Genomic DNA, 66472 nt, shown 5'->3' on the forward strand with positions numbered 1-66472 from the left:
CCACCATTCTGCCTCATAAATCGATGCTTGACTAAAATCAAACAAGACAAAGCCACAGGCATTTTAGTAGTACCAGATTGGCCTACACAAGCCTGGTTCCCCAAAATACTGGGGATCATAGTCCAGCCATTAATGGTTGTACTAAGAGGCGAGATCTCCTAGTAAACCCAGTTTCAGGGAGCAGCCATCCACTTTCTGACCGGATTGCTTTGTTGGTTTGCAGCTTCTGAGGAGGCCATTTCAAGACATTGGATTATCCGAACGAACTGTGGATGTCATCACAAAGGCATGGAGGGACAGTACCAAAAAACAGTACGCCACTCATATTAAGAAGTGGGAAGCTTTCTGCCATGCAAACGATATAGCATACAACACAGTTCGGATAACGGATGTCTTGGAGTTCCTATCAACCCTGTACTATGACTATAAATTAAGTTATAGCGCAATCAACAGTGCCAGATGTGCACTATCCTCCTATTTGACACTGGAGGCAGGGCACGGGCCGATAGGAACGCACCCCTTCGTAATAAAATTCATGAAGGGAATTTACAATTCGATACCCCCAAGGCCTAGGTACATGGACACATGGGATGTGAGCATGGTACTGACCTTACTTCGTCAGTGGGGACAGCCAACGGCCTTATCTTTGTCTAAACTAACATTGAAAGTGGTAATGCTGATGGCGCTAATAACAGTCCAAAGAGTCCAGACACTACAAAAACTACGACTGGACTACATGACCAGCAACACGAATAATATAACATTCGTTGTTAAGGACCTGATCAAACAGAGCAGGCCAGGAATGCCAGGGATGAAGATCCAGTTCCTGGCATATCCAGAGGACCAACGATTGTGTGTGGTAACACATTTACACCACTACCTGAGAGTCACGGAAAACCTCAGAGGCTCAGAACAATCGGTCCTCATCAGCCACAAGAAACCACACCGAAAGGTGTCGACACAAACTATCTCCAGATGGTTAAAGGAGGTAATGGTGGTAGCGGGAATAAATACTCATATCTTTAAATCTCACTCCACCAGGGCTGCATCTACGTCGGCAGCAAGAACGATGGACGTGCCCCCTGATGACATCCTAGCAGCTGCAGGATGGGTGAACGAAAGAACGTTCCAGCGGTTTTATAATAAACCCATAATCGGACCAGGGGTATTTGCTCGTGCCATCTTAAGTTCTGTTACCTAGCTTTCCCACAGGTTTGGAGGGGAAGCAAATAAAACATTTATTTTTTCCTTTATTTTAAAGCATGAGTGTCGTTACTAACTACGTTATGTCTGAATGTTTTAACAATAATCTCATCCATGGTCAATCCATTCAGTGAGTGACGCCTGGATTCGTAGCCGGCGTAAAATCACAGAGCTTTGAAATCTTCACGTAGTCACTCACGTGACTCCGAAGTAAAATAGTAAGATTAAACGAGAATTTACCAGTTTGAAGTTTGATCTTGATTTTATGAGGAGTTACGATGAGCGATTACGTGTCCACCGCTCCCACCCTCATATTATCAAGGTCACATGGAAGTTCTAGTTTTTTTCACAATCTTACTATTCTCAGGTCTTCTTAGTTATCTGTGATTTAACACCGCTGCTTTGAAGATTGACGCGCACGCAGACGGACGGACCTTCTTCACGTAATCGCTCATCGTAATTCCTCATAAAATCAAGATCAAACTTCAAACTGGTAAGTTCTCGTTTAATCTTACTATTAAACCTGACCATGTTATGGTCACTACCTCCCAATGGCTCATTACTCTCGAAGTCCTTTATCAAATACAGTTCATTACTTAAAACTAAATCCAGAATTGCCTTCTCCCTGGTAGGCTCCAATACAAGCTGCTCTAAGAATCCATCATGAAGGCACTCTACAAAGTCCCTTTCTTGGCGTCCAGTACCTACCTGATGTTCCCAGTCTACCTGCATGTTGAAATCTCCCATAAGCACCACAGCATTACTTTTGCTACATGCCAATTTTAACTCTTGATTCAACTTGCACCCTATGTCCAGGCTAGTGTTTGGGGGCCTGTAGATTAGTCCCACTAGGGTCTTTTTTACCCTTACAATTCCTTAGTTCTATCCATACTGACTCCACATCTCCTGTTTCAATGTCACCCCTTGCAAGGGACTGAATTTCATTCCTCACCAACAGGACAACTCCACCCCCTCTGCCCACCTGTCTGTCTTTTCGATAGAAGGTATACCCTTGAATATTCAGTTCCGAGCCCTGGCCCTCTTGCAGCCATGTCTCTGTAATTCCCACATCATACTTGCCAATTTCTAACTGAACCTCAAGCTCGTCCACTTTATTTCTTATACTTCGCGCATTCATATACAACACTTTGACCTCTGTATTCACGTCCCCCCTCGCACCGCTTGCAATTGGCCCTGACCGTACTCTTTTATCCCTTCTCAAACTATCCTTCCCATTAATTTGAGAATCTTTTGTAATTTTTCCTGTAGTCATTTCCCCTTCAACTCCATCTTTATACTCCCAATTTGTCAATCCCTCCCCCCCACTATTTAGTTTAAACCCACACGTGTAGCCCTAGTAAACCTGCCTGCCAGAATGTCAGTCCCCCTTCAGTTAAGGTGTAACCCGTCCCTTTTGTACAGGTCACCCCTACCCCAGGAGATCCCAGTGGTCTATAAATCTAAATCCTTGCTCCCTGCCCCAGCCCCTGAGCCACACATTCAGATCCCCTATCTCCCTGTTCCTGTCCTCACTAGCACGAGGTACTGGAAGCAATCCAGGGATAACCACCCTAGAAGTCCTGCCTTTCAGTCATCTTCCCAACTCTCTGAACTCATGTTGGAGAACCTCCTTCCTCTTCTTCCCGATGTCGTTTGTGCCCACGTGCACAACTACTGCCGGCTGTTCACCTTCTCGCTCGAGGATGTTCTGAATTCGGCTTGTGACATCCTGAACCCTGTCATCAGGGAGGCAACAGACCATCCTCGCATCTCGTCTGCCGCCACAGAATCCCCTGTCTGCTCCTCGGACAATGGAGTCACCCACCACCAGGGCTCTGCCCGACGTCGGTCTCGCCGGTCGAGTCCCATCTCCAGGATTGGAGCCACCAACGTGTCCGCCGCTCGGACTGAAAACATCGTCTCCCCCGACAGTTCCCAAGAGGGCGTACCTGTTTTCATTAGGCACAGCCACCTGGGTCTTCTGTACTCCATGATTACCACCCTTTCTCTCAGTCACACACCTTGGTTCTTCTCGTATCCTCGGCGTGATAACTTCACTGTAGGTCCTGTCCAGGAAACTCTCGTTTTCCCGGATGGCCCTGAGGTCATCCAGCTGCTTCTCCAGTGCCCCAACACGGTCCTTTAGGAGCTGAAGCTGGACGCACTTGCCACAGTTGTAGCAGCCAGAGGCTCCATCCGTGTCCCACATTCTGCAAGCCTCACACTGTCTCATCTGTCCTGTCATGTGTTCACCGCGTCCCGTCCTCTCCAGCTTTTTGCATAGCCTCCTCTCCTCAGCCTCCTCGCCGATGACTCTCAAGCCAAAGACTCACACTTTGCTCACAAGGCACTTCCCTCACTGCCACTCCCTTAGAGCGGTCTTGATTATATTGACTGATAAACTGCCTAATTTACCAATTTACAAACCAAATTCCTCAGTTTTAAACTGTTTTCCCCCTGTGACTTACTCACCTTCCCCCACGGGCTTCGGCCAATCAGCTCTTCTCCCTGCTTTTCATTGTTGCTGCTTGTCCAAGATCCACGTAGCTCTGGGCAAGGCACGTGGTAAATTATAATGTAAGGCTCCACTGTGAAGAAAAACGGAAAGCACCTCAGATGGCTCAACGTCCCTACTGTTAAGGGCCTGTCCCACCAGCATGCGATTGCATGCGTCTAGCGCGACCAAACGGAAGCGTAGTTTGTGCTGAGTTTGCGCTAACTACGCGGTAAGTACGCGCAAAGTTCGTGCGTGACGTAATTTACGTCAAACTCACCAATCAGCCGGGCAGGACGTCGCACGGCGTCGGGCGGTTACATCATCGCGTAACGCCACACACTAGATATACGGCGTCAAGACGCTGCATACGCCCATCGAGGCGCTGCGTACGGCTTCAATGCCGCTGCGGGCCGACAGGGCGTTGTCATGTGGGATTTTCGACCAGTGCAAGATTTTTGGAGCCCCGCACGATGTCCGGACCAGCCCCGCACAACTCCATACACCTCCCGCAATCGAAGTGGGACCGGCCCCGCGAGGCCGTACGCCTCAAGCGACCACGTGAGGTCGCGTTAGATGCATGCAATCGCATGCTGGTGCGACAGGCCCTTTACTATCAGCGCAGTCGATGTTCTCTCTGTACAATTTTGATTCCCCAGGTTTTGACAACAGATGGCGATGCATCGATCCGAAGTGAAAGCGACCGTTAACCAAACTGAGCAATCCATTGCTGCCATCCTTACGACAAGTGCAAGTGCACATATCTGAGTTATGAGCAGGAAATTAGCAAACAAATAAACATAGAAAATAGGTGCAGGAGTAGGCCATTCGGCCCTTCGAGCCTGCAGCGCCATTTAATATGATCATGGCTGATCATCCAACTCAGTATCCTGTACCTGCCTTCTCTCCATACGCCTGATCCCTTTAGCCACAAGGGCCACATCTAACTCCCTCTTAAATATAGCCAATGAACTGGCCTCAACTACCTTCTGTGGCAGAGAATTCCAGAGATTCACCACTCTCTGTGTGAAAAATGTTTTTCTCATCTCGGTCCTAAAAGATTTCCCCCTTATCCTTAAACTGTGATCCCTTGTTCTGGACTTCCCCAACATCCGGAACAATCTTCCTGCATCTAGCCTGTCCAACTCGTTAAGAATTTTGTAAGTTTCTATAAGATCCCCCCTCATTCTTCTAAATTCTAGTGTGTACAAGCCGAGTCTATCCAGTCTTTCTTCATATGAAAGTCCTGACATCCCAGGAATCAGTCTGGTGAACCTTCTCTGTACACCCTCTATGGCAAGAATGTCTTTCCTCAGATTAGGAGACCAAAACTGTACGCAATATTCCAGCTGTGGTCTCACCAAGACCCTGTACAACTGCAGTAGAACCTCCCTGCTCCTATACTCAAATCCTTTTGCTATGAATGCTAACATACCATTCGCCTTCTTCACTGCCTGCTGCACCTGCATGCTTACTTTTAATGACTGGTGTACCATGACACCCAGGTCTCGTTGCATCTCCTCCTTTCCTAATCGGCCACCATTCAGATAATAGTCTATTTTCCTGTTTTTGCCACAAAAGTGGATAACCTCACATTTATCCACATTATACTGCATCTGCCATGCATTTGCCCACTCACCCAGCCAATCCGTCACCTTGCAGCCTCCTAGCATCCTCCTCACAGCTAACATTGCCCCCCAGCATCGTGTCATCCGCAAACTTGGAGATATTGCATTCAATTCCCTCGTCCAAATCATTATATATTGTAAATAGCTGGGGTCCCAGCACTGAGCCTTGCGGTACCCCACTAGTCACTGCCTGCCATTGTGAAAAGGACCCGTTTACTCCTACTCTTTGCTTCCTGTCTGCCAGCCAGTTCTCTATCCACATCAATACTGAACCCCCAATGCCGTGTGCTTTAAGTTTGTATAGTAATCTCTTATGTGGGACCTTGTCGAAAGCCTTCTGGAAGCCCAGATATAACACATCCACTGGTTCTCCCTTATCCACTCTACTAGTTACATCCTCGAAAAATTCTATAAGATTCGTCAGACATGATTTACCTTTCATAAATCCATGCTGACTTTGCCCAATGATTTCACCACTTTCCAAATGTGCTGCTATCCCATCTTTAATAACTGACTCTAGCAGTTTCCCCACTACCGACGTTAGACTAACTGGTCTGTAATTCCCCGTTTTCTCTTTCCGTCCCTTTTTAAAAAGTGGGGTTACATTAGCTACCCTCCAATCCTCAGGAACTACTCCAGAATCTAAAGAGTTTTGAAAAATTATCACTAATGCATCCACTATTTCTGGGGCTACTTCCTTAAGTACTCTGGGATGCAGCCTATCTGGGCCTGGGGATTTATCGGCCTTTAATCCATTCAATTTACCTAACACCACTTCCCGGCTAACCTGGATTTCACTCAGTTCCTCCATCTCATTTGACCCCCGGTACCCTGCTATTTCCGACAGATTATTTATGCCTTCCTTAGTGAAGACATAACCAAAGTAGTTATTCAATTGGTCTGCCATGTCCTTGTTCCCCATGATCAATTCGCCTGTTTCTGACTGCGAGATCTACATTTGTTTTAACTAATCTTTTTCTCTTCACATACCTATAAAAACTTTTGCAGTCAGTTTTTATGTTCCCTGCCAGTTTTCTTTCATAATCTATTGTCCCTTTCCTAATTACGCCCTTTGTTCTCCTCTGCTGGACTCTGAATTTCTCCCAGTCCTCTGGTAGACTGCTTTTTCTGGCCAATTTGTACGCTTCATCTTTTGTTTTGATACTATCCCTGATTTCCCTTGTTATCCACGGATGCACTACCTTGCCTGATTTATTCTTTTGCCAAACTGGGATGAACAATTTTTGTAGTTCATCCATGCAGTCTTTAAATGCCTTCCATTGCCTATCCACCGTCAACCCTTTAAGAATCAATTGCCAGTCTATCTTGGCCAATTCACTTCTCATACCCTCAAAGTTACCTTTCTTTAAGTTCAGAACCCTTGTTTCTGAATTAACAATGTCACTCTCCATCCTAATGAAGAACTCAACCATATTATGGTCACTCTTGCCCAAGGGGCCATGCACAACAAGACTGTTAACTAACCCTTCCTCATTACTCAATTCCCAGTCTAGAATAGCCTGCTCTCTCGTTGGTTCCTCTACATCTTGGTTTAGAAAACTATCCCGCATACATTCCAAGAAATCCCCTTCCTCAGCACCCCTGCCGATTTGATTCACCCAATCTATATGTAGATTGAAGTCACCCATTATAACTGTTTTACCTTTGTTGCACGCATTTCTAATTTCCTGTTTGATGCCATCCCCAACTCCACTACTACTGTTAGGTGGCCTGTACACAACTCCCACTAGCGTTTTCTGCCCCTTAGTGTTTCGCAGCTCTACCCATACCGATTCCACATCCTCCAAGCTAATGTCCTTCCTTTCTATTGCGTTAATCTCCTCTCTAACAAGCAATGCTACCCCACCTCCTTTTCCTTTCTGTCTATCCCTCCTGAATATTGAATATCCCTGGATGGTCAGCTCCCAGCCTTGGTCACCCTGGAGCCATGTCTCCGTGATCCCAACTATATCATAGTCATTAATAGCTATCTGCACATTCAACTCATCCACCTTATTACAAATGCTCCTTACAGTGAGACACAAAGCCTTCAGGCTTGTTATTACAACATTCTTACCCCTTATACAATTATGTTGAAAAGTGGCCCTTTTTGATTTTTGCCCTGGATGTGTCTGCCTGCCACTTTTACTTTTCACCTTGCTACCTATTGCTTCTACCCTCATTTTACACCCCTCTGTCTCTCCGCTCACACATTTAAGAAACCCTTTCCCTTTAACTCCATCCTCGACTATCCCATTTGACACCCCACCCCCCTTATTCAGTTTTAAAACCACACATGTAGCAGTGGCAAACCTGCCTGCCAGAATGCTAGTCCCCCACCTGTTAAGATGCAATCCGTCCCTTTTGTACAGCTCCCCCTTACTCCAAAACAGATCCCAGTGATCTAAGAATCTAAATCCCAGCCCCGTGCACCAATTCCTCAACCACACATTCAGGTCCCGTATCTCCCTGTTCCTGTCTCGCCAGCTCGAGGAACTGGAAGCAAACCGGAGATAACAATCCTGGAGGTCCTGCTTTCCTGCATTTTTCTAAGCTCTCTAAAGTCACGCTGCAGAATATTCATCCCCTTCTTTCCGACATCGTTTGTGCCGACATGCACTACCACTTCCGGCTGTTCACCTTTGCCCTTGAGGATTTTCTGCACTCTGTCTGTGACATCCTGGATCCTGGCACCCGGAAGGCAGCACACCATCCTCGAATCCCGTCTGTTGCTGCAGAAACACCTGTCCGTACCTCTCACAATGGAGTCTCCCACTATAATGGCGTTGCCTGACGTTGGCCTCTTTGGTTTTGACTCAACAGCCCTATTTGGTTTGCAAGCCAGTCCGCCGCTCAGTGTAATAATGTCTTCTGTCCCGACAGCTTCTAAGTGGGTGAACCTGTTCACAAGAGGTACAACACCCGGGGACGTTGGCATTCCATGCTTCCCTCCATTTCTCACCGTCACCCACCTTCTCTCTTTCAGTACCTTAGGTGTAACAATCTTACTGTAGGACTTGTCAAGGAACGACTCAGTTTTTCGACGAACCTGAGGTCATCCACTTGCTTCTCCAGTTCCCCAACACGGTCCTTCAGGAGCTGTATCTGGATGCACTTCTCACATTTGTAGCAGCCAGAGGCACCAGCGATGTCCTTGACCTCCCACATACTGCAAGCATCACACTGAATCAGCTTGCCTGACAGCTTGCCGGAACAGATTAAATGTTATTAATCTGTTCCACGACAACAGCAACGACAACCACCATCAGATTTGCTGTCGCCATGGGTTGTTAAGTGCATGGACCTTCCTACCAGCTTTTTGCGTAGCCTCCTCTCCTCAGCCTCCTCGCCAAAGACTCTCGAGCCAAAGACTCACACTTTACTCACATGGACTCTCGAGCCAAAGACTCGAACTTCCATCACAATGCATTTTCTCACAGCACGTTTTAATTGTGTCTGAATTTCAATCATATAAAAAAAGGAACTGGTGAAACTAAAGCTAAATGGTTGGGATGTAATGTTAAAATTGTACAAGGCATTAGTGAGGCCAATTCTGGAGTATGGTGTACAATTTTGGTCGCCTAATTCTAGGAAGGATGTCAACAAAATAGAGAGAGTACAGAGGAGATTTACTAGAATGTTGCCTGGGTTTCAGCAACTAAGTTACAGAGAAAGGTTGAACAAGTTAGGTCTTTATTCTTTGGAGCGCAGAAGGTTAAGGGGGGACTTGATAGAGGTCTTTAAAATGATGAGAGGGATAGACAGAGTTGACGTGGATAAGCTTTTCCCATTGAGAGTAGGGAAGATTCAAACAAGAGGACATGACTTCAGAATTAAGGGACAGAAGTTTAGGGGTAACCTGAGGGGGAACTTCTTTACTCAGAGAGTGGTAGCTGTGTGGAAAGAGCTTTCAGTGGAAGTGGTGGAGGCAGGTTCGATTTTATCATTTAAAAATAAATTGGATAGGTATATGGACGGGAAAGGAATGGAGGGTTATGGTCTGAGTGCAGGTAGATGGGACTAGGGGAGAATAAGTGTTCGGCACGGACTAGAAGGGCCGAGATGGCCTGTTTCCATGCTGTAATTGTGATATGGTTATATGGTAAATATGATTTTAAAATGCAAAATATTACTTTATATGAAACACAGAATATTTACATATTAGCATATTTCAGCAAGGTAAAAGGTAATGACATCGATCCCTTTCTCCTGCATAAATCTCAGAAGATGAATGAGAGTGCCAATGGACACCACGTGATCAGCAATGTGTGTGCATGTGTGTGCGTGTGTGTGTGTGGTGTGTGGTGTGTGTGAGCGAGTGTGTGTATGTGTGTGTGTTTGTGTGTGTGGTGTCAGACCAGAGGCCAGATCGACCAACGCAAAATCATAGCCCAGAACCACAGGTAGCACCTGACGACGACTTCAGTCATCGTTTAATGGTCTGGCCGGAGGCCTGACCCTCAGAAACGTCCGAGGCCCCCACTGAGCGCAGCCACTCGCCTCCCGAGGTGCCAGGCACTGAGCGCAGGCATTCTGCTTCCTTCAGGCTATTTAACCGAATCACGGTGCCGATGTGCTGCCACCTAGTGCAGAAACGAGGAAACGCGCTGGGCTACAGGAGAGGTTGAAACAACGTGAATCCAAGAAACACTACTGTAATCCTACTGAATTAAATCTATAAGTATATGCTCAGTTTTTTGTTCTGGCACTTGCTCTTTGTTCTTCTTCGTGAGCGTTTGAAAAGAGCACAAACGAGAAGAACAGAAGTCTCGCGGAAAATAAAGGCTTTGGAACTACAGGTGCGGTATTTGACTCAGTTATTACTGAACCAGGCAGAGGGGTAAGAAAAGGATATTTTCATTTGGTGTCAGAAGTGGGATCTCGATGGACCCCGGAGAGAGGAATTGGGCCCCCAATGTAAGTAGTTTATTTCAGTATATCAGCTTTCCTCCGGTCCGTCAGTCTGACGACGAATTGGCGATTCGCTGACTCCCGAGTGGCGTCTCGACGAGATTCAGGTCAGTCTGTCGAATACTAGTAGTAAAATATTTGGTGAGTAATGAAAAAAATACAGAGGGTATTTGGTCAGTAACATAAAGTTACTGAAGGTCAATATTTGGTCAGTACGGGTCGAGATACACGTTTGTAATATTTTAAGGTTATATGATATCAATGATGTGGGGTTGTTTCACTTTTAACACATTGAACAATTAATTGATCACTAATTTCCAGCACTCCTTTGCTTTAAGTGTTAAAGTCAAATACTTTCATTAAAGTTTGTATGATTTTGTTCTTGTATTGTGAACTGCTTAACCCCTTAAGGAGGTAATGTTGCGTTAAGAAGTTGTGTGAGTTGTGTATGAGCCCATCCATCTCGTTTTTGTGGAAATAACTTCCATCTTGTTGTGTGAAAATAATTGTTGTGTGAAAATCATTGTTGTGTGGAAATCTTTAGCCGAAATGGTTAATTGTTTAGACACCACAACTAAAGCGAAACAATTTAGACAGTTATCAATAGACAATAGGTGCAGGAGTAGGCCATTCAGCCCTTCGAGCCAGCACCGCCATTCAATGTGATCATGGCTGATCATCCCCAATCAGTACCCCGTTCCTGTCTTCTCCCCATATCCCCTGAGTCTGCTATTTTTAAGAGCCCTATCTAGCATCTCTCTTGAAAGCATCCAGAGAACCTGCCTTCACCGCTCTCTGAGGCAGAGAATTCCACAGACTAACCACTGTGTGAAAAAAAGTGTTTCCTCGTCTCCGTTCTAAATGGCTTACCCCTTATTCTTAAACTGTGGCCCCTGGTTCTGGACTCCCCCAACATCGGAAACATGTTTCCTGCCTCTAGCGTGTCCAAGCCCTTAACAATCTTCTATGTTTCAATGAGATACCCTCTCATCCTTCTAAACTCCAGAGTGTACAAGCCCTGCTGCTCCATTCTCTCAGCATATGACAGTCCCCCCATCCCGGGAATTAACCTTGTAAACCTGCGCTGCACTCCCTCAATAGCAAGAAGTCCTTCTTCAAATTAGGGGGCCAAAACTGCACACAAAACTTCAGGTGTGGTCTCACTAGGGCTCTGTACAACTGCAGAAGGAACTCTTTGCTCCTATATTCGGTTCCTCTTGTTATAAAGGCCAACATGCCATTCACTTTCTTCATTGCCTGCTGTACCTGCATGCTTACTTTCATAGACTGATGTACAAGGACCTCCAGATCCCGTTGTACTTCCAACTTGACGCCATTTAGATAGTAATCTGCCTTCCTGTTTTTGCTACCAAAGTGGATAACCTCACATTTATCCGCATTAAACTTCACCTGCCATGCATCTGCCGACTCCCCCAACCTGTCCAAGTCACCCTGCATTCTCATAGCATCCTCCTCACAGTTCACACTGCCATCCAGCTTTGTGTCATCTGCAAATTTGCTAATGTTACTTTGAATCCCTTCATCCGAATCATTTATCAAATTATCGGGTGGATTAAATAAGAAATTAGAGAGCTAGCTAGCGACAGACAGAGCCGCAGAGAGACACACACCCCAGTCCTTACGTGGAGCTTAGAGAAGCAGCAATCAATCAGAAGAAGAGATTATTGGCTGAAAATCAGAGGGAAAAACAGTTATAAACTGAAGAATTTGATTTTATAAATTGGCAAATTTGGCAATTTATCAGCCAATATAAGCAAGGCTGCTCTAGGGGAGCAGCCAGTGGGGGGAAATGCCGTGAGGGTAGAGCACCTCAACAGCTGGAGAGGACAGGGTTTAAGAGCATGCAAGCACCGGACTATCAGTGTGTATTTTGTGCCACCAGGGGCCAGAAAATCCTCGACCACTGCCATTTATCCATAGAATAAACCCACCGCTCCATTTTTCTGCCACATTTCTGTAACTGAACACCTAGCTGTGCTTCTACTCCATGTCTACAAATAAAAACTGAAGCAGGAAGAGAGGTTTCCAGTGCAGAAAGTTGTTCAATGCTGGGGATTGGCAGACACAGATGACATCCAACACGACTGGTCCATATTTAGGGATTCTGCAGCCAACCTGAATGTCTACACTACTGTCATGATAGACTTTGTCCGCAAGTGTGCAGAGAAGTGCAAGCCGAACAAGACACTCCGAATGTTCCCCAACCGGAAACCATGCATTGAAGTAAACGTGAGATAATACACAGGCGAAGGCCAGGTACGCTGCATACAAGTCAAACAACCACAAGCGGGATAAGAGAGCTCCCCATGATCTTCGCACGAACATCAAGAATGCCAAGTGACTGTACCGGGACAAACTTGATGTCAATATAATCATTCGAAAACCCGCAAACTGTGGCAAGGTCTGAACACTATAACTGCCTGCAAACCGAAGTCAGGCAATATTTCTGTTGATAGTGCTGCCCTACCTAATGAATTTAATGCATTCTATGCTCGTTTGAGCAGAAGCCCAATCAGACTCACGTTTGCTTCTTCCCAGGGTTACTGCTGCAGATGATGAGGCTGAATCCACAGAAAGCAACTGACCCGGACAGTCAGCCTTTGCAACTTTGCAGACCAACGAACGGAAATGTGCACGGGCAGCTTTAATGACTGTGCAGACAAATAGAAATCTAACGTACAAATTCGCAGACGACCACAGTGTAGTTCGCGGGATATAAAATAATGATGAGACAGAGAAAAGGAAGGAGATTGAGATCCTCGTAAACTAGTGCAAGCCAACACGATTTCTTCAGTCAGTTGACAAATTAGATTGTGACCGAGTTCCAGAGGTGAAGTGGTACACATACATTGCCGACACCAAAGTAGATATGGTTGAAAGCTCAAGTTCCTTGGAGTAATTATCACCAGAAATCTGTCCTGGAACAGCCACATCGAAGCAAAGAGTAATAAAGCACGCTAACGCTTCTACCCCCTTGGTAGGCTTAGGAATTTTGGCATATCACCAACAACTGTCACCAACTCCTCCAGATGTGCCGTCGAGAGCATTTTATCAGAATGCATCACAGCATGGTTGGAAATAGCTCCATCTTAGATCGCAAGAAATTGCAGAAAATTGTGGACGTAGGCCAGACCATCATGCACACCAACCTCCCTTCCGGTTACTACATCTACACCACGCAACCTCGGCAAGGTCTACTGCATAATGGAGGACGAGTCTCACCCCGGACACTGTCACTTCTCACATCTGCCATCAGACAAGACACCAAGAAGTGTGAAAATCCATACCTCCAGATGCAATTACACTTTCTTCCAACTGTTATAATGCAACTGAACCATTCTATCACCCACTATAGAGCGGTCCTAACCCACCATTTAATTATTGAAGACCCTCGGACTATTTTAATCAAACTTTACTGGACATTATATGCACTACTCATTATTACCTTTATCCTGTATCTGTGCACTATGGGTCTTGATTGTCAATCTCTGTCAATATAACCTTCACCACATATACTGTGCATGATACACATTCCACTGTGCTATGTAATCCAGTCCGGGACTTGAGTAAGGAATGTAGTCACTGCTTGTCCCTAGCTCGGCAGTCTGCAAGATGATATGAGTGCAGTAGTATGTATTATTCTCTCTGCGTATGTTTTAATAAAAGCTTTATGGTTCACCTAATATTTTGTAATGGACTGATTACAAAACAGAGGGAAAAACTGTTTAAAAAGAGCGCCAAAAGCCAGTCCTAGCCCAGTCCTTAAGCTCGGAGAAGCAACAAGCAGAAGCAGAGAGAAGAGTGTGATGACACCTGGTGGCAAGGCACGGGTACAACGAACCTTCGGCTCTGGAGGGAGGCATCTCGGTGTGGGAGGCATAGTCACTGGGTTGTTACCTGAGTGGGTATTTAAGGTCGGGCAATGCCCGTGACAGAGGAGTTGGGAGCAGTACTGTACAGAATAAAATACGTCTCATGGACACAACTTGTGTTCCGCTTGATTTTTGGCTAGACTCCTGCAAGCTCCCGCTACACTGGTGACCCCAACGCCCAGGAGTGTAATCCTGGAAGGAAAATTTCAAAATAAAACGCAATCCCCCGCTGCCGCCTACGAGGCCGAACTCAATGCGGACTCCCTGAAGCTTCCTACATTTTGGACCTCGCAGCTGGGGGTATGTTTACAGCGGCCTGGCGCCATCGTGTGTTTGAGGTGATCCATGGGCTAGCCCACCCATCTATCCCGGCACGGTCGCCATGGTGGCCGCGAGGTTTATGTGGCACGGACTTCGGAAGCAGGTCGGTCGGTGGACTCGGGCATGCATCCCGTGCTATACATCGAATGTGCATCAACACGTCCGTGTGCCTGTGCAAGGCTTTGCGGTGCCACTCCGGCGGTTCAATCACGTACACGTGGACATCGTGGGGCCGCTGCCTCCATCCCAGGGTGTTTTGCACCTGCTTACGGTGGTTGACCGTTTTACGCAGTGGCCGGAGGCCATCCCGCTCACGGACACTTCAACCCAGTCGTGCGATCGTGCCCTCGTAGCAGCCTGGATTGCCCGCTTTGGGGTTCCACTACACATCACATCCGACCGGGGTGCCCAGTTCACGTCTGAACTGTGGTCCGCCATGGCCCAACTGTTGGGGACGCAACTCCACCACTCGACAGCACACCATCCCCAGTCAAATGGGTTGGTGGAGCGGTTCCACCGCTGTCTAAAGGCTGCCCTGAAGGCTCCTCTCACGGGCCCTGGGTGGATGGACGAGATGCCGTGGGTCCAGTTAGGGATTCGGACGGCCCCCAAGGAGGATCTGTCATCAACCTCCACGGAGTTGGTGTATGGTGTTTCGCTCACAGTCCCCGGGGAGTTTATCCCTGCTGCTGATGGGTCCCAGGAACTGCTGTCATCGGTGCTGGTGCGCTTGCAGGAGAGGGCCGGCGCCCTGTCTCCCATCCCAACGTCGCTTCATAGAGCGGCCCCTTCCCATGTGCCACTGCCGCTGATGGGCTACCAGTAAGTCTTTCTTCGAACGAACCCTCAGCTCTGGAGGGAGGCGTCTCGGTGTGGGAGTCGCTAGTCATGCGGTTGTTACCTGAGTGGGTATTTATGGTTGGGCAACGCCCATGACCGAGGAGTTGGGAGTTGTACTGTACAGAATAAAACACGTCTTGTGCACACAACTTGTGTTCCGCTTGGTTTTTAGCTGGACTCCTGTGATTCCCCGCTACAAGAGACTATTTATTGGCTTGAAAGTCCATGGGAAAGAAGTCAGAGGAGGTAGATTAGCCATATTAATCTCTTGTCAATATAACCTTCACCACATATACTATGCATGATACACATTCCGCCCTGCTATGTAATCCAGTCCGGGACTTGAGTAAGGGATGATAACAACCTTGCTTGTCCCTAGCTCGGCAGTCTGCAAGATGATACGAGTGCAGGAGTATGTATTATTCTCTATAAAAGCTTTGTGGTTCACCTAATACCTTGTAATGGACTGATTGTTTCCTTTTGTAGAAGCAGTTTCGTTTGAGCCTCAATGAGGTTCAAATGACAATGAATAAATATTGTATATTGTATTGTATTACAAAACATGGTGTCAGAAGATTTGGACCACTTCTCCATTTAATTTGCCTGAATTTATTGTAGTTTGTTTTTTTTGTACAGTTTTTTTGGCTGGAGCCTTTCGTAAACAGGACCCGATAGTGTTTGATGGTGACGTTGCTGAACGTTGGCGCAGCTTTGAAGTAGATTCCGGATCAGGTAATCTGCCCAACCGAGTCCTTCACTGTCCACCGTGCTGACAGAACAGAAGCATCTGGGAAATCCAAGGGTGGAGGAGTCTGCTTCATGACCAATAACAACTGGTGCAACCCTGGAAATATCAAAATGGTTTCCCGTTCCTGCTCGCCGGACCTGGAGCACCTGACGATCTCATGCCGCCCATTCTACCTTCCCCGGGAGTTCGGCTCAGTGATCGTCACAGCCGTCTACATTCCACCGCAGGCGGACACCGACATGGCACTATCGGCCCTACACTATGTGCTATGTCGACATCAAAACAAGTACCCGGATGCGGCTATGGTGGTGGCTGGAGATTTTAATAAATCAAATCTCAAGAAGGTCATGCCGAACTTCTACCAACACATCACGTGTGCCACCAGGGGGGAGAGAACTTTGGACCACTGCTACACACCGTTCAGGAAAGGCTACAAAGCCGTTTCACTCCCTCCCCTAGGAAAATCTGACCACGCTGCCATTTTCCTGTTGCCGGAGTATAAACAGAGGATAGTTCGGGAAGCGGTAGAGACGAGGGACGTAAAGCGGTGATCCGACCAGTCAGAGGCCATGCTGCAAGATGCACTGAGTGATGTCGACTGGAATATGTTCGAAGCAAGTTCCAGTGACGTCAGTGAGTTCGCGGAAGCAGTCACGGACTTCATCGCAACAGTAACCGACAACATCGTCCCCACGGTAAGGGTAAGCACCTTTCCGAACCAAAAACCCTGGGTAGACAGGTCTGTTCGTGTGGCCCTGAATGCTCGCACCGCTGCCTACAACTCGGGCCTGGCATCAGGAAACATGGACGTCTACAAGGCAGAGTCCTACCGACTGCGAAGGGCGGTGAAGGACGCAAAGAGAAGGTACAGGGACAAGATGGAGTTACAGATGGAGCAGCAGGACACCAGAAGCCTGTGGCAGGGGCTACGGATTGTAACCAACTACCGGAGCACCCCTCCCTCATCCGCAAGTGCCGGCACCTCCCTAGCTGATGACCTGAACTCCTTTTACGCTCGTTTCGAGAGGGGCAACACCACTCCAGGTCTGCCGACTATCGACAATACCGCCAGCGGGCTGGCTACCGAAGCTGAAGGGAGGAATGTGCACACATTCTCGCTGTCCGAGCACCACGTGAGGAGGGCTCTGACACGGGTGAACACGAGAAAAGCTGCAGGCCCCGATGGCATCTCGGGGCGAGTACTCAAGTCCTGTGCTACGCAGCTAGCTCCAGTGCTCACTACATTATTCAACCTCTCCCTGGACAAGTCCGTGGTCCCTGCCTGCTTCAAAAAATCCATCATTGTACCGGTACCAAAAAATGCCTCCCCAGCCTGTCTGAATGACTACCGTCCGGTGGCCCTTACCTCGGTAGTCATGAAATGCTTTGAGAGGCTGGTGAAGAAACACATCTGCGCCTTCCTCCCTCGGAACATGGACCCGTTGCAGTTCGCATACCGTCCGAACAGATCCACGGACGATGCGGTCTCCCAGGTCTTGCACACCGCTCTCTCCCATCTGGACAGCCAGAAGGGGGGCTACGTGAGGATGCTGTTCATAGACTACAGTTCAGCCTTCAACACGATAGTCCCCACCAGACTGGCCGGGAAGCTAATGGAATTGGGGCTCAACACCTCCCTGTGTGCCTGGGTCCTGGACTTTCTCACCGCCAGGCCCCAGGTAGTCAAGATGGGAGGGAATACATCGAAGTCCCTCAACCTGAGCACAGGATCGCCCCAGGGTTGCGTCCTCAGCCCCCTATTGTACTCCCTGTACACACATGACTGTGTGGCTAGGTTCAGCTCCAACTCATTAATTAAGTTTGCTGATAACACTGTGGTGGTGGGCCTGATCTCAGACAACGACGCGAAGGCCTACCGGGAGGAGGTGGCTGGTCTAGCACTCTGGTGCCAGGATAACAGCCTCCTCTTGAACATCAAAAATACGAAGGAGCTGATCATGGACTTTAGGAGGGCACATCATCCGAGGACGTACACTCCATTGAGGATAAATGGGGATCCTGTGGATAGGGTGAACTGTTTTAAATATCTGGGAGTCCACATCTCCGAGGATATGACATGGGCATCACACGCCTCAGCACTCGTGAGTAAGGCAAGGCAGCGCCTTTACCACCTCAGGCAATTGAGGAAATTCAGAGTGTCTCCGAGGATCCTCCAGTGCTTCTACGCAGCGGCGGTGGAAAGCATCTTGTCCGGGAACATTACCATCTGGTTTGGGAATTGCTCTGCCAAGGACAAGAAGGCTCTGCAGAGAGTAGTGCGTTCGGCTGAACGCACTATGGGAACTTCACTTGCCCCCCTGCAGGAACTATACATCAGGAGGTGCAACTCCAGAGCCAACAATATCATGAGAGACCCCTTCCACCCCTGCAACGGACTGTTCCAGCTGCTACGGTCAGGCAAACGCCTCCGTTGCCATGCAGTGAGAACGGAGAGGTTGAGAAGGAGTTTCTTCCCAGAGGCCATTCGGACTGTAAATGCCTATCTCACCAGGGGCTAACTCTACTGAACGTTTTTCCTTCCATTATTTATTATGTAAAAGAATATGTGTGTTATGATTGTGTTTAGTTTGTTTGGTTGTTTGTCTTTTGCACAAAAGTCCGCGAGCATTGCCACTTTCATTTCACTGCACATCTCGTATGTGTATGTGACAAATAAACTTGATTTGACTTGAATATAAAGTGTTCATCCACACGGCACACCGTGATGCACCCGTGCACAATTGTGGTGGCTCACATACAGTGGTCTGTAAATTGCGCCCTTCTTTCGGAAAAATTTGCAATTATTGTAAATGAAAAAAACACTTTATTCGTTGCTGCTGCTCTCGTGGGATCAAAGTCGAGACAAAACAATCAACTTCCTTCAACCCACACTTTCCCACGAGGCCCTAGAGGACGGTCCCGCACCTGCAGACGCAGAATTGCTTGAGCACCAGGCTGGCTGCCTCAGCATACATTCCTTGTCAGATCCGTCATGCAAACACAAGGATCCCATAACAACGCTTCAGATCAACAATGCCAAGGTTATTGCAAAAATCAACACCGGGGCTCACTGTAATGTTTTGTCCTTATCGGATTTGAAGAGTTGGAAAACCGAAGTTGTTAGAAAAACAAGTGTCAAATTACTCCCATTTGGGGGAGGAGAGGTCCACCCGGACGGAAGAGTGGAACTGCAATGCCATCTGGCTTCACCTGGACTTGGACTTTTTCATTGTCCGTGGGAAAGTGGCCTCTCTGCTGGGCATTGATGCATGCCATGACCTGGGCTTAGTCACCTTCGGCAAAACTGGACCCAGCCAGGGTCCCGCTCAACTGTTCCTCTCACAGTACAAAGACCTCTTTGATAACAAACTTGGCAAACTGCCCACAAGTACACCATTGTAATGGATCCAGAGGTCACTCCCGTTGTCCGCGCCCCTCACCGGGTCCCGTATGCTATGCGAGACCGCGTTCAGAATGAACTTAACAGGATGGAAACTCTAGGTGTGATTTCCCAGTCAATGATCCATCTGCCTGGGTCTCCACCATGGTTGCAGCAACCAAGAAAAACAAAGATGAAATACAAATTTGCATCAATCCCAAGATTTTAAACACTGCCATTAAACTCCCACACCACCCGATGCGCACGGTGGACGAAGTAGTAGCGCACCTGGGAAAAGCAACGGTATTCCCAGTCCTGGACGCAAAGAACGCATTCTGGCAGATTCTACTAAATCATGAATCCTCCACATTGACCACGTTCGCCACACCTTTCGGACGCCACAGATTGTTACGTATGCCATTTGGAATAAACTCGGCTAGTGAGGTCTTCCAACGCACCATGGAGCAGTTATTTGCCGGATACCCATGTGCTATTAACACTCGCTTACTTCAATGCCAAGCTACCTGTCACTTTAAGATAGATAGATAGATAGATAGATAGATAGATAGATAGATAGATAGATAGATAGATAGATAGATAGATAGATAGATAGATAGATAGATAGATAGATAGATAGATAGATAGATAGATAGATAGATAGATAGATAGATAGATAGATAGATAGTTACCGTTTATTGTCATTTGAACTTAAGTTCAAACGAAATTACGATTCTGCAGTCATACAAACAAGAAAAAAATCCAAGACACACAATTAACATAAACATCCATCACAGTGACTCTCCAAACACCTCCTCACTGTGATGGAAGGCAAAGTCTTGCCTCTCCTCTGTTCCTTATTCTTCTCCCAATGTTAAAGCCCCTGGCGGGCGATGGTAAGTCCCGCAGCCGTTAAGGCCGTGCCAGGCGATGTAAGGCCCTGCTCCGGGTCTTGATGTTCGGGCCCCCGGCGGGCGATGGTAAGTCCCGCGGCCGTTAAAGCCGCGCCGGACGATGAAAGGCCCCGTTCCGGGTCGTTTTTAACCCCGCGATTCGGGCGGGATATGTTGCCGTTGTGGGAGCTCCGAAAAGCGGTCTCCCACCCGGGACCCGTGAGTAACTTGCGACGCCTCCCAATACGGACTGGAAGCTGCCTGTCTCCAGAACAAGGGTAGAGGCCACAGACCAATTGCATATCACGTGGCTGGGGGTTCGTTCGCGGGCTTTTCTGTATGTTCAGTACTAAGTGCTCCTCACGACGACAGGAGCTTACATGGTTTATTCCCGACTAAGTACGCCACGTGCGTGCGCCCTGCAGGATTTTGACATCCCTCAGCACCGTTTCGACCACATCCACGTCGACCTTGTGGATCCCCTGCCACCGCCCAGGGGTGTCACCCACCTGCTCACCATTGTGGACCGTTTCAAGGGGTGGCCCATGGCCCAGCTGCTCGGCACCACACTACAGCCTATCAACCTCAGGCTAACTGACTAGTAGAGCGTTTCCACCGGCACCTGAAGTCCTCCTTGAAGCCATGGCTCAAGGGCCCGATTGGTAGGGCAATTTGCCGTGGGTTCTGCTGGGGATCCGCACAACCCCCAAGGAAGATTTGGCCACATTGTCCGCCGAGTTGGTTTATGGCGCCCCGCTTAAAATACCTGCCGATTTTATTCCAGCGGCACGGGGGCAGCAGGAACCCCCATCGTCTGTGCTGGAGCACCTCCGTAAGCAAGTGGTCAAGATGGCTCCTGTCCCGACCTCTTGCCACGGGGTTACCCCTTCCTATGTCGCGCCTGCCCTCAAAGACTGCCAATTTGTTTTTATTCGCAGGGACTCGCACCGGATTCCGCTGCAGCGCCCGCACGAGGGTCCGTTCAGATTGTTGCAACCCGGCGTCTTTCATTCTGGATGTCGGGGGCAGACAAGAGGTCGTGTCGGTGGCCCGCCTTAAGCCAGCCCACCTCAATGTCGACTGCCCTGTGCTGGTGGCCCAGCCCCGCCATGGTGGTCATCCGCTGGCCCTCCCGCCTGTTGCACCTGTGTCCATGCGGTCTGGCTGCCTTATTCGGAATCCAGCTCGTTTTATTTCCTCTGGTTCTGGATGGAGGGGTGTCATGTAGCGGCACCTAGTGGTGACGCAGGGTAATAAGAAACCTAGTTATTGGCGGGACTGTCACGTGACCGGCGGTTCGTTCGCGGGCTTTTCTGTATGTTCAGTAATTAGAGCTCCTCACGACGACAGGAACTTACATAGTTTATTCCAAACCAAGTATGCGCGTAGTTCAAATGTTATTTCGTTAATAAAGAACCTTTTGCTCTACCTGCTTGGTCTCGCTAAAACTGACACAGAACATGCACAGATTGGCAAATAACTGCTAGCTGTGGCCTTTTCCTGCAGGAAATTCAATGACATTATTTTCGGCAACACTGTCACTGTTGAAACTGACCACCAGCCGCTGGTCAGCATTCTGAACAAACCGATACACGCTGCCCCTCCGTGCCTTAAACGTATGATGATGGTATTACAAAAGTATGACATTAGACTGGTTTACAAATGCGGAAAGGATATGCACCCAGCTAACACTCTGTCATGGGCTCCGCTCAACACCTGCGAGTAACACCTGTCGAATGATGATGGTTTTGTTGTTATGATGGTCTCCTACCTCCCATCCTCATGTCTAGACGATCTGGCAGCACAAACAGCTGCAGATGACTCTACAGTCACTCTGTCATCCGACGCGGATGGCCAAACGTGGTGAATAAAGGTGAGACGTCAGGCCGGTTCAGAGTAGTTTATTCAGTGGTGACACGTTAGGTTGGTGCGCTAACAATATTACAATGTTGCTGCAGCTGAGCGAGGTTGTTCTCTCGGGCTCAGCTACCTGTCGAATCCTCAAGGTCTCGAGGTGAGAGACCTTAAGTACCAGGATACTCCCTCTAGCGCATGACGTCACGTGCCCGCCCTCGTATCTCCTGACGAGGGTTCGAGTACGAGTGGCACGTGTTTGGCTGACGCCACAGGACACCCCCAGAACCGGAGGAAGGAACAGCATGGTCGAGGGCGGCTCCTACATGTGGGTCTGAGACACCCCGTGCGTGAGTCAGGACGGAGGGCTCCACGGGCGCAGTGACGCTCTGCGTGGGCGATCCCGAGGCACCGAGGGGTGCGAGGAGAACAACGCAGAAGCCGGCAGACGGAAGAGACACACTCGCATCTCCTCGACCAGCTATGGGAGAGTGTCCTGTGAAACACTGCCCCCAGCAACGATAAGGGGAAAAAACGAAATAAAATAAACAAACCAATTCTTGAACCGGGCGTGGAAAGGCAGTGAACACAAAATGAACATTAACAAAACAAATTACAGTGCAAGCAGTCCAAAGTTCAAATTGTCCAGTGTTCATAGTGCAGGATAGTGTTGCAGTGACAGCCTCCAACCTGAATGAGGCCCTGTTGCCGGTGGTCAGGCTGCAGGGACTGCATCCGGCTGGAAGGTGGCGCTGTGGACAGTGGTGAGGCTGCAGTGACGGCAGCCGATCTGACGGTGGCGCTGTTGCCGGTGGTCAGGCTGCAGGGACAGCATCCGGCTGGAAGGTGGCGCTGTGGACGGATGGCCAGACAAACAATACAGTCTACCGCCCCTGATTCGCCCATTTTACCCTGTTCGTGATCAACTGGTACTTCAGGACGGCATTATGTGAAAGGACACAAGGCAGTTGTTCCTCTATCTCTGCAAAAGAAGTATTACGATGCCATCCACAGGGGTCATCCCGGTGTGGAGGCAACTGTTCTGAGGGCAAAGTGTATGTTCTTCTGGCCTGGAATGTCCGACTTTGTGCGTGAGAAAGTCGAGTCCTATGCGGTGTGCAACAGCCTAATGCCGCACCAACCCAAACAGCCCCTTCTCTCGCACCCCACACCTGACTTGCCATGGTCCACTGTTGCAACTGACATTTTCGAGTGGTATGGCAATCAGTACCTGGTCCTGGTCGACTCGTACTCCGGATGGTTCGAGACCTACCTACTCCGCAGTCCAACCTCAGCCATGATTGTTGAAAAGCTGGCACGCCACTTTTCTGTCCACGGGTCTCCCGTTCATCTTCTCTCCGACAATGGCAGCCAATTCACCAGTCAGCATTTCAAGAATTTCGCTAAACGCTGGGATTTTCGCCACATCACCAGCAGCCCAGAGTACTCGCAGTCCAATGGTTTGGCCGAACATGAGGTGAGAAGTGAAAAACAAGTGATGGAACGGTCTCATCGGGCCGATTCCGACGTCTATCTCGATTTACTCAATTTACGGAACATTTCCCATGAACCGATTCTGGGTTCTCCTGCCCAGCGCCTTATGTCAATGCTAGGTTGTGAAACAGATGTTACAACCACAAATTCGTGTCTCAACGGTGATCCAGACAAAACTCCAACAGTGATGTGATACTCAGAAAAAATACCATGACAAGTCAAGTACACCGCTTCCGCCTCTGACCAAGGGGCAGGTTGTCCGCTTGCAAACACCTAAAGGCTATGACCTGCTGGGCGTCATTCAATGCACTACTCCTGCGCCACGCTCTTACCTGGTCAGTGTTGATGATGCCACCTACAGACATACCCGACAACACCTTCGCCCGGTCAAAGAGCCAGTGCCGCCTCGACACTATCCTGACCACACTATCCTCCTCCACGATCCAACGGTTCCAATCCCATGGTCCCACAACTGCCTGCTGACCCCGGATCAGGTGCTTTACCTGCTGATTCACCTCCCCGGCCACTGCTGAGGTCTCCATCCTCACTCTCAACACCAGTCAGACCTGCGGTATCACTCCCTTCTCTTATTCAATCTCTGGTGAAGGGAGAAAACGGTGGATATCGTATACGCGCGGGACACATCTGCAGGCTGAATCCAAAGTACCTTTGAACAGTCTTCTCACTTGCTGCTCCCAGCGCACAGTACATAAATTAAAGTGCACTCCCCTCATATTGGTGTTTTTTTTATATACTCCACTATATGCTTGTTTAATTATAGTTTCCTTCTTTAAGAGGAAGGATGTAGATTAACCATATTAATCTCTGTCAATATAACCTTCACCATATATACTATGCATGATATACATTCCACCGTGCTATGTAATCCAGTCCGGGACTTGAGCAAGGAATGAGTTAAAGCCCAGTCACACTGTGCGAGCTGACCCACGAGGTACCCCGAGCGAAAAACTCGTGGTTGTGTACGAGATTCCAAGTGTATGATCAAGAGTTTAACCGAGTTCCCACAGGTATGATAAGTTTGCCGTTTCCTTGTCATTTCTGCGATGTTCCAAGTTCCTCTCCCGAGTTACTCTTGAGCCACTGTGAATGAAGGTCTGTTTTAATAAGCAACAGTGTTAAAGATGTTAACTGTGATTAAAAATATATGTTTATGTTATTATTTGTGGAGCTGCTGCACAATTGAGACACTGTGCAGATTCTTCAAAATAGCTTTTCAATGCAGTAATCATTCAATCAGTTGCCCGTTTTCTGTTTAAAAAGATTGCGAAGAAAGATGAACCAGTCCAAAATTTGTGGTGATTGATATGGCATAAACTTGGAGGTATGAACAGTGTGTGAGATCAGATCCAGAACAAATCGGATTGGAACAGGGTGTGAATAGGGCATCAGAAAAATCAAAAGAAATAAAGAGAGATAGCAAGCAGAGCAATTTGTGGATTTTTAGGCAAATTCCACAGAAACTTTGCAGATCAATAATCGAAAGTCTGAACAAGTGTACAAAAAGCTGGAGAAACTCGGCGGGTCAGGCAGCATCTCTGGAGTAAAGGAATTGGTGAGGTTTTGTGTCGAGACCCGTCTGAAGAATGGTCTTGACCCGAAATATTACCTATTCCTCAGAGATGCTGCCTGACCCATTGTCACTCCAGCATTTTGTTTGTCTCTTGGCCATGGTTGCCTGATATGAGACTTATTAAAGATAGAATTCAGCGCGGCCGCATCTATTACATTTTGAACTTCTCCCAGAGAGATCAGGTCACCGCTTAAGTCGCGCGTGGAAAAAGGCACTTTTCTTCAACTCCTATTCGGAACAAGAACAAAGAATTGGAACAAGAACAAAGAACCTTGCTGTTCTCTCCGAGGGTTGGTGGGGATGGGGGGTTCATTTTTAAGCTAAACAGGTAGAACGAGCTATATGTGGTGTTTGGAATTCAGCTGGTTCGGTGACAAATATTCATTACAGCCAAAAGTCGCGTAACCCTACCTCTCCACACTGTCGGCTCACCTGAAAACGGACAAAAGAGAAGCCGTTTCTGAGCTTCTTCTGAAAGATGTCCGTGGGAAAAGGTGTTACAAACGGTGAAGGCGGTACAATCGGCTTGTCGCGGAACAAACCAGTGCAGTTTCGGGGCACCCAGATCTCGCTCCACAAACACACATATACAACTTTAAGCAATATCCCACTGTGTCACCCGAACTAATTCTGCATCGCGTCCTTATCTGGGAAACAAATAGTCATTTTCTGCAGTGAACAGCCCGCGTCCAAGCAGCGAAAGACTTCAATGCAGTTGGCATTCTGAAATGAAGCTTTGCACGGTAGATAAAATACAATTTCACGTTCCAATATTTGGAAAGCGATTAGGCAACATGTGAACATTATTAGAGCCGCCCGCATGTCTATTTACTGAAGATGATCAGGGGAAAAAAATTCTCACAAAGGGAAATAGAAATAAAGACTTGCTCTGTATTACAGCGCCGTTCAGACTCAGGGTGGCCAAAACACTTAAATAACGATACAACCGGTGGTATATGGAGGAAAAAACATGTGGATACACGTGTATTAGTATGGAGGCGGTGGGTGTAAACTAAAATGCTAATCGGTAGATTTAAACTATTCCAAATAAAATTATTACTATCGGTAAGAACTTCACACGGAACTAATTAACACTCGCTTTCCAGGTGCTGCAAGTATCTTTCATCTGTCAATGGTTGGTTAGTGCTTGTAACATGCATGTTTGATATACAAACCATATTTTGAGTTCAGATCAGCCGTAAACTTTTGAGCAAGTACGCTGTACAAGGGTGATGAAATCCATTGTCTTTTCATTGCGAGGTTCAATAGAAACGTCATCCCGTCACCCATTACTTCTCTCCAGAGATGCTGCCTGCCCGCTGAGTTAAAGAGTTCCCACCGTAGACTCACGAGACACTAAGGTAAACTCACGGGCCACTACGTTCTTACAACGAGTATAAATGTTTCAATTTGTAACTTCACCAGTACATTTTACTCGTGGAAAACTTTAAACACGTTTGAATTTTTTCAAGAGTTAACAAGTTTCACGGGTACCTGCCGTTAGCGCCACGAGTCGCAAAGTTGCGTCCACGAGTTCCGACGTTCCCGCTACGTTAATTGTACGTGATTACCACGAGTTAAATTTGTTTTAAACTCGGGGTACCTCGTGGGTTAGCTCGCACAGTGTGACAGGGGTTTTACTGATAACATCCCTACTTACATAGAAACATAGAAAATAGGTGCAGGAGTAGGCCATTCGGCCCTTCAAGCCTGCACCGCCATTCAATATGATTATGGCTGATAACCCAACTCAGTATCCTGTACCTGCCTTCTCTCCATACCCCCTGATCCCTTTAGCCACAAGGGCCAAATCTAACTCCCTCTTAAATATAGCCAATGAACTGGCCTCAACTACCTTTTGCGGCAGAGAATTCCAGAGATTCACCACTCTCTGTGTGAAAAATGTTTTCCTCATCTTGGTCCTAAAAGATTTTCCCCTTATCCTTAAACTGTGACCCCTTGTCCTGGACTTCCCTAACATCGGGAACAATCTTCCTGCATCTAGCCTGTCCAACCCCTTAAGAATTTTGTAAGTTTCTATAAGATCCTCCCTCAATCTTCTAAATTCTAGCGTGTACGAACCGAGTCTATCCAGTCTTTCTTCATATGAAAGTCCTGACATCCCAGGAATCAGTCTGGTGAACCTTCTCTGTACTCCCTCTATGGTAAGAATGTCCTTCCTCAAATTAGGAGACCAAAACTGTATGCAATACTCCAGCTGTGGTCTCACCAAGACCCTGTACAACTGCAGTAGAACCTCCCTGCTCCTATACTCAAATCCTTTTGCTATGAATGCTAACATACCATTCGCCTTCTTCACTGCCTGCTGCACCTGCATGCTTACTTTTAATGACTGGTGTACCATGACACCCTGGTCTCGTTGCATCTCCCCCTTTCCTAATCGGCCACCATTCAGATCATAGTCTACTTTCCTGTTTTTGCCACCAAAGTGGATAACCTCACATTTATCCACATTATACTGCATCTGCCATGCATTTGACCACTTACCCAGCATATCCTAGTCACCTTGCAGCCTCCTAGCATCCTCCACACAGCTAACACTGCCCCCCAGCTTCGTGTCATCCGCAAATTTTGAGATGTTGCATTCAATTCCCTCGTCCAAATCATTAATGTATATCGTAAATAGCTGGGGTCCCAGCACTGAGCCTTGTGGTACCCCACTAGTCACTGCCTGCCATTGTGAAAAGGACCCGTTTACTCCTACTCTTTGCTTCCTGTCTGCCAGCCAGTTCTCTATCCACATCAATACTGAACCCCCAATACCGTGTGATTTAATTTGTATACTAATCTCTTATGTGGGACTTTGTCGAAAGCCTTCTGAAAGTCCAGATATAACACATCCACTGGTTCTCCCTTATCCACTCTACTAGTTACATCCTCGAAAAATTCTATAAGATTCGTCAGACCTTTGATGATTTACCTTTCATAAATCCATGCTGACTTTGTCCAATGATTTCACCACTTTCCAAATGTGCTGCTATCCCATCTTTAATAACTGATTCTAGCAGTTTCCCCACTACCGACGTTAGACTAACTGGTCTGTAATTCCCAGTTTTCTCTCTCCCTCCCTTTTTAAAAGTGGGGTTACATTAGCTACTCTCCAATCCTCAGGAACTACTCCAGAATCTAAAGATTTTTGAAAAATTATCACTAATGCATCCACTATTTCTGGGGCTACTTCCTTAAGTACTCTGGGGTGCAGCCTATCTGGCCCTGGGGATTTATCGGCCTTTAATCCATTCAATTTACCTAACACCACTTCCCGGCTAACCTGGATTTCACTCAGTTCCTCCATCTCATTTAACCCCCGGTCCCCTGCTATTTCCGGCAGATTATTTATGTCTTCCTTAGTGAGGACAGAACCAAAGTAGTTATTCAATTGGTCTGCCATGTCTTCACATATCTATAAAAGCTTTTGCAGTCAGTTTTTATGTTCCCTGCCAGTTTTCTTTCATAATCTATTTTCCCTTTCCTAATTAAACCGTTTGTCCTCCTCTGCTGGACTCTTAATTTCTCCCAGTCCTCTGGTAGGCTGCTTTTTCTGGCTAATTTGTACGCTTCATCTTTTGTTTTGATACTATCCCTGATTTCCCTTGTTATCCACGGATGCACTACCTTGCCTGATTTATTCTTTTGCCAAACTGAGATGAACAATTGTTGTAGTTCATCCATGCAGTCTTTAAATGCCTTCCATTGCCTATCCACCGTCAACCCATTAAGAATCAATTGCCAGTCTATCTTGGCCAATTCGCGTCTCATACCCTCAAAGTTACCTTTCTTTAAGTTCAGGACCCTTGTTTCTGAATTAATAATGTCACTCTCCATCCTAATGAAGAACTCAACCATATTATGGTCACTCTTGCCCAAGGGGCCACGCACAACAAGACTGCTAACTAACCCTTCGTCATTACTCAATACCCAATCTAGAATAGCCTGCTCTCTCGTTGGTTCCTCTACATTTTGGTTTAGAAAACTATCCCGCATACATTCCAAAAAATCCTCTTCCTCAGCACCCTTGCCAATTTGATTCACCCAATCTATATGTAGATTGAAGTTACCCATTATAACTGTTTTACCTTTGTTGCACGCATTTCTAATTTCCTGTTTAATGCCATCCCCAACTCCACTACTACTGTTAGGTGGCCTGTACACAACTCCCACTAGCGTTTTCTGCCCCTTAGTGTTTCGCAGCTCTACCCATATCAATTCCACATCCTCCAAGCTAATGTCCTTCCTTTCTATTGCGTTAATCTCCTCTCTAACCAGCAATGCTACCCCACCTCCTTTCCCTTTCTGTCTATCCCTCCTGAATATTGAATATCCCTGGATGTTCAGCTCCCAGCCTTGGTCACCCTGGAGCCATGTCTCCGTGATCCCAACTATATCATAGTCATTAATAGCTATCTGCACATTCAACTCATCCACCTTATTACGAATGCTCCTTGCATTGAGCCCCTACTTGTCCTTAGCTCGGCTGTCTGCAAGATTATACAAGTGCAGTAGTATGTATCAAAGATCTAGTATCTTTGGTATGTATTATTCTCTATGCACACGTTTTAATAAAAGCTTTGTGGTTCATCTAATACTATGTAATGGACTGATTACAAAAGAGAGGGAAAACAGTTTAAAAAAGAGCGCCAAAAGCCAGTCCTAGCCCAGTACTTACGTGGAGCTCGGAGAAGCAACAAGCAGAAGCAGAGAGAAGAGACTATTGGCTTGAAAGTCTGTGGGAAAGGTGAGTCAGAGGAAAAAAACATTTTAAAAAGAGCGCAAAAGCCCAGTCTTTACGCCGCAGGAACCAAATATACTCTTTGGCTGGAACAACCGTCCGCCCTGCGGCGCCCGCCCACCGCAGCGTGCCTGCGCCGCCAGCACCAGGGCCCGCCTGCTCCAGGGCCACACTAGACGGTGCACAAGCGCCATATGCGTTGGACTCCCTTCAATATTTTTACTTTGGCCGTCAAAAGTTGCTTTGGTCACAAAATCGACAAAGGAAACGAGACGTATTTATTTGCAAAATACAATGCGCGTGTTCCAATGCATTTTGGAAAACCAGCGTCTGCAGTAAGGACTACATTTCCCATCGTGCTTTGGAGGCGGTGACGCCTGCGCAGTTCGAGGCTGCGGGGGGGGAGGGTAGGGTTATGAAGTTTATGTGTTTAGTTATCAAATTCGTTTGTCAAACGGAGAATGGATGAGAATGAAGCAATTGTACATTTGATGCCACAGCGTGCGGGGCGGGGCCGCCGGGTTGGGCCGACGAGGATCAACAGCCGAGTAAGTAGAGATACGACTGATTGGCTCTAGCCCAAGTGGGAGGAGAGAAGTGCGTCAGTGCCGGGAAAACAGAATTTGGTTTGTAAATTGGTAAATCAGGCAATTTATCAGTCAATTTAAGCAAGACGGCTCTTAGCGAGCGGCAGTGAGTGAGCGGCCTTGCGAGGGAAGTGCCCTGTGAGAAAAGTGTGAGTCTTTGGCGAGGAGGCTGAGGAGAGGAGACCACGCAATACGCTTGAGAGGTAGAGACGAAAGAAGGGGATGTCAGGCAAGCTGATTCAGTGCGATGCTTGCAATATGTGGGAGGTCAAGGACACCGCTGGTGCCTCTGGCTGCTACAAATGCGAGAAGTGCATCCAGGTAGAGCTCCTGAAGGGCCGTGTTGGGGAACTTGAGAAGCAAGTGGATGACCTCCGGCTCGTCCGAGAAACGGAGTCGTTCCTCGACAAGTCCTACAGTATGATTGTTACACCTAAGGTACTGGAAGAGAGAAGGTGGGAGACAGTGAGAACGGGAGGGAAGCATGGAATGCCAACGTCCCCGGGTGTTGTACCTCTTGTGAACAGGTTCACCCACTTAGAAGCTGTCGGGACAGAAGAGGTGTTTACACTGGGCGGCGGACTGGCTTGCGATGCGAATAGGGCTGTTGAGCCAAAACCAAAAAGGCCTAAGGCAGGCAACGCCATTGTAGTGGGAGACTCCATTGTGAGAGGTACGGACAGGGGTTTCTGCGGCAACAGACGGGATGCGAGGATGGTGTGCTGCCTTCCTGGTGCCAGGATCCAGGATGTCACGGACAGAGTGCAGAAAATCCTCAAGGGCGAAGGTGAACATCCGGATGTGGTAGTGCATGTCGGCACAAACGATGTCGGAAAGAAGGGGATGAATATTCTGCAGCGTGACTTTAGAGAGCTCGGAAAAGTGCTGAAAAGCAGGACCTCCAGGGTTGTTATCTTCGGTTTGCTTCCAGTTCCTCGTGCTGGCGAGAGCAGGAACAGGGAGATACGGGACCTGAACGTGTGGCTGAGGAACTGGTGCACGGGGCAGGGATTTAGATTCTTAGATCACTGGGATCTGTTTTGGGGTAAGGGGGAACTGTACAAAAGGGACGGATTGCATATTAACAGGTGTGGGACCAGCATTCTGGCAGGCAGGTTTGCCACTGCTACACGGGTGGTTTTAAACTGAATAAGGGGGGTGGGGTGTCGAATGGGATAGTGGAGGATGGAGTTAAAGGGAAAGGGTTTCTTAAATGTGTGAGCGTAGAGACAGAGGGGTGTAAAATGAGGGTAGAAGCAATAGGTAGCAAGGTGAAAAGTAAAAGTGGCAGGCAGACAAAACCAGGGCAAAAATCAAAAAGGGCCACTTTTCAACATAATTGTATAAGGGGTAAGAGTGTTGTAAAAACAAGCCTGAAGGCTTTGTGTCTCAATGCAAGGAGCATTCGTAATAAGGTGGATGAGTTGACTGTGCAGATAGCTATTAATGACTATGATATAGTTGGGATCACGGAGACATGGCTCCAGGGTGACCAAGGCTGGGAGCTGAACATCCAGGGATATTCAATATTCAGGAGGGATAGGGAGAAAGGAAAAGGAGGTGTGGTAGCGTTGCTGATTAGAGAGGAGATTAACGCAATGGAAAGGAAGGACATTAGTTTGGAGGATGTGGAATCGGTATGGGTAGAGCTGCGAAACACTAAGTGGCAGAAAACGCTGGTGGGTGTTGTGTACAGGCCACCTAACAGTAGTAGTGAAGTTGGAGATGGTATCAAACAGGAAATTAGAAATGCGTGCGACAAAGGTAAAACCATTATAATGGGTGACTTCAATCTACATATAGATTGGGTGAATCAAACTGGCAGGGGTGCTGAGGAAGAGGATTTCTTGGAATGTATGCGGGATAGTTATCTAAATCAACATGTAGAGGAACCAACGAGAGAGCAGGCTATTTTAGACTGGGTATTGAGTAATGAGGAAGGGTTAGTTAGCAGTCTTGTTGTACGTGCCCCCTTGGCAAGAGTGACCATAATATGGTTGAGTTCTTCATTAGGATGGAGAGTGACATTGTTAATTCAGAAACAATGGTTCTGAACTTAAAGAAAGGTAACTTTGAGGGTATGAGACGTGAATTGGTCAAGATTGACTGGCAATTAATTCTAAAAGGGTTGACGGTGGATATGCAATGGAAGACATTGAAAGACTGCATGGATGAACTACAAAAATTGTTCATCCCAGTTTGGCAAAAGAATAAATCAGGGAAGGTAGTACATCCGTGGATAACAAGGGAAATCAGGGATAGTATCAAAGCGAAGGATGATGCGTACAAATTAGCCAGAAAAAGCAGCATACCGGAGGACTGGGAGAAATTCAGAGACCAGCAGAGGAGGACAAAGGGCTTAATTAGGAAAGGAAAAATAGATTATGAAAGAAAACTGGCAGGGAACATAAAAACTGACTGCAAAGTTTTTATAGATATGTGAAAAGAAAGAGATTAGTTAAAACAAATGTAGGTCCCTTGCAGTCAGAAACAGGTGAGTTGATCATGGGGAACAAGGATATGGCGGACCAATTGAATAACTACTTTGGTTCCGTCTTCACTAAGGAAGACATAAATAATCTGCCGGAAATAGCAGGGGACCGCGGGTCAAAGGAGTTGGAGGAATTGAGTGAAATCCAGGTTAGCCGGGAAGTGGTGTTGGGTAAATTGAATGGATTAAAGGCCGATAAATCCCCAGGGCCAGATAGGCTGCATCCCAGAGTACTTAAGGAAGTAGCTCCAGAAATAGTGGATGCATTAGTAATAATCTTTCAAAACTCTTTAGATTCTGGAGTAGTTCCTGAGGATTGGCGGGTAGCAAACGTAACCCCACTTTTTAAGAAGGGAGGGAGAGAGAAAACGGGGAATTACAGACCAGTTAGTCTAACATCGGTAGTGGGGAAACTACTAGAGTCAGTTATTAAAGATGGGATAGCAGCACATTTGGAAAGTGGTGAAATCATTGGACAAAGTCAGCATGGATTTACAAAAGGTAAATCATGTCTGACGAATCTTATAGAATTTTTCGAGGATGTAACTAGTAGCGTGGATAGGGGAGAACCAGTGGATGTGGTGTATCTGGACTTCCAGAAGGCTTTCGACAAGGTCCCACATAAGAGATTAGTATACAAACTTAAAGCACACGGCATTGGGGGTTCAGTATTGATGTGGATAGAGAACTGGCTGGCAAACAGGAAGCAAAGAGTAGGAGTAAACGGGTCCTTTTCACAATGGCAGGCAGTGACTAGTGGGGTACCGCAAGGCTCAGTGCTGGGACCCCAGCTATTTACAATATATATTAATGATCTGGATGAGGGAATTGAAGGCAATATCTCCAAGTTTGCGGATGACACTAAGCTGGGGGGCAGTGTTAGCTGTGAGGAGGATGCTAGGAGACTGCAAGGTGACTTGGATAGGCTGGGTGAGTGGGCAAATGTTTGGCAGATGCAGTATAATGTGGATAAATGTGAGGTTATCCATTTTGGTGGCAAAAACAGGAAAGCAGACTATTATCTAAATGGTGGCCGACTAGGAAAAGGGGAGATGCAGCGAGACCTGGGTGTCATGGTACACCAGTCATTGAAAGTAGGCATGCAGGTGCAGCAGGCAGTGAAGAAAGCGAATGGTATGTTAGCTTTCATAGCAAAAGGATTTGAGTATAGGAGCAGGGAGGTTCTACTGCAGTTGTACAGGGTCTTGGTGAGACCACACCTGGAGTATTGCGTACAGTTTTGGTCTCCAAATCTGAGGAAGGACATTATTGCCATAGAGGGAGTGCAGAGAAGGTTCACCAGACTGATTCCTGGGATGTCAGGACTGTCTTATGAAGAAAGACTTGATAGACTTGGTTTATACTCTCTAGAATTTAGGAGATTGAGAGGGGATCTTATAGAAACTTATACAATTCTTAAGGGGTTGGACAGGCTAGATGCAGGAAGATTGCTCCCGATGTTGGGGAAGTCCAGGACAAGGGGTCACAGCTTAAGGATAAGGGGGAAATCCTTTAAAACCGAGATGAGAAGAACTTTTTTCACACAGAGAGTGGTGAATCTCTGGAACTCTCTGCCACAGAGGGTAGTCGAGGCCAGTTCATTGGCTATATTTAAGAGGGAGTTAGATGTGGCCCTTGTGGCTAAGGGGATCAGAGGGTATGGAGAGAAGGCAGGTACGGGATACTGAGTTGGATGATCAGCCATGATCATATTGAATGGCGGTGCAGGCTCGAAGGGCCGAATGGCCTACTCCTGCACCTATTTTCTATGTTTCTATGTATTGGCGCCGCACGACGGGCGCCAAGGTGAGGCCCAAAGATTAGAGTATCTTTGGTGAGGCCTGTGGTGACGTAACGCGCGGGCGCGTCTCCCGCGGCCAGCGCGCATGCGTGGCCTTGCCGCTCCCCGCGCTGACCAAAGGGGGCGTGGCACGCCGGCGAGCGGACCGCAGAGTGAAGGCTGGCAGCGGCCGGCATGGACGTGAGGGGGGAGTTACGCCGCGCCGCTCCCCACAACTAAACTCATCAACTCCCCTGCACTCTTATAAAACAATCGCTCGCCCTCACCCTTTAAAAAAAAATATTTTGTGAAGAGTCGATGTGTTTTTTTAATTTTAACAACTGCTTCATATTGTGCACTGAGCCGGCACTACCGATGGCGGTGATCATCTCCTGGCGCTACGAGGCTATTGTCCGATGAGTGAGGCTTTCTGTGTGGAGTTGCGGCGCTCAGTCATGCCGGGCGGCAGGGGAGATGGTGCCTTCTCCATGAGGCGGAGGTCGGCCAGCGTGGGTCCCGTCAGCGTGGAGCGGCACACGCCGCTCAGGGAGGTGGAGCAGGACGAGGACGGCGACGAGGAGTTCCAGGACGGGGTGCCTTTCTATGTCAACCGTGGCGGGCTGCCGGTGGACGAGGCCACCTGGGACAGGATGTGGAAGCACGTTGCTAAGATCCACCCTGAAAGAGAGAAGATGGTGCAAAGGATTCGAGGCATGCCTTATCTCCCCAAGGTGACTTACTCCATCCTCCCCACCCCCTGCGGGCCGTTATGTACTAAGCTGGGTGGCAGTCTTGTTGATCTGTATGCAAACAAAAGTATTTCACTGGAGGGAGGATCTGCAGATGCTGGTTTATACCATTCGGCCCTTCGAGCCAGCACTACCATTCAGTATGATCACGGCTGATCATCCAAAGTCAGTACCCCGTTCCTGCTTTCTCCCAATATCCCTTGATTCCATTAGCCCTAAGAGTTAGATCTAACGCTCTCTTGAAAACATCCAATGAATTGGCCTCCACTGCCTTCTGTGGCAGAGAATTCCACAGATTCACGACTCTGGGTGAAGACATTTTTCCTCATCTCAGTCCTAAATGGCCTGCCCCTTATTCTTAAACTGTGGCATGGGTTCTGAACTCCCCCAACATTTTTCCTGCATCTAGCCTGTCCAATCCTTTATGAATTTTATATGTTTCTATAAGATGCCCTCTCATCCTTCTAAATTCCAGCGAATACAAGCCCAGTAGACCCATTTTTCCCCCATCATATGTCAGTCCCGCCATTTTACACGTTTACACCAAAGATAGACAAACTGAAGAAGGGTCTCGACCCAAAACGTCACTCATTCCTTCTCTCCAGAGATGCTGCCTGTCCTGCTGAGTTACTCCAGCTTTTTGCCTCAATCTTTGGTTTAAACTTGCATCTGCAGTTCTTTCCTACACATAGACACAAACTCAACGGGTCAGGCAGCATTGGGGAGTGTCAGGGCTTATGGGGATAGTCAGGGGGATGGGGTTTTGAGGGATAGGTCAGCCATGATTGAATGGTGAAGTAGACTTGATGGGCCGAATGGCCTAATTCTGTTCCTATCACTTATGAACTGATGAACTCTGGAGAGATGTTTTGAGTCTTGACCCTTCAGAATTTTGTTTTTTTTAACTGAACCTTGCTACACGTGATAATAAAGAAACCATTGAAGATAGTCACAAAGTGCTGGAGTAACTCAGCGGAACAGGTAGCATCTCTAGAGAGGGAATGGGTGATGTTTCGGGTTGAGATCCTATTTCAGACTCATTGAACCATTGAATCTTTCCAACTGTGCACTGGTACTATGCACTTCGTCAGCTTATACCAATGGTTCTTTATCATTACATGTACAGAGGTACAGTGACTTTTTTTTTTTTTGCAGTAGCCCTGTAAATCCATAGACACAAAAAACTGCAGATGCTGGTTTACAAATGAAAGACACAAAGTGCTAGCGTAACTCAGCTCTCAGAGGAAGGGTTTTGAGCCAAAATGTCACCCATTCATGTTGTCCAGAGATGCTGCCTGACCTGCTGAGCTACTCCAGCACTCTGTGTCTTTTTTATAGTTTGTAAATTCAAGTAAGAATTTAATTGTTCGATCTGGGACATATGACAATAAAAAATTCTTGACTCACTTCTCCGGTGGAACAATTTGCATACTCGGTGAAACATTGCAGATTAATTTGTGGGGTGTCTGTTTTAAATGTCAAACAGGGAAGTTCAGTGTTCCCTGTGGCCAGATTTACGCTACGTGGGGGTGAAACTATTTAGTTTTAAGTGTTATTTAAACATTTCCAGTTCTGTTTGCTTTACTTTGCTTGTTGAAATTGTTTCAATGTTGCATGTCCTTAAAAACACTAGAAGATTATCTCGACGCAGCATCATGTGTCGTATGCCTATCTGGAATGTGGTTGTTTAGCTCCGAATGTTTTTCTTGTGGAATTTCCATTGTGTAAATGGATGGTGGGCTGAACACTGGCCCCAGTTGTCTTAACATTGATGTGAAATTGGCTTCTAGTGAGAGAATCCCAATTAGCCTTGCTCCCTCCTTGTTTTTGCTCCTTGACTTTTGCAAAGTGAAACATCTCTGACAGTTTTCCACCCCCCCCAACCAGAGCCAAACTGTGGGCAGAAACGGCAGAGTACATCAGTGCCTGATCCTTTGTCTGCATTGAGACCGGAATTCATTCTAACAGAATATATTTTCCCCTAAAATCTCTAGCAGAAATAGAAAGATGCATTTTTGTAGTCATAGTCAGTGCAGCCAGTGTGAAACACTAGCTGTGGAAGAAAAGACATCTGGTTTTATTCTACTGTGCGCCTAGCGTCGATATCAATGGAATTGAATAATGCAGCTGCTGGAATGTGTCTTTAATTCTGCAATTCAATTCAGTGTTTTTTTTAATAGAAGGTATTTGGTATGTAACTATTTGCAATCAATCTGCTAAGTGTTCACTTAACATTTTTAGAGTTACCTGTGTTGTAATGTGAAATAATATTTTAATCAAATCTTTCTCCTGGTATAATGTGAGATCAGTTGGATCACAGGGCAGTGGGCCAGGAGATTCTTGTGGAAAATGGTAATTGTTGGAATGAATACTTCACCCTCTTGTTTTGAAGCCTGGAGGTGAGAGGGGACCCCGACAGTCCTAGTCCACTTGCACCTCCTCCAACCTCATCTACTGTATCCGTTGTTCAAGGTGTGGACTCTTGTGCATCAGCGAGACCAAACGTAGACTGGGCGATCGTGTCGCTGAACAACTCTGTTCAGTCCACCTGAACCAACCTGATCTCCCGGTTGCTAGACGCTTTAATTCCCCTTCCCATTCCCGCACTGACCTTTCTGTCCTCGGTCTCCTCCATTGTCAGTGAGGCTAAACACAAATTGGAGGAACAGCATCTCATATTTCGCTTGGGCAGCTTGCAGCCCAGTGGTATGAATATTGTTTTCTCTCACTTCAAGTAACCCCGGAAATCCCTCTCTCTATCCCTCCCCCACCCAAGTCGCACCAGCTTCTCGTTTTCACCCAACAATGGCTTGTTTCTTTTATCATTGTTACTTTATAGCATATCTTTATTTCATTGTTCTTTATCTCTCTACATCATTGTCTATATCTTTTGTTTCTCGATTCCCTTTTCCCTAGCTAGTCTGGGAAGAAGGGTCTCGACCCAAAACGTCACCCAGTCCTCTCCAGATGGATGTTCCTGAGTCTGGTGTACACTTGGGTTCACAGTTATCATTTAGTTTATTGTCACGTGTACCAGTGAAACGCTTGTGTTGCATGCTAGCCAGTCAGCAGAAAGACAATACATGATTCCAATCGAGCCCTGCATTTAGTACAGATGGGGATGTGGTGACTAGCAGAGATCCAGTACCGTGCTGCATAACTCCATGACTAGGACTTGATTTTCCTGCACTATCCCAAATCTCTTTACCTTTATTATCACGTTGAATTGCTAGATTAAGTAGAGATATCCTAACCAGAAAATTGTGAAGTATGGAGCAGATTGTTGGACACTTGCATAAAGAATGGTCACTCTTCACTGTTATTCCCTTTATCTGTCCACTGTGGATGTCTTGATTGTAATCACGTAATGACTCTCCGCTGGTAGACACAAAATGCGGGAGTAACTCAGCGGGACAGGCAGCATCTCTGGAGAAAAGGACTGGGCTTTGGATAGCTCACAACAAAAAGCTTTTCACTGTACCTCGGTAAACTAAACTAAAACTCGTGTGGAGCAGGCTGTGGGGTGGACAAGCTGTGATGAAGGATGACTGTAAGAGGCCTGGGTGCATTGGGAAGAGGGGCCACTGTCGATTGATACGTACACCTGCTCTTCCTCCTCGCTAATCTCAAACTGGTGCTGGTCCAGTGGAAGGCTGGCATCCACAGGGTGTGCGGGCAGAGGGGTGTTAGCAGCAGGGTGAGCTTGTGTGAAGGCTGGCATTGCCATTGTGTGCAGGCAGAGGGGTGTCGGCAGCAGGGTGAACTTGTGTTTATCACCATCCAATTGCAGCAGCACAATCCCACTGTTCACTTCTGCAAACATCACACAACTCACAATAGACAATAGGTGCAGGAGTAGGCCATTCGGCCCTTTGAGCCAGCTCTGTCATTCGTTGTGATCATGGCTGATCATCCCCAATCAGTACCCTGTTCCTGCCTTCTCCCCATATCCCCTGACTCCGCTATCTTTAAGAGCCCTATCCAGCTGGTGTGCACAATCAAATAAGATCAAACAGAACAAGTTGTCCTACAACTTTAGGCTCTGCACACCATACGCAAGAAGAAGAATGGTCCAGACCCAAAACATTGCCTGCCGTTCCCACTACAGTTTATAAATATAGCATGACAACAGGCTATTCGGCCCACTGAGACCATCAATCACCCGTTCACGAGTTCTATGTTATCCCACTTTCACATCCACTCCCCACACACTAGGGTCAATTCACAAAAGCCTGATCTGGTGAGATGTTCCAGCACTTTGTCTCTTTTTTGCAATCTAGCATCTGCAGTTCTTTGTTTCTAGGGTTTGGGGGGGGGGGGGGGGGAGTTTGCGAACCATAAATCAATGGACTTCCCCTCCCCCCCAGTGTAATCCAGGCAAGTGTGAGGTATTGCACTTTGTGAGGATAAATATAATGGGAGTATACAGTTAATATCTAAATCCTTTACAGCAAGGGTTCCCAACCTGGGGTCAATCTAACCCCAGGGGGTAAGTTTTGTCTACCCAGGGGTAAATTAGTTGATTCTGGTTTTGTGCGTATTTTTTCCTCATTGACTGACTGTGTTTGGTTCTGGTATACCAGAATCTGTTCATCATTAGTTGTTCATTAATAAGTGAAAGAACATTGCAATTTGCTATTAAAGTTGCCTGGGGTAAACGGGACGAAAAAGGTTGGCAACCCCTGCTTTACAGCAATGGTGTAGAGGGACCTTGGGGTGGTTAGTAGGTAGGGTGGTAAAGAAGGCGTATGGTATGCTTGCCTTCATTGGTTGCACATTGAGTGCAAGAGTCAGGAAGTCAGATGCATCTTGTGTCAGGATCTGTGGCGCTGTGAGGCAGCGGCTCTGCCAGCATTTGTGTTGCTGTACTGTTCCGTGCTCCACGTGTGTAAAGGAAGAATTGCTTCCTAGTTTTACCATGTAGGAAGGAAACCGCGTGGTTGTGGGGATGAGTTTTATTGGCAGCAGGGTGTGCTTCTACAGTGCACGATACGTTGCCTACATTGGCTTCTACACAGAGCTCTGTGCTGGCAATGCTTTGTTCTTGCCTTCATGAACCTGCCAAGCCCATCCACTTCCTTGCTACAGATGCCTTGGATATTGTTGTACGGATGAACTTAATTCTGCGTGTTTGCTGTTTTCAGATTCCAACACCGTGTGTGCCTACATTTCAGCTGTCCACGCTTGTCCCTGACCGCCTGGAAGCCATTCAGAGATACACCAGGGAATTGCAGTATCCTTTGGTGATCTGAGCCCCGCAGCCAAGTCCGCCAGTGACGGGGAGAGCAGGAGCCCAGTCTAACGCGGGGTGAACAACCACAGGAGCAGAGAGATCTGGAGCACTCAAAGTTACTTATGCAGGGTGAACAACCACAGGAGCAGAGAGATCTGGAGCACTCGGAGAGAAGCAGGGAGTTATGTTTCAGATCGATAACCTTTCAACAGAAACCCGACAGGTACAAATCCCAACCTGTTGCAGGTCTCTGCTGAGTCACGTAGACCAATGGATTCTCCAATTTTAGCCTACAGCCCACCACATTCTCGTTCTCTCTCTCTCGCCCCTCAAATCCCCTTTCTCCCACTATCCCAGCCCCTTCTCCCATCCTGTCCACTTTCATCCACACATATCTCTTTGGCTTTACATTTCATTGCTCTTTCAAACCTCTCTCCTTATCAACACCTTTAGTCTCCTTTAGTCCTCTGAATAATGAAAGGGTTTCCACTAGTGGGAGAGTCTAGGACCAGAGGGCACAGCCTCAGGATAAAAGGATGTTCCTTTAGTATCGAGATGCGCAGGAATCCCTTTAGCCAGAGGGTGGTCAATCTGTGGAATTCATTGTCACAGACGGCGGTGGAGGCCAAGTCAATGGGTATTTTTAAAACTGAGATTGATAAATTCTTGATTTGTAAGGTTACAGGGAGAAGGCAGGAGAATGGGGCGGAGGGAAAGATAGATTAGCCATGATCGAATGGCAGACTCGATGGACTGAATAGCCTAATTCTGCTCTTATATGTAATTGTCTTATGATCTTTTTGTCTCCTTTTCACCCATAGCCTTTGTCCATCCATCCACAATCAAACCTCCCTCACCCGTATCTGAAGAAGGGTTTCAACCCAAAATGTCACCTATTCCCTTTCTCCAGAGATGCTGTCTGACCCACTGACTTACTCCAGCTCTCTGTGTCTACCTCCACCTATCACGCGCTTGGCTCTCTCCCACCCCCACTTCATTTCCAGCTTTCTCCTCCACCACAACCAGTCTGAAGAAGGATCCCAAGCCAAAAGGTCACCTGTCCTGAGTTACTACAGCACAGTCCAAATGTCTTCTAAATGTTCTAGTACCTGCCTCCACCACCTCCTCGGGCAGCTCGTTCCATATACCCACTCCCTTCTGTGAAAAAGTTACCCCTCAGTTTCATATTAAATCTTTCCCCTCTTGACTTCAACCTATGTCCTCGTGCATTTGATTCAGTAGACAATAGGTGCAGAAGTAGGCCATTCGGCCCTTCCAGCCAAGACCGCCATTCAATGTGATCATGGCTGATCATCCACAATCAGTACCCCGTTCCTGCCTTCCCCCCATATCCCTTGACTCTGCTGTCTTTAAGAGCTCTATCTAACTCTCTCTTGAAAGCATCCAGTGAACTGGCCTCCACGGCCTTCTGAGGCAGAGAATTCCACAGATTCACAACCCTCTGGATGAAAAAGTGTTCCTTCATCTCCGTTCTAAATGGCCTTCCATATAACCATATAACAATTACAGCACGGAAACAGGCCATCTCGACCCTTCTAGTCCGTGCCGAACACGTATTCTCCCCTAGTCCCATATACCTGCGCTCAGACCATAACCCTCCATTCCTTTCCCGTCCATATAACTATCCAATTTATTTTTAAATGATAAAAACGAACCTGCCTCCACCACCTTCACTGGAAGCTCATTCCACACAGCCACCACTCTCTGAGTAAAGAAGTTCCCCCTCATGTTACCCCTAAACTTCTGTCCCTTAATTCTCAAGTCATGTCCCCTTGTTTGAATCTTCCCTACTCTCAGTGGGAAAAGCTTATCCACGTCAACTCTGTCTATCCCTCTCTTCCCCTTATTCTTAAACTGTGGCCCCTGGTTCTGGACTCCCCCAACATTGGGAACATGTTTCCTGCCTCTAGCATGTCCAATCCTGTAATAATCTTGTATGTTTCAATAAGAAACCCTCTCATCCTTGTAAATTCCAGAGTATACAAGCCCAGCCGCTCCATTTGTTCCCCATCCCTGGTAAACTCCATGCATTCACCCTTTCCCAATAAACGTCAGTGATTTGCTTCCAGCACATAAATGTCCTTTCTTCAATAATGAGACTAATGGTGCGTTCAGTGCTCCAGATGTAATCTCATCAATGCCTGTATAACAAGCATAGCCTCCCTGTTTAACAGCTCCAGCAACGTACAATGCTGTCCTGTTGACTTTCCTATTAACCGATAAAGCAAACAAGATGTTAACGGTGACCATTAATGTCCTCTATTGAGTGATTGCATCATTTGGCTTGGTTTGTAAGCTGCTTTATTTAGTTCTTGGCAAAATACGTGAGCACTCAGTGAGTGTGTTGGTATAATCGATATTCTGTTCAGATATTGTTACTAAGCTGGAGGTTAGCGGGCCCTTGACTTATTATTGAAGTCTCCTCTGATTGCCGCAGACTGGATGAGCCTCGTTAAACCAACAGTCAAACGGACGGGAAATGACGGCCTTTGTCTCCATCTCTCCCTCCCCCTGCTCTGCTCCCAATTATTCACTGGTGAATTATGAAGTGTCCTGCAGCACAGAAACTGGTCCTTCAGCCCAACTCGTGAATGCCCACCAGACCCATTTGCCAGCATTGGCCCACGTGGAGAGAGGTTGATCCAATGAGTTGCCATCATTGTGGCTTTGGGTCAGGAGGGGGCAGGCTTCATACTTCTCCCCGAGTCCCCGCGTCTCGTTCCATCCTTCACAGGCGGCACGGATTATTGAGTACAGTACGTGTTTCCCACGGTTGACAGGTCAGTTATACGTCAGTACTCTTGTCCACAGCGCTCTTGCACCACACCATTGTGCATCGGTCGGGCATGTCTCGTTACTTTGCTTAACTGTGGAATCCAGGTACAATCACACGGGGACACAGTTCTTTGAGATTAAGAAGAACCGACCTTTAACTGGGTGAGTAGCACTGATGTGTTGGTGTTCATTAATGTGCAATCTCTGGGATAATACGTGGTGCTAAAACAAAGAACCGGGATTGCACCGCCTTTATAATTAACCCAGACAGCCGAGGGAAGAGTCCGCTCCACTGAAAAGTGAATTTGATCAAAGCAGAAAACGAGCAGTTCAAAAACTCGGTAAAAAGGTCGGGAGCCTAGTCAATGGATGTCTTACAAGCGCCATGCTGATGTGGGGTGGAACAGATGGTGTAACGATTGAGCGATATCTGGGATTGGGACATGCATCAGTACTGGAGGTTAAGATACAGCTGGGAATCTTGTCAGGAGGCGGGGGGTGAAGAGGGAGCATCATAATTACCATCGTCTGTAACGGGACATTAGGGATGATAAGTGCAAATCGGCAACACCGGCACTGAAAATGATGCAATAATCTAATCTAATCTAATCTAATCTTATACTTAGACTTAGATCCTTTATTTGTCATTCAGACCTTTTGGTCTGAACGAAATGTCGTTGCCTGCAGCCATACATATAATAATAAACAACAAAACACACAATAAACACAAATTAACATCCACCACAATGAGTTCACCAGGCACCTCCTCACTGTGATGGAGGCAAAAATCTTAGGGTTACTGTATCTTCCCTCCTCTTCTCCCTCTGCGCTGAGACGATACCCCACCGGGCGATGGTAAGTCAGTCCCGCGGATGGGCCGGTTCAAGCTCCGCGGCCCGGGGTGGTCGAAGCTGCCGCCCTCCAGTCCAGCGGACGCAGCTGTTGCCGCGGGAGCTCCGGAAAACAGGCACTAGCCTGTGACCTGCGAGCTCCCGACGATGTCGTCCACTGGTCTGCGGCCGAGCCCCGGATTCAGGTCGCCACCACCAGAACGCCACCTCAGCTACTGGAGCACCGTCTCAGCCCCACGCCGGGCCGCCTCAGCCACCGGAGCACCGCCTCAGCCCCGCGCCGGGCCGCCCTCACCAGAGCGCCGTCCCAGCCCCGAGTCTTGCCGCTGCCACCGGAGCGTCGTCTCAGCCCCGCGCCGGGCCGCCCACACCGGAGCGCCGTCCCAGCCCCGAGTCGAGCCGCTGCCACTGGAGCGCCAGAACGCCGCCAAAGCTTGAAATCGGCCAGCCTCGCATTGGTGAGTCCTGGCTGGCTCTGCCTCCGGAGCCTCGAGGTCGGTCGCAGGTTGGAGGCTGCCAGCTCCGCCATTAGGCCTCAACGCAGACGGAGGCAGAAAAGGGGGGATACGACAGAAAGAGTCGCATTCCCCCGAAGGGAGAGACAGAAAACCATGTTTCAGCCCCCCACCCCCACACACACATAACACAACCTAATAACGAAAAATTTAACTAAACAAGACAAAAAAACAACAACAAAAAAAGTAAAAACAGACGAACTGCAGGCGAGCCGCAGCCGTTCAACAGCGCCGCCTGGCGTGGGATACTTTGTGACTTTATCGGCACCCTTTATGTAGCGACTGTTTCCATACCTTGGGTACGCAAACAAAGAATTTCACTGTGACGGGTATTGTGGGCTGAAGGGCTTTTAGATCGGCACGTGGATATGCAGGGGATAGAGGGATATGGATCATGCGCAGGCAGAGGGGACTAGCGTGGCATCAATGTTCATTGCTACCATAGCCTTATCACTGGTGGACACGTGTAGCATCTGAAGTTGTAGCTTCACATTCCACCACACAAAACTGTCGGTGAAGTTACTGCTCCTGCAATTAGGGGGCTTATACCAGGGAAAATTGTGTTTTTTGAGTAAAATACCCAACTTCCGAATGTCAGGAAAGGATTCACTGCTCGCTATAAATTCATCCTGCCCTGCCAGTGTGACAGAGTGGCTCAGCAGATAAACACAATGCACATCCTGAGAACAAACTCTTCATTTCACTGCCAGGAGTTACCATTGATAAACAGTCTGAGCCCCTACATCGTTATTATAGGACTGTCTGGGTGGTTCTCACTGGGAGAGGGAACTGGTGATCTATGAGGTAGGGGGCAGAAAGGCGTCGTAGAATTAGACATTTCCAGTACATTAGCTGTGGGATACCATGTGGTCTGCTGTGTCTGTCGCTGGGCATTCGGCCACTTCCCCAGCTCCTCATGGGTGGCAGTAGGTCCCAGCTCATCCAGGGCTCAGCCCCTTCGGCCGTTACAAATTCCTGAGAATGCCCTTTGGCATCAACTCTGCCAGCGAGGTTTTCCAGCGCACGATGGAACAACTGTTTGCGGAATATCCATGCGCCATTATTGTTGATGACATTCTCGTTTACGGGCGCGACTTGGCTGAGCATGACGCTGATCTGAAGAATGTTCTGGACGTGCCAAAGACATTCATCTCAAACTCAATCCCCTGAAGTGCAAGTTTCGAGTCCCGGAAGTTACTTCGGACATGTTTTCACAAGTGATGGTCTCAGACCCATCAAAAACTGCAGCTATCAATGAGATGCCGGTTCCTACTGACGTTGCGAGGCTACAAAGGTTCCTTGGAATGGTCACCTACCTGGGGAAATTTATTCCCAACCTCAGCGACATATCTGCCCCCCTGTTGGAACTGACACACAAAGACGCTGCATGGTCCTGGTATCCGCAACCCCAAAGAGCTTTTGATATCCTCAAGTTGCAGCTGGCCAGCGCACCTACTCTTGCCTATTTTGCTTTGGAGTTACCCTTAAAGCTCACCAGTACAGTTCCAGTACAGACTTGGTGCTGCTTCACTGCAGACCACTACAGATGGCGACTGCAAGCCTGTTTCTTACGCCTCTCACACACTAACTGATACTGAACAACGTTATGCCCAAATCAAAAAAGAATTACTCGCAAGAGCCATTAGGTAGTGACCATAACATGGTCAGGTTTAATCTACAATTGGAGAGGGAGATGGGTAGATCGGAGGTGTCAGTGTTACAGTTGAATAAAGGGGACTATGGGGCCATGGGGGAGGAGCTGGCCAAAGTTGACTGGAAAGATACACTAGCAGGGATGACAATGGAACAAAAATGTCAGGTGTTTCTAGGAATAATACAGAAGGTGCAGGATCAGTTCATTCCTAGGAGGAAGAAAGATTCCAAGGGGATTAAGGGACGACCATGGCTGACAAGGGACGTCAGAGACAGTATAAAAATTAAAGCGAAGAAGTACAACGTAGCAAAGATGAGCGGGAAGCAAGAGGATTGGGTAATGTTTAAAGAACAACAGAAGATAACTAAATACGGGGAGAAAAGATGAGGTACGAAGGTAAGCTAGCCAAGAATATAAAAGAGGATAGTAAAAGCTTCTTTAGGTATGTGAAGAGGAAAAAATTAGTTAAGACCAAAATTGGACCCTTGAAGACCGAACAAGGTGAATTTATTATGGGGAACAAGGAAATGGCAGATGAGTTGAAATGATCTGTCTTCACTAAGGAGGACACAAACCATCTTCCTGATATAGTAGTGGCCAGAGGATCTGGGGTGACAGAGAAACTGAAGGAAATCCACATTAGGCAGGAAATTGTGTTGGGTAGACTGATGGGACTGAAGGCTGATAAATCCCCAGGGCCTGATGGTCTGCATCCCAGGGTACTTAAGGAAGTAGCTCTAGAAATCGTGGATGCATTGGTGATAATTTTCCAATGTTCTATAGACTCAGGATCAGTTCCTGTGGATTGGAGGGTAGCTAATGTTATCCCACTTTTTAAGAAAGGCGGGAGAGAGAAAACGGGGAATTATAGACAAGTTAGCCTGACATCGGTGGTGGGGAAGATGCTGGAGTCAATCATAAAAGATGAAATAGCCTCACATTTGGATAGCAGTAACTGGATCGGTCCAAGTCAGCATGGATTTACGAAGGGGAAATCATGCTTGACTGATCTTCTGGAATTTTTTGAAGATATAACTAGGAAAATGGACAAGGGAGAGCCAGTGAATGTAGTGTACCTGGACTTTCAGAAAGCATTTGATAAGGTCCCACATCGGAGATTACTGGGCAAAATTAGGGCACATGCTATTGGGGGTATAGTGCTGACATGGAAAGAAAATTGGTTGGCAGACAGGAAACAAAGAGATGGGATTAACGGGTCCCTTTCAGAATGGCAGGCAGTGACTAGTGGGGTACCGCAAGGCTCGGTGCTGGGACCGCAGCTATTCAAAGTAACATTAGCAAATTTGCAGATGACACAAAGCTGGGTGGCAGTGTGAACTGTGAAGAGGATGGTATGAGAATGCAGGTTGACTTGGACAGGTTGGGGGAGTGGGCAGATGCATGGCAGATGAAGTTTAATGCAGATAAATGTGAGGTTATCCACTTTGGTAGCAAAAACAGGAAGGCAGATTATTATCTAAATGGCGTCAAGTTGGGAAAAGGGGAAGTACAACGGGATCTGGGGGGTCCTTGTTCATCAGTCTATGAAAGTAAGCATGCAGGTACAGCTGGCAGTGAAGAAAGCGAATGGCATGTTGGCCTTTATAACAAGAGGAGTCGAATATAGGAGCAAAGAGGTCCTTCTGCAGTTGTATAGAGCCCTAGTGAGACCACACCTGGAGTATTGTGTGCAGTTTTGGTCCCCTAATTTGAGGAAGGACGTTCTTGCTATTGAGGGAGTGCAGCATAAGTTTTCAAGGTTAATTCCCAGGATGGCAGAACTGTCATATGCTGAGAGAATGGAGCAGCTGGGCTTGTACACTCTGGAGTTTAGAAGGATGAGAGGATATCTCATTGAAACATATAAGATTGTTAAGGGTTTGCACACGCTAGAGGCAAGAAACATTTTCCCGATGTTGGGGGAGTCCAGAACCAGGGGCCATAGTTTAAGAATAAGGAGTAAGCCATTTAGAACGGAGACGAGGAAACACTTTTTCTCACAGAGAGTTGTGAGTCATTAATGAACAACTAATGATGAACTGATACTGGTATACCACAGTCAGTTGTGAGTCTGTGGAATTCTCTGACTCCGAGGGCAGTGGAGGTTGGTTCTTTGGATACTTTCAAGAGAGAGCTGGATAGGGCTCGTAAAGATAGCGGAGTCAGGGGATATGGGGAGAAGGCATGAACGGGGTACTGATTGGGGATGATCAGCCATGATCACATTAAATGGCGGTGCTGGCTCGAAGGGCCGAATAGCCTACTCCTGCACCTATTGTCTATTGTCTAAGAGCCCCATGCAAAACCAACAAACAGCAACTCTCTGAACAGGACCAGTTCTCAGTAATGAAGGTATCATATGTTCCTACTGATTGCCTAAGTAGCCTGGCAGAGCACACAGCACCCCACTCGCGATCCGCCCATACTTCCTGGTTTGCGACGAACTGGTGTTACAGGACGGGATTATAGTCAAGGGCCACAAGGCAGTTGTCCCAGCTGTTCTCCGGGACAAGTACTTCGACACCGCCCACAGGGGTCACCCCGGAGTGGGGCACAAAGCACGTTTTACTGGCCTGGTATGACCAAGTACATACGTGAAGTCTGTGCCATCTACAAAAGCCTGATGCATGTGCAGTCCTAGTGGCGGCGCGGCTCTGGCTGCAGCGGCTCTCCGGCAGTCCTGTTTGTTTTGTGTTTTTTGGGTTGTTTATTTTCGTTTTGGTTAGTCTAGTTTTGGTTTTTAGTTTCTGTTTGGGGGGGGGGGTTGAAACGGGGCTTGCTGTCTCTCCCTGCGGGGGAATGCGACTTTTATGTCGTATTCCCCTTCTCTGCCTCCGTCTGCGCTGAGGCCTAATGGCGGAGCTGGCGACCTCGAGGCTCAGGAGGCAGAGCCCGCCAGGACTCGCACTGAGCTCGCTCCCGTGAGGACGGCCCGGCTCGGGGCTGGACAGTGCTTTCGTGAGGGGCTGTGACGCTACCGTGAGGACGGCCGGCCCGAGGAAGGAACGGTGCTCCCGTCGGAGTGGCCGAGCTCGGGGAGGTACGGCGTTCCCAGCCCGAGGGAGGAGCGGCGCCCAGTCGGGGCGGCCCAGCCCGAGGGAGGAGCGGTGCCCGGTCGGGGCGGCCCAGCCCGAGGGAGGAGCGGTGCCCGGTCGGGGCGGCCCAGCCCGAGGGAGGAGCGGCGCCCAGTCGGGGCGGCCCAGCCCGAGGGAGGAGCGGTGCCCAGTCGGGGCGGCCCAGCCCGAGGCTGAGACGGTAACGGCACTCACGTGAGGGCGATCCGGCTCGGGGCTGGAACGATGCTCCGGTGGCTTGCACGGTGTTCTGGCGGCGGTGGCCTGAGTCCGGGTTTCGGCCGCGGGCCAGCGGCTGCGTCAGCAGGACTGGTGAGCGGCAGCTTCGACCACCCCGGGCCGCGGTGTTTGAGCCGCCGGACAGGTTTTAACATCGCCCGGGGGGTATCGCCTCAGCGCAGAAGGAGAAGAGGAGGGAAGAGACTGGAGACCTAAGACTTTTGCCTCCATCACAGTGAGGAGATGTTGGGTGGACTCACTGTGGTGGATGTTAATATGTGTTTATTGTTGTTTTTTATTGTATTGTATTGTATGTATGACTGCTTCAATTTCGTTCAGACTTCGGTCTGAATGACAATAAAAGGCTATCTAATCTATCTAATCTAATCTATCTAATGCCACACCAGCAGAAGCAGCCCTTACTGCCATACCCGGTTCCTCCTCTACCATGGTCCACGGTAGCCACCGATATATTCTAATTGCATCGGAAACACTATCTGGTACTTGTCGACTCTTAATTGGGCTGGTTTGATATCGATCTACTCCAAAGCATCACATCTGAAGCAGTTATCCAGAAGTTGCAACACCATTTCTCCATGCACGGTTCCCCTGCAAGCCTTCTATCCGACAACGGCAGACAGTTCATCAGCCAGCTTTTCAAAAACTTTGCACAACGATGGGACTTTCGACATATCACCGGCAGCCCTGAGTTTCCGCAGTCCAACGGACTCGCTGAACGAGCCGTCCGAAGCGCAAAACAACTAATGGAGCGTTCATACCTTGCTAAATCTGATGTCTACCTGGACCTGCTTAACTTAAAGAACATTACCAGGGATCCGATACTGGGTTTCCCAGCCCAACGACTAATGTCTCGCCAAACCCGTGCTACCCTGCCTGTGTCCCAGCAGCTTCTGCAGCCACAGGTTCGTTCTCCGCCTGTGGTCCAGAAACAACTATAATTCAAACGCGATACACAGAAACGTTTTTTTCCACAAATCCAGTAAGCCAATTAAACCTCTCACCAGTGGACAGGTGGTTTGCCTCCAGACCAACAAGGGCTATGGCCGTCTGGGTCACATCTACGGCCCTGCCAAAGAACCGCGCTCCTATCTGATTGAAGCAGACGCAACCTTCAACATATCCTTCCAGTGAAGGAACCGCGTCCTGCGACTCCACTATGAGAGACCGTTTCCACCGCGGCGTTCGACGACTAGCTCGCCTATCTCACCACCTCCCCGCCCCAACGGATCCCCGGTCACATCCCCGGTAACTTCTCCGGTGAAATGATGTGAAGCGGATTCGTACCGCACACGTGCCGGACGGGTCAGCAGGCCACCCATTAGATACGGTGATTTTGTGTAACTATATAAACTTCCCCATATTAACATTCCGCTTCCTATATTGCTCAGCCACCATGTTCCCACATATCGATGCTTTCTGTTTCTACAAGGAAAGATGTAGATTGGTTATTTCCAACTAACCAATTGTAGTGCTTGTTAGTAGTTGCTCTGCCTAATATGCGATTCATATTACCAAGAGCTTGCTTACGTAATTCAGAGTAGCTGTTAGGTACTGTAATGTCCTGCAGACCGATGCTGTAAGTAGATTTAATAAACATGTGTTGTATCTTGATGTGTGTTTGACTCGACTCATCACACTTAGTTTAGTCCAGAGACAGGGCATGGAAACAGGCCCTTCAGCCCACCAAATGCATGCCGACCACTTGTTCCCACTAGTTCTATGTTGTCCCACGTTTTCATTCACTCCCTGCACATTAGGACAATTTACAGAGGGCTGATTAACCTACAGACCCGTGTGGGAAGAAACCAGAGCACACGGAGGAAGCCCGCGCAGTCGCAGGGAGAACGTGCAAACTCCACACAGACCGCACTCGAGGTCAGGATCGGACCCGATCTCTGGCGCTATGAGGCAGCGACTCTACCAGCTGCACTAATGTACCACCCATGTCTTCCTGACTTCAACCGTAAATGAAACTTACTCAACTTTTATTAATTTTTAATACATAAAAAACAATTTGAGTTTAGCCCATAAATATATTTCTGAAAGCTGGACTACTGTGGTCAAACTGCAAACTTTCTCTTCAAATATAAATGTTATGCAGCAAGGAAATAGGCCCTTCAGCCCATTTTGTCTATGCTGACCAAGTTGGCATTCTGGGCTAGTCCCATTTACCCGGGCTTAGCCCATATCCTTCTAAACCATTGCTATCCTGAGTTCTCGAGGCGGAAACTCGGAGCCATGTGGACCAGCAAGTCGGGACAGAGAGGTCAAACAGGGTTATCTTATTGAAGATCTAAATAACAACTCTCATGAGTGGGAGACTTTAGGACCAGAGGTCGCAGCCACAGAATAAAAGGTTGTACCTTTAGAACGGAGTTGAGAAGTAATTACTTTTGTCAGAGGGTGTTGAATCTGTGCAATTCATTGCCACACTCGGCTGTGGACGTCTGGTCAATGGATATTGTTAAGGCACAGATTGTTGATTAGTGTGGGTGTCAGGGTTTATGGGGAGAAGGCAGGAGAAAAGGGTTGAGAGGGAGAGATAGATCAGCCCTGATTGAATTGATTTGATATGATACGGAGTAGATATGATGAACCGAATGGCTCCTGAAACTGATGAAAATATTTAATTCTGATGTTTCCTGTTTTACAGCCTAATGGATCTTGCACGAGAAATGATTCGAGAATCTCTGCCAATAAAGTGCTTGGAGGCTGTGATCCTGGGGATGTATCCTTTCCCTGTCATGGAGCCGGTGTGTACGGGAACTGGCTGTCCATGCCGTCTCCCCGGAGGAATGATCTCATGCTCATGAACACATCAGCCAGGAATAGATCACTCTGCCCGCCAACCCACTCCGCACTGCCCTCAGCTCAGTCCAACATTCTCCTCTACCCCAGTAACCTTTCACAACCAGCTTGCCATGTCTCCTCTACTCATAGAAACATAGAAAATAGGTGCAGGAGGAGGCCATTCGGCCCTTCAAGCCAGCACCGCCATTCATTGTGATCATGGCTGATCATCCCCTATCAATAACCCGTGCCTGCCTTCTCCCCATATCCCTTGACTCCACTAGCCCCTAGAGCTCTATCTAACTCTCTCTTAAATCCATCCAGTGATTTGGCCTTCACTGCCCTCTGTGGCAGGGAATTCCACAAATTCACAACCTCAGTCTTAAATGGCCTCCCCTTTATTCTAAGACTGTGGCCCCTGGTTCTGGACTCGCCCAACATTGGGAACATTTTTCCTGCATCTAGCTTGTCCAGTCCTTTTATAATTTTATATGTTTCTATAAAATCCCCCCTCTTCCTTCTAAACTCCAGTGAATACAAGCCTAGTCTTTTCAATCTTTCCTCATATGACAGTCCCGCCATCCCAGGGATCAATCTCGTGAACCTACGCTGCACTGCCTCAATCAATCCTGCTACAATATAGTAGAGTCAATCACAAAGAGTAACTCAGCGGGTCAGGCAGCATTTCTGGAGGGAATGGATGCAGCCTGACCTGCTGGGTTGCTGCAGCAGTTTTTTTTAAATGTTGTTTTCGTACCTGCATGAATTATTTCCTCTAGCTGCTCGTTCCATACCCTCACCGCCCTCTGAGTGAAAAAGTTGTCCCTCGGGTTCATAGTAAATCCTTCCCTCATATTTCACTTGGACAACTTACACCCCAGCGGTATGAACATTGACTTCTATAACTTCAGATAGCCCTTGCTTTCCCTCTCTCTCCATCCCCTCCCCCTTCCCAGTTCTCCCGCCAGTCTTACTGTCTCAGACTACATTCTATCTCTGTCCCGCCCCCTCCCCTGACATCAGTCTGAAGAAGGGTCTCGACCCGAAACATTGCCCATTCCTTCTCTCCAGAGATGCCGCCTGTCACGCTGGGTTACTCCAGCATTTGTGTTTACAATATTCAAATTGCAGCCTCACCGACATGTACAGCTGCAGCTTCCCAACTTCTATACTCTTTCCTGACTGCTGAAAGGCAATGTACTAAAAGCTGTCTTCACCACCCTGTCTAACTGTGACTTTCAGGGAACTATGTACCTATACTCCTAGATCCCTCTGCTCTACAATTCTCTCCGGGGCCCTTCTGTACAATACCCTGAGAGATGAAGGCCAATGTACCAAAGCCGCTTCTACTGACAAGGAATTGTGTATTTGTACTCTTGGATGCCTCTGCTCTACAACACACATGCCAGAGCCCTTATGTAATTCTCAATCCTCTGGCCATTGTAAGCACGTGTCCACTGAGGAGTGGTGTGTTTCCTTCATGCGTGTGATCAGATACCTGACCAACGGAATGTCCGGCGTGGAGAGGTTTCCCATCAGTTTTAAGACCCAGTTCTCAGGGAGCAGCTTCCGCCACATTGTGCTGGGCATCCACTACGCGGGCCGCTTTGGCAGCTTGGGCATGAGCCGGCGGGAGGACCTTATGTTCAAGCCCCCGGTCTGCAGGACTCTGCTGGACCTGGTGCTGGAGTTCGAGGGCTCGTACCGCAGGTGCTGGCACTCGCTGAAGAAGGTGAAGATCGGGCAGTACGTGTCGCACGATCCGCACAGCGTGGAGCAGATCGAGTGGAAGCACTCGGTGCTGGACCTGGACAGACTGAGCCGGGACGAGCTGCGGAGAGAGCTGGAGAGGCACGCCCGTGACATGCGGCTCAAGGCAAGGCCCACGGCCCCATCCCAGTCGCTCTCTGCTGCCCCCTCCCAGGCTGCAGCAGCTAGATAGATGCCCAATGCATGAGTATTGTTCAGGGAGAACATGGTTAAGCAGCGTTTCACGTCGGAACCCTTCTTCAGTATCCGTATTCTCCAGAGATGGTGCCCGACCTGCTGAATTGTTTCAGCCCCAAGGGTAGCACAGTTGTAGGTAGCTCAGTTGGGCGATCGTTTCGCCGAACACCTCCGCTCAGTCCGCAATAACCTACCTGAACTCCCGGTGGCTCAGCACTTCAACTCCCCCTCCCATTCCCAATCCGACCTCTCTGTCCTGGGTCTCCTCCATTGCCAGAGTGAGCAACACCGGAAATTGGAGGAACAGCACCTCATATTCCGCCTGGGTTGCTTGCGTCCGGATGGCATGAACATTGAATTCTCCCAATTTTGCTAGCCCTTGCTGTCTCCTCCCCTTCCTTAACCCTCGAGCTGTCTCCTCCCATCCCCCCGCCCTCGGGCTCCTCCTCCTCCCTTTTTCCTTCCTTCTCCCCCCCCCATCAGTCTGAAGAAGGGTTTCGGCCCGAAACGTCACCCATTTCCTTCGCTCCATAGATGCTGCTGCACCCGCTGAGTTTCTCCAGCATTTTTGTGTACCTTCGATCTTCCAGCATCTGCAATTCCTTCTTGAACACAGTTGCAGAGCCGCTGCCTCACAGCGCCAGAGACCCAGGTTCCATCCTGACCTCGGTTGCTGTCTGTGTGGAGTTTGCATGTTCTCCCCGTGACCGCGTGGGATTCCTCCAGGTGCTCCAGTTTCCTCCCCCTGCATCACAAAGACGTGCGGGTTTGTAGGTTAACTGGCCTCTGTAAATTGCCCCTCGTGCATCGCGAGTGGAGAGACTGAGAAAGTGGGATAACATAGAACTAGTGTGAACGGGTGATCGATGGGGTGCCTGGACTCGTTGGGCTGAGGGGACAGCTAACCCCAGCGACTGGCTCCTCCACCAGTGACAGGAGCAGCTGAGAGGCTGCTGGTGGGGTTAGGTTCATTATTGTCACGTGTACCAAGGTACAGTGGATAGCTTTGTTTTTTGCATGCTATCCAATCAGATCAGATAATATCCTACATAAATACAATCTAGTCAAACTCCAGTCCAATAGGTAGATCAATGGGGTAGAGGTGAATCGGACAGTACCCTAGCTTATGGAAGGACCGTTCAGAAGCCTGATAACAGAGGGGAAGAAGCTGTTCCTGAGTCTGGTGGTGCGCGCTTTCAAGCTTCTGTCCCTTCTGCTGATCGGGAGCGGGGGAGGGGGAGGAGTGACAAAGTGGTACAGGGGGCGGGGCTAGTGCTCCAGTGTGGGGAGACGAGGCACTAGTTCACCTGTACAAGTGACGCCTGTTTGCTGCCCCTGCCCCGCTGCAGGTTTTGAAGGCAGCGGCCGTGCCCTCTTCGCCCACCCGCGAGAGGAGGAAGGACACGTCGTCGCCCCAGCGCAGCCAGTCCAGCCCGCATCGCAGGAACAGCCGCAGTGAGAGACGGTAGGAGGCTGCTGCACGGGATGTTCCTGCATTCACGGCGCGTTGAAATAGAACACAGAATAGTACAGGAGGGTCTCGACCCCAAAAGTCACCCACTCTTCCTCTCCACAGATGCTGCCGTCACGCTGAGCATTTTGCGTTTATCTTTGGTGTAAACCAGCATCTGCAGTTCCTTGCTACACAGAACAGTGCAGCATGGGAACAGGCCCTTCGGCCCACAATGCCCGCACCGCACGTGATTCATATCCCTCCATCCCATGCATGCCCATGTGCTTATCGTATCTGCCTCCACCACCACCCGCAGACACTCGCCACTCTGGTGGAAAATATACTTGCCCACCACAACTCCTATACACTTTGCCTCACTCACCCTCTGGTCTTTGACATTCTCATCCTGGTAAAAGGTTCTGACTGTCTACCCTATCTACGCCTCTCATCATATTATGTACTTCTGTCAGGTCTTCCCGCAACCTCTGGTGTCCAGAGAAAAACAATCCAAGTCTGTCCACCCTCCCCCACCCCCACCCCCCCCGTAGGTAATTCCCTCTAATCCAGGCATCGTGAACCTCCTCTGCACCTTCTCCAAAGCCTGTAATGGGGGCGACCAGAACTGCATGCAATACTCCACATGCAGCCTGACCAAAGTCCTCTGAAGCTGCATCATCACTTGCTGCCTCTTATACTCCATGCCCCATCCAGTGACAGCAGGCACACTGTACGCCTGCTTCACCAATCCATCTACTTGTGTTGCCACTTTCAGCAAGTTATGGGCGTAGACCCCTGGATCCCTCTGTACATCAATGCGTTTAAATGGACACAACAAGCTGGAGTAACTCAGCGGGACAGCTTCTTCGGTGTAAACCAGCATCTGCAGTTCCTTCCAACACTTTGCAGTTAAATCAACCTAAAATCTTAAGTGGTAGTAGCAGAATTAGGCCATTCGGCCCATCAAGTCTACTCCGCCATTCAATCATGGCTGATCTGTCGCTCCCTCCCAACCCCATTCTCCTGCCTTCTCCCCATAACCTCAGACACCCGTACTGATCAAGAATCTATCTATCTCTGCCTTAATTATATCCACTGATGGCCTCCACAGCCTTCAGTGGCAATGAATTCCTCAGATTCAGACCATAGAATGCTATTAACTTCCCTTACGTTTGACCTCCTAAAGTGTAACACCTCACACATGCTCGGATTCAACTCCAGCCGCTATTTCTCCACCCATTTCTGTATCTGTCCAATATCCTGCCGTACAATGTGACAGCCTTCCTCACAATCTGCAACTTCTCCAATGTTGGCATTGATGGCAACATTTACCAACAAATCAAGAGCTGTGGACTTGGAGCCCAAGATCCCTCTGTCCATCCGTGCTATGAAGAGTTCTGCCTTAACTGTATACCTTCTCCTTGATTTCCACCTCCCAAAGTGCAGCCCTCACACTTGCCCAGATGAAACTCCATAACCCACCAACATGAACCGTTGCAAGCCATGCCCCCCACCCCCTCGAGAATAAGGGGTAGGCTATTTAGAACGGAGATGAGGAAACACTTTTTCTCACAGAGAGTTGTGAGTCTGTGGAATTCTCTGCCTCAGAGGGTGGTGGAGGCTGGTTCTCTGGATACTTTCAATAGGGCTCTTGAAGATAGCGGAGTCGGGGGATATGGGGAGAAGGCAGGAACGGGGTACTGATTGGGGATGATCAGCAATGATCACATTGAATGGTGGTGCTGGCTCGAAGGGCCGAATGGCCTACTCCTGCACCTATTGTCTATTGTGAGTCTCGACATCCCCGTCCTCCCCCAGACTCTGGTTGCCTCGTTCTCCACGTTCAATACTTTCTCCAGTGTTGTGTTTGTCAGACAGACGTATTGATTTTAACAAATGTGCTGACTGCTCTCTGAGAGTGGATACATCAGTGTGAGCATTCATTCCCCAGTCACTCAATCTAATCTATCGCTTCATGCTCAAGCAACCCACTTGTTTAACCCTCCGCACTCGCCAGAGTCTCAGAATAAAAGGACGGACCTTTAGACAGGAGATGTGATGGAATTTATTTGGTGGTGAATGTGTGCAATTCATTGCCACAGGCGGTTGTGGAGACCAAGTCAATGGATATTTTGAAGACGGAGATTGACCGACGGGTGTCGGGGTTTATGGGGAGAAGGCAGGAGATTGGGGTTAGGAGGGAGAGATAGATCAGCCATGATTGAATGGAGGAGTAGACGATGGGCCGTATGGCCTAATTCTTCTCCTATCACTTATGACCTGTTACATAGAAACATAGAAAATAGTCGCAGGAGTAGGCCCTTCGAGCACAATAAATCTATTCATTGTGATCATGGCTGATCGTCCCCAATCAATAACCTGTGCCTACCTTCTCCCCATATCCCTTGATTCCACTAGCCCCTAGAGCTCTAACTCTCTTAAATCCATCCAGTGATTTGGCCTCCACTGCCCTCTGTGGCAGGGAATTCCACAAATTCACAATTCTCTGGGTGAAAATGTTTTTTCTCACCTCAGTCTTAAATGGCCTCCCCTTTATTCTAAGACTGTGGCCCCTGGTTCTGAACGCCCAACAGTGGGACATTTTTCCGGCATCTAGCTTGTCCAGTCCTTTTATAATTTTATATGTTTCTATAAGACCCCGCCCCTCATCCTTCTAAAGTCCTGTGAATACAAGCCTAGTCTTTTCAATCCTGTGGTGCTGGTAGGAAATTGTGAAGGGTTGAGGTTCTCGTCAAGGTATGAGTTGATATGGTCCATAATTATTCTCCCAAAGCACTTCATCACCACAGACATTAGTACCACCGGTCGATAGTCACCTTGCTCTTCTTGGGCCCTCTATTATTGATGCCCTCCTAAAGCAGGTGGGAACCTCAGACCTCAGTGAAGAGAGGTTGAAGATTTCTGCAAATACTCCAGTCAGTTGGTCTGCACAGGTTTTAAGAACACAACCAGGTTTACCATCCTTAAAAATTATATAAGATCGCCCCTCAGTCTCCTGTGCTCTGAGGATCACAGTCCTAGCTTGCCTAATCTCTCCCAATGGCTCACACACTCGTGTCCTGGCAACATCCTCCTGAATCTAGAAACAAGGAAGTGCAGATGCGTGAGTAAGTGTTGTATCATAAATAAATCTATCAGCAATATAGGAAAGATGCCATGAAGCGGGAACAGTGCAGAGATGTAGGAGGATATAAAAGACAGAGTGCTGGAGTAACTCAGCGGGTCAGGCAGCATCTGTGGAGAACATGGATAGGTGACGTTTCACAGAGTGCTGGAGTAACTCAGCGGGTCAGGCAGCATTAGTGGAAAACATGGATAGGTGATGTTTCATGTCAGGACCTGAAGTCTCAAGAAGTGTCCCGACCCAAAACGTCACTTATCCACGTCTCATCAGATGATACCTGACCTGCTGAGTTATTCTAGCACTTTCTGTCTTTTTTTAATCCTAAATCTTTGCTACACTCTTCCAGCTTAAAAGCATCATGCCTATATAGTTGATAGATGTATTTAAGATACGGCACTTATTCACTCATCTAAAAGCACTGTTCATGTTCCATGCTACCTGACAATGAATGACAGCGTTGTATTTAGTCTGCTCACACTATCGCTCGGTTTGTCAATTGTGGATAAGCATAGAAACTTAGAAAATAGGTGCAGGAGTAGGCCATTCGGCCCTTCGAACCAGCACCACCGTTCACCATTGGCTGATCATCCAAAATCAGCACCCCATTCCTGCTTTTTCCCCCATATCCCTTGATTCCGTTAACCCTAAGAGCTATATCTCTCTCTTGAATACTTCCAGTGAATTGGCCTCCACTGCCTTCTGTGGCAGAGAATTCCACAGATTCACAACTCTCTAGGCAAAAAAGTTTTTCCTCATCTCAGTCCTAAATGGCCTACCCCGTATTCTTAAACTGTGAACCCCCCCCCCCGGTTCTGGACTCCCCCAACATTCAGGAACTTTTTTCCTGCATCGAGCCTGTCCAATCCCTTAAGAATTTTATACGTTTCTATAAGATCCCCTCTCATCATTCTAAATTCCAGTGAACATAAGCCCAGTCGACCCATTCTTTACCCCAGCCCATCCATTGTTTTGTGTAAGAAGGAACTGCAGATGCTGGTTTAAACTGAAGATAGACACAAAAAGCTGGAGTAAGTCAGCGGGACATGCGGCAGCTCTGGAGAGAAGGAATGGGTGACGTTTCAGGTCGAGACCCTTCTTCTCGACCCAAAATCCATTCCTTCTCTCCAGAGCTGCTGCCTGTCCCGCTGAGTTACTCCGGCTTTTTGCGTCTATCTTCCACCCATTCTTTTGTTCCTTGTTTGCTTTGCAGATCTTCAGGAGAGAAGAAAGCCACGGAACAAAAGAGCGTGACTGATGTTGGTTACCAGATCCGTGTGTGAGGGTGAGGTGTGGGGCCGTGAGTGAGTGAACGTGCTGTGCTGTGATCTGGTGAAGAGTAAGCACCCAGTGCACGCCGCACTCAAACCCACGACAACAAAGGTTGCCGTCCCGTATTTCCAAGTAGCCGTTAACAGTATTAAATTGTGACCTTTTTTTACATTTTTATTTTATTGTTTTCTAATCTTCAAAGGAACACTTTTCAGCCAACGGACAGTCAGCTTGATAGCAACTTTTTGGTTATGAGCTGAGCGTGACAATATTTACGGGGAGTGCCGGAGGTCGACGTTAAGGTGCTGCCAATGTTGGAGACTCTGTGGATGTGCAGGGAATGCCGAGCCCTACACAGGCTGGACGTTTATCACCAGCTGGCTGAAGACAACCAGGGCAACACAAGGAACGGCAGATACTGGAGTCCTCAACAAAACACAAAACGCTCACTTCAGCAACTTAGCAGGTCTGGCAGCATTTACCTAGAAACATAGAAAATAGGTGCAGCAGCAGGCCATTTGGCCCTTCGAGCCAGCCATTCAATAGGCTGATCATCCAAAATCAGTACCCCATTCCTGATTTCTCCCCATATCCCTTGATTCCTTTAGCCCTAAGAGCTAAATCTAACTCTCTCGAAAACATCCAGTGAATTGGCCTCCACTGCCCACTGTGGCAGAAGATTCCACAAATACACAACTCTCTGGGCAAAAAGGTTATTCCTCATTTCAGTCCTAAATGGCCTACCCCTTATTCTTAAACTGTGACCACTGGTTCTGGACTCTCTCAACATCAGGAAAATTTTTCCTGCATCTAGTCTGTCCAATTCCTTAAGAATTTTATATGTTTCTATAGGATCCCTGCTCATCCTTCTAAATTCCAGCAAATACAAGCCCAGTCAACCCATTCTTTCATCATATGTCAGTCCCGCCATCCCGGGAATTAACCTGATGAACCTTCGTTGCACTCCCTCAATAGCAAGAATGTCCTTCCTCAAATTTGGAGACCAAAATTGTACACAATACTCCAGGTGTGGTCTCACCTGTACCCTGTACAACTGTAGAAGGACCTCTTTGTTCCTGTACTCAAATCCTCTCATTATGAAGGCCAACATGCCATTAGCTTTCTTCACTATCTGCTGTATCTACATGCTTACTTTCAGTGACTGATGTACAAGCACACACAGGTCTCGTTGCACCTCTCATTTTCCTAATCTGACACCATTCAGATAAGAATCTGCCTTTTTGTTTTTATCACCAAAGTGGATAACCTCACATTTATCCACATTATACTGGATCTGTCATGCATCTGCCCACTCACCCAACTTATCCAAGTCACCCTGCAGCCTCATAGCATCCTCCTCGCAGCTCACACTGCCACCCAGCTTTGTGTCATCCACAAACTTGGAGATGTGGAGGGAATGGACAGACGTTGGGACCCTTCTTCAGACTGGTGAACATCATCAATCAGGAATGTAGTCTGTCCATTCCCTCCACAGATTAGTGCATCAGTCTGAAGAAGGGTCCCAACCTGAAGCATCATCTGTCCATTTCCTCCATAGGTGCTGCCTGACCTGCTGAGTTCCTCCAGCAATTTGTGTCTTGCAAGCAGGGCGTCATCAGTACACAGTGATTTCACCGGCCCCACGATTGGGGAAAATTGGCAGCTTTTCTCTGCCTGTTTGCGGTGAAGCTTTGGTGAAGCCCACTCTGCCATTCAGTGGGAACGCCCGCCACAAATCACTGGTGCGTCTGCATGTGAAGTGTGGAGAGAGAGCTGGTTGATCCACTTGTGGTGTACCTCCCTCCGTATTACTCTCTTGCTGTCTATGAGCCCACATTGTGATGTGCTCTGGATTGGGGAGCTGGGACCACAGTGTGCGTGTGCAGAGGTGGACACGGGGAAGGAAGTCTTGCTTCCTGCCATCCTTCACCACAATTCCTGTCCAATCATTCACGACCCGTGACACAAACATGAGAAATGCCCAGCTCCTGGATTTAAAAAAATGTTACTTCCTTTCCCCACCTGGAGATTGACCCTCTGTCACAGTCACACAGAATGGAAACAGGCCCTTCGGCCCAACTCGCCCATGCTGAACAAGATGCCCCACCTAAGCTAGTTCCATCTGCCTGCTCCTGTCCCTCTAAACCTTTCCTGTCCATTCACCTGTCCAAGTGTCTCTTCAATGCTGACAGACTGACCCTGTCTGTAAATAGATGCTGTCATTTACAACCTTATTAATACGGCAGACCCATATCTAAACCCCACTTGGGTTCCTTCTCACCATCTCCCCTCAGTCCTTCAACACCATTGGATTGCGTTTGACTTGATATGGTATTATCAGTTAGGATAGCAAGCATAAGAAAGCTTTTCACTGTACCTCGGTACACATGACAATAATATGGTAGACCTAGCCTCCACAAAATGAACGGCTAATCTTTCTGCCCCGTTCCTGTGGTCGGGGGTCAGACCGGTTTGAGTCTGATCGAGCCCCGAGCCCGGGCATTGGGTGTGAATAGCCCATTGGATGGCTTCACCAAACCACTGCAGGAGTAAGACAATAGACATCCTGATACCCTAGGCTCCTCTATCACCAGAGGCCACACGCAGACTGGAGGGACAGCACCTGATATACTGCTTGGGAACTTACAACCCAGCTGTTGAACACTGAATTCTCCAGTTTTAGGTTGTAGACCTACAACCCCCTCCTCACCCCACCGCCCCTCCCCCACCCCCCCCGCCCCTTGGCCTACCTGGATGCACACCCATTTCTCCCCCTCTCCTGGGTGGGGGAATACCCCACCACCCTCTGAGTGAAGAAGGTTACCCCTTGGGTCCCTCTCACTTTCAGCCTGTCTCCTCTAGTTGTTGATCCAGCTGCCGTGCAATATCAAACTGTTGCATCCCATCAGTCACCTTATCCCCTGAACCAACCAGTACTGAACTCCATACAACATTGTCCCAAGTCCAGGAATCTAGCTGTGTATCTGGCCATAGCTGGTGACATTCCCTCTCGGTATGTTTGAATTGTTTTTTTCCTCAATATTCTAATGGTTTGAACAAGCATCTGCTCTGCCCGAAGCCACCTCTACAGTTGTTCTGCCCGTCACTTCTACCAACGGAAATGTCGCATTGGACCTTGGGAGTAAAGTGTTTCTAAATGTAGCCCGCATGTACTGATGCAGATGTGCTAATGCCATCCCAGTAGGGAGGACTGACCTATATAACACAGTCTATTCATTCAATTGTGACATTTGCTGGCTGGGATGTTGGTTGTCACGATGTTAGAATGCTCAGTCATGCTGCAGATTGGTATTCTGTACTAATCCCGTTTGTCTAAACCCTTATCCATATATCTGTCCAAATGTTTTTAAAGTTGTGCATAATTATTGTAAAATCACTACCTGCATTATTAAGAAAGAACTGCAGATGCTGGAAAAATCGAAAGTAGACAAAAATGCTGGAGGAACTCAGCGGGTGAGGCAGCATCTATGGAGCGAAGGAATAGGTGACGTTTCGGGTCTAGACCCTTCTTCTTCAGACTCTGAAGACTGACTACTTCGTTCATCGGAAGAAGGGTCTCGAATTGGCGACGTTTCAGGTCGAGACCCTTCTTCTTCCGAAGACGGGTCTCGACCCAAAACGTCACCTATTCCTTCGCCCACATAGATGCTGCCTCACCCGCTGTGTTTCTACAGCATTTTTGTCTACTTCCTGCATTATTAATATTGCTATCATGTCCACATTGAATGAGAGTAACTGTGTTCCTAGTATTATCAGAAACACATTTCTGAAATTATAACACCTCTTTTAAGACAATGAAATCCTGATCCTTTAGTGAAGTGAATGGCGGAAATCTGGGGAATGTTGCTGTACAGAGAGACAAATAGAAATGTAGAGTATTATGTCATCTGATCGGACAACACACAAAGCAAAGCATGTCACTGTACCTCGGTACACACAACAATAATACACCTGACAGCTCCTTGAAAGTGGTAACAGATAGACAGGCTGGTGACGAAGGCCTTGGGCATTGACTGAGAATTGGGACATGTTGCAGATATCCAGAACATTGGTCAGGTTTAGATTATTGTCACGTGTACCGAGGTACAGAGAAAAACTTTGTTCTGCGTGCTTTCCAATTAAATCAGATAATACAATTCATAAATATAATCAAGTCAATACTCCAGTACAACAGGTAGAGCAAAGGGGAAGATACAGAGTGCAGAATATAGTTCTCAGCATTGTAGCGCATCAGTTCCACTGACAAAGTCCAATGTCCACAATGGGGTAGAGGTGAATCGGACAGTACCCTAGCTTATGGAAGGACCGTTCAGAAGCCTGATAATAGAGGGGAAGCTGTTCCTGAGTCTGGTGGTGGGCACTTTCACCCTTCTGCCAGACGGAATAGACCGCATTTGGAGTGTTGTGTACAGTTGTGGTCGCATACCTCGGGTAAAGATGTGGGAGCAACAGAGAGAGTGCAGAAGAGAATCACCGAGATGTCGCCTGACATGGAGAGCTGCAGTTATGAAGAGAGATTGGATTCTCAGTGGAATGTGGAAGGCGGAGGGGTGACCTTATAGAGGTTTATAAAATGATGAGGGGCAGAGATAGGATAGATAGCCAGTCGCAGACAAGGAGAGTCTAGAACTAGACAGCACAGGTTCACGGTGAGAGGCGAAGATTTAAAGGAGATCTGAGGAATATGTTTTTCACACAGAGTGGTGGATATTTGGAACAAGCTACCGGAGGAAGTGTTGGAGAAGACGATGTTTAAAAGGCATTTGCAGAAGACCGGTGACGGCACAGCGCCAGACACCCGGGTTTGATCCTGATTGGTGAATACCAGCATTGTTATTGATCTGCTAATGTGTCTCTCCTGAGTAAAGATAGATTAGCCATGATTGAAGGGTGGAGCAGACTCAATGGGTCGACTGGCCTAATTCCGCTCCTATGACTCATGAACATAATTCTGGACACTTCCTCGGTCACGGGAGGTGGACAGGCCAAGCCTGGTCTTCTGGTTATCCATTGACCGCCAGACATCTACTCTGGCTCAGATATGTGGGCAGCTGCTGCGTACTTCTAACAACAAGACCCTCCCCGTCCCGTACTGATCGTTGGATCAAAATATCAAAGGTGATTCATCACCACAGTGCATCTGTGGTGCTAGATGCCCAACTCACCAGAGATCTTGTGTTGTAGTCCTTGGGAATAAAAATGTGCCCAAATGGCAAGGAGGGAATGATTGAGACTGGGTCTGTCTTTTAGTGGAGTTGGGGGTGGGGGGGTGGGGGTGATGTTATTGAAATATGTCGGTTTATTGTTGACACGCGTGCTGAGCTAAAGTGAAAATCTCTTATCCAGTCAAATCATACCGTACATGACCACATTTAACCCAGACACAAGTACAAGAGAAAATACCAGAATACAACATTGTAGCTTTGCAGTTGCAGAGGAAAAAACTGCAAGGTCTGCAATGAGGTAGGTTGGAAGATGGGGACCACCCCCTAGCTTATGAGGATTGTTCAGTAGTGTGATAACAGCGGGATCTTGAACCTGATGGTACAAGTTTTCAAGCTTTGGTATCTTATGTCTGACCAGAGTGTGGAGAAGAGGAAATGGCCAGGGTGTGAGTGGTCCTGCATTTAGTTGGCTTCTTTCCTGAGTCAATGAGGGGAGAGATTGGTTTTCTGTGATGGACTGGACTAACATCCACAACTCTTTAACATGCGTGGTATTGTAATCAGCTTTGTGATCGCTTGCAGTTATAGTCAGTGAACTAATAAGGAAGCTGAAACCCACTAAAATAGAAACCAATGTTTTCTGGGAGATGCCGTCTTATCTGAAACAATGGAAGCACGACCAGATCCACGAGACTCTCCTCGGGGTCAAGGCCGAAATA

The 66472-nt window shown here is 47.9% G+C and overlaps 1 protein-coding gene across 1 annotated transcript; it reads left to right on the forward strand.

Moving 5' to 3' along the window:
• Nucleotides 1-35014: 35014 nt before the first annotated feature.
• On the forward strand, nt 35015-60738 carry vash1 (vasohibin 1). The gene is made up of 7 exons (XM_033027486.1): nt 35015-35585; nt 40748-40836; nt 43738-43794; nt 52620-52694; nt 54251-54632; nt 56053-56168; nt 60509-60738. The coding sequence occupies exons 1-7, from the start codon at nt 35271-35273 to the stop codon at nt 60576-60578; spliced, it is 1104 nt and encodes a 367-aa protein (XP_032883377.1). The 5' UTR covers nt 35015-35270; the 3' UTR covers nt 60579-60738.
• Nucleotides 60739-66472: the final 5734 nt, after the last annotated feature.

Source organism: Amblyraja radiata, chromosome 9 (assembly GCF_010909765.2).
Source record: "Amblyraja radiata isolate CabotCenter1 chromosome 9, sAmbRad1.1.pri, whole genome shotgun sequence".
Taxonomy (NCBI): domain Eukaryota; kingdom Metazoa; phylum Chordata; class Chondrichthyes; order Rajiformes; family Rajidae; genus Amblyraja; species Amblyraja radiata.

What these genes read in the sequence shown, in the direction of transcription:
- vash1 (XM_033027486.1), top strand. Translation starts at nt 35,271, where the DNA reads ATGAGTGAGGCTTTCTGTGTGGAGTTGCGGCGCTCAGTCATGCCGGGC. An exon ending in AGATACACCAGGGAATTGCA is followed by an intron (nt 40,837 to 43,737) that starts GTATCCTTTGGT and finishes TGTGGAATCCAG; the next exon opens with GTACAATCACACGGGGACAC. An exon ending in AAGAACCGACCTTTAACTGG is followed by an intron (nt 43,795 to 52,619) that starts GTGAGTAGCACT and finishes CCTGTTTTACAG; the next exon opens with CCTAATGGATCTTGCACGAG.